General features: G+C 49.4%; 1 protein-coding gene and 1 pseudogene across 1 annotated transcript; one reads left to right on the top strand and one right to left on the bottom strand.

The window, feature by feature from the left end:
- Window positions 1-42,753: 42,753 nt before the first annotated feature.
- Window positions 42,754-43,325, top strand: LOC106700683 (serine/arginine-rich splicing factor 3 pseudogene; annotated as a pseudogene).
- A 486-nt stretch (window positions 43,326-43,811) lies between these two features.
- Window positions 43,812-50,273, bottom strand: LOC138991425 (liprin-alpha-1-like). Its single transcript, XM_070385582.1, has 5 exons — window positions 50,074-50,273; window positions 48,013-48,159; window positions 46,487-46,621; window positions 45,211-45,294; window positions 43,812-43,823 (listed from the first exon to the last, which is right to left on the bottom strand). The coding sequence occupies exons 1-5, from the start codon at window positions 50,197-50,199 to the stop codon at window positions 43,812-43,814; spliced, it is 504 nt and encodes a 167-aa protein (XP_070241683.1). The 5' UTR covers window positions 50,200-50,273.
- Between the last annotated feature and the right edge of the window lie 21,587 nt (window positions 50,274-71,860).

Genomic DNA, 71,860 nt, shown 5'->3' with positions numbered 1-71,860 from the left:
CCTGAGAGCCCCGTGGCGCCTCTAGAAATAGCTCCTAATCCCTACCGCAACTCGACAGGAGGCCTGACACCCCTTTTTCACATCGAGAGGGAAGCAGAGTTCCATGTCTCCACACGAGACGATGTCTGACTCCCCAGGGGAATCTCCATAGGGACCCAGAGATCCCTGTCATAGCTGGAGAGGAACCCTGAGTTTCCCGCCTCAACTCGAGATGAGGCCCTAGTCACTTGCATCAACTCGAGAGGAATCCCGAGAGGCCCCTCACCACTCGAAAGGATTCCTGACTTGCCAGAGACAACATGAGAGGCTCCCTCAGGTCCCCGTGGCAAATCGGGGGAACCTACACTTCCTGCCACAACTCGAGAAACACCTGGAGATTCACCTTCCATGTGAAATAAGGACTGATTTCACTGCCGTGACTCCAGAGCATTCCCGGGCTGGTCCTTGCAACTCGAATGCAGACTTGACTTCCCTGAGGCAACACGAGAGGCCTTCTGAGTACCTCATGTTACCTGGAGAGGAATCTCAAGCCTCCGGAAACAACTCGAGACACACCACGAGATGCCCCCGTCAATGAGAGATGAGGCTCATTTCTCCTGCAGCACCTCAAGAGCAATCCCAGGTTCCCTCTGTAAACTCTAGAGAAAGCTTGACTCCCATTAGGCAACTCAGAGGGGCCCAGAGATACCCATCACAACTTGAGACGAAAGCCCGGTTTCCCACTACAACTCGACTAGAACCCCGTATGTCCCAGCTCACCCGAAGATGAGGGCCCATTCCCTGCTTCAACTCAAGAGGAATCCCAACTTCCCCTCGCACCACAAGAGGAGGCCTGTGTCACCGATTGAATCTCGAGTGGAATCCCGCGGATCCTGCTGCAAGGAATAGGATGCTGAGTTCCCCCTCCGCTCCAGATAAGTTCTGATTCCTCTGCACCGGCTCCAATGGAACACCGAGTATCCCCTTACAACAGGATGGGAGGCCTGTCACCCCTGCCTATACTCTTGTAAAAGACCAAATTCCCCGCCTGAACTCAACCGGAGGCCTGACACCCCATTGACACCTCGAGAGGAACACAGAGTTCCATGCCTCAACACCAGGCGAGGCCTGACTCCCTTGTTGAACCTTAATAAGACGCCCGAGATCCCTGTCGCTGTCGGAGAGGAACACTGGGTTTCCTGCCTGAAATCTAAGCACAGCCCTATTCGCGGGCAGCGACTCGAGAGGAATCCCGATGGGCCCCTCGCAACTCAAAAAGAGACCTGACTTCTCTGAGGCAACATGAGTGGGTCCCTGAGATCCCCATTGCTACTCGAGAGGAACCCCACCTCAACCACCACCCCTCCCACGATCCTCCAACCCCCTCCCACCACCCTCCCACCACCCTCCCACCGTCCTCCCATCACCCTCCATTCCACCCTCCCATTATTCTCCCCATTACCCTCCCACCACCCTCCCAACCACTTTCCCATCCATCCTCCCATCCATCCACTCACATCCTCTCACATCCTCTCATTCATCCTCCCATCTGCCTTCCCACCATCCTTCCACCACCCTCCCACCATCCTCCCATCCACCCTCCCATCCACCCCCCATCCACCCTCCCATCATCCTCTCACCCATCCTCCCATCTCTCTTCCTATCCACCCACACTCTCATCATCCCTCTCATCTAATTTGCTTCCCTCCCTTCTTGTCTTTCCTTCCATATAGTATTGATTGAGGATCTACTGTGGGATGCAGTAGACCCTGGTGATACAATAATGTACATGGCACAGTGACCCTTTTTCCAGAGGGGTACAGATAGGGAAGCCATGTGGTGTTCCTCTATCTTCCTTTGGATGAAATCTCACCCAGAGTAACAACACAGAAAGCCAATAAATCCTAGATACACTAGAGCTGGAGCTAGATCCTTCCATTTTATGTATAAGAAAACAGATTCATCCTACTCCACCTGGATAGGAAGATGAATGGGAGGGTGGATTGGAGAGTGGTGGGAGGATGGTGGGAGGATGGCAGGAACACGAATGGGAGGGTGGTGGGCGGGTGGTGGTTGGGTGGTTGGGAGGGTGTTGGTAGGGTTGGTAAGAGGATGGTGGGCGGGTGGTGGACGGGTGGTGGGAGTGTGCTGGGATGATGATATGGGAGGGTTGGTGGGCAGGTTTTTGGAGGGTCCTGGACAGGTGATAGGAGGGTGGTGGGCAGGTGGTGGTCGGGTGGTGGGGGGCTGGTTGGGTGGGTGGTGGGAGGTGGTTGCAGGGTGGTGGGATGGTTCTGGGTGGGTGGTGGGCGGATGGTGGGCGGGTGCTGGGCGGGTTGTGGGAGGGTGGTTGGAGGATTGTGGGAGGGTGTTGAGAAGGTGGTGTGAGTGTAGTGGGAGGCTGGTTGGAGGGTGGTGGGCGGGTAGTGGGAAGGTGGTGGGTGGGTGGTGGGCGGGTATTTGGAGGGCCCTGGGCGGGTAGTGGGAGGGTGGTTGGCAGGTGCTGGGCGGGTGGTGGGAGGTTGGTGGGAGGGAGGTTCTGATTCCGCTCTACCGGCTCCAATGGAACACCGAGTATCCCCTCACAGTAGGATGGGAGGCCTGTCGCCCCTGCCTATGCTCTTGAAAAAGCCCAAATTCCCCGCCTGAACTGGACTGGAGGCCTGACACCCCTTTGACAACTCAAGAGGAACGCAGAATTCCATGCCTCAACACCAGGCGAGGCCTGACTCCCTTGTTGAACCTTGATAAGAAGCCCGAGATCCCTGTTGCCACGAGAGAGGAACCCTGAGTTTCCCGACTGAAGTCTAGACACAGCCCTATTCGGGGGCAGCGACTCGAGAGGAATCCCGACAGGCCCCTCACAACTCAAAAAAAGACCTAACTTCTCTGAGGCAACACGAGCGGGTCCCTGAGATCCCCATTGCTACTCGAGAGGAACCCCACCTCAACCACCACCCATCCCACGATCCTCCCACCACCCTCCCACCATCCTCCCATCACCCTCCATTCCATCCTCCCATTCATCTTCCCATTACCCTCCCACCACGCTCCCAATCACTTTCCCATCCATCCTCCCATCCATCCACTCACATCCTCTCACATCCTCTCATTCATCCTCCCATCTACCTTCCCACCATCCTTCTACCATCCTTCCACCACCCTCCCACCATCCTCCCATCCACCCTCCCATCCACCCCCCATCTACCCTCCCATCTCTCCTCCTATCCGCCCACACTCTCATCATCCCTCTCATCTACTTTGCTTCCCTCCCGTCTTGTCTTTCCTTCAATATAGTATTTATTGAGGGTCTACTGTTGGATGCAGTAGACCATGGTGATGCCATAATTAACATGGCCCAGTGACACTTTTTCCAGAACGATGCAGATAGGGAAGCCACATGGTGTCCCTTTATCTTTCTTTGGATGAAATCTCACCCAGAATCACAACACAGAAAGCCAATAAACCCTAGATACACTAGAGCTCAAGCTAGATCCTCCCACTTTATGTATAAGAAAAAAGATTTATCCTACTCCATCCTACTCCACCGGGGTAGGAAGATGAATGGGCGGGTGGATTGGAGACTGGTGGGAGGATGGTGGGAGTATGGTGGGAAGATGAATGGCAGGGTGATGGGAGGGTGCTGGGTGGGTGGTGGGAGGTTGGTGGGCGGGTGGTGGGAGCATGGTGGGCGGATCGTGGATGGGTGCTGAGAGGATGGTGGGCAGATGGTGGGCGGGTGGTGGCAGGATGGTGGGTGGATCATGGGGTGGGTGCTGAGAGAATGATGGGCGGATGGTGAGCGGGTGGTGGCAGGATTGTGGGCAGATGGTGGGCGGGTGGTGGGAGGGTGGTGGGAGGGTGGTGGGTGGGTGGTGTTAGTGTGGTGGGAGGGTGGTGGGAGGGTGGTGGATGGGTGGTGGGTGGGTGTTGGGAGTGTGGTGAGAGGGTGGTAGGAGGGTGGTGGGACGATGGTGGGTAGGTGGTGGGAGGGTGGTGGGAGTGTGTTGGGAGCCTGGTGCTGGGAGGGTGCTGGGCTGGTGGTGTGAGGGTGGTTGGAGGATGGTGCGTAGGTGTTGGGAGTGTGGTGGGAGCGTGGTTGGAGGGTGGAGGGAGCGTGGTGGGAAGGTGGTTGTCTGGTGGTGGGAGGGTGGTGGGAGGATGGTGGGAGATGGTGGATAGGTGGTGTGAGGGTGCTGGTAGGATGCTGGGAGGGTGGTGGGGTGGTGGTGGGAGGGTGGGGGGTGGGTGGTGGGAGGGTGGTGGGAGGGTGGTGGCAGCATGATGGCAGGGTGGTGGGAGCGTGGTGGGAGGGTGGTTTGCTGGTGGTGGGAGGTTGGTGGGAGGATGGTGGGAGGGTGGCGGGAGGGTGGTGGAATCGTGGTGTGAGGGTGGTGGGAGGGTGGTGTGCCGATGGTGGGCGAGTGGTGGGAGGGTGCTGGGAGGGTGGTGTTGGGGGTGGTGGTAAGGTGGTGGGAGCATGGTGGGATGATGGTGGGCGGGTGGTGGGAGGGTGGTGGGTGGGTGGGAATGTGGTGGGCTGCTGGTGGGAGGGTGGTGAGAGGATGGTGGGTGGGTGATGGGAGGGTGCTGGGAAGATGCTGGGAGGGTGGTGGGTGGGTGTTGGGAGTATGGTGGGAGGTTGGTGGGAGGGTGGTGGGGGAGTGGTGTACAGGTGGTGGGGGAGTGGTGGGAGGGTGGTGGGCGGGTGGTGGGAGGGTGGTGAGTGAGTGGTGGGTGAGTGGTGGAAGGGTGGTGGGAGGGTGGTGGGAGGATTGTGGGAGTGTGGTGGCAAGGTGGATGTGAGTGTGGATGGGAGGGTAGTGGGAGGATTGTGGGAGGAAGGTGGGAGCGTAGTGGGAAGATGAATGGGAAGGTGGAATGGAGGTGGTGGGAGGATTGTGGGAGGGTGGTGGGATGGTGTGTGAGGGTGGTGTGAGAGTAGTGGGAAGGTGGATGGAGGATGGATGCAGAGTGTATGCAGGTATATCTTCAGTGAGCTCCTGGTCTGGAACAAGGAGGACCCCAGAACTGCACAGTACACAATTAATTGGCCCAGGCAGCACAGCTCTGTAGTATTAGCATGTGGCTGACCACCACTGGGATTCCCGCCTGGCTGGGTGGAGGTGGGGTTTTTGGAAGAGGGAGGAGGGATTTGAACCTGGGGGCTCATAAACACATCCCTTCGTGGCCTGTGTCTGTTTCCCCATACCTAGCAGCCCCTTCTCTGGAGCCGAGTTCATGGCTTGAGGGCTGAGGACGGTGGACCCACCAAGAGGCGTGTCTCCTCCTGCTTCCGCCGATTCTCCTCCCTCAGCCTTGATCACCTCCTTCCTCTTCATCTCCTCTCCCTGCTCAAACCTGCTGGTCAGGTCCCTGGGCAGTTTGATGGCGTACTTCTTAGGGGGTGTCTTTTCCTCCTCCTTGACACTGTCACGAGACAAGAGGAAAAGGATTGGCTGCCACCCACACTCTTGCTCCTGGAGTCTGCAGGCTTTATGACTCCAAACACAGAAAGAGTCTCAGCTCCAGACCTGTGACTGTGGGCATGTCCTCCCATTTTCCAAACCGAAGCATCTTCTGCGAAATTAAGTGAGAATCTTTCCCCCAGGCTTGATCTGCCAAATGCAGACAGGCCAATGCCTGTATGAGTTGCCCATCCAGGCCGGAGCTCAGGAGGTGTGACTTCGGTTCTTCATCCCCCACAGCCTAGACTAGCTACGATCTGGATCTGATTTAGAAAAAGGGGCAAATTGTTGGGAATCAGATTTTCCAGGTTTTACCACTGCAGGGCTTCACATGTTGACTTGAAGTTGAGAGTTTCCTGGGCTCGGAAAAAGAACAAAGCGTGTGTGTGTGTGTGTGTGTGTGTGTGTGTGTGTCTGCATGTGTAGATGTGTGTGTGTACACAAATGTGTGCTAGCTGGCCAGAAAAATGTTCAGGAAAAGACACCACAGAAGCTACAGAACGGGGAGAATCTCCTGGGTTTGCTTCTCCTGGGTTTGAATCTTCTGGGTTGCTTCCCGCCATGACCCGTGAACAACCACGAGATTCTCCACTCAATGTGAGATGAGGCCCTTTTCCAGAGCAGTGTTTCGAGAGAAATCCCACGTTCCCTCTTGAAATGTGAAAGAGTACTTGACACCCTTGATGCAACTCAGGAAGGTCCCCAAGATACACGTCCCCACAAGAGAGGAACATCGAGTTTCACACCACAACTAAAGAAGAGACCCATTTTCCCCCTCCTCTAATGGAGATGAGAGTCGATTCCCCTGCTTCTTTGGGAAAGGAATCCCGACATTGCCGTTGCCCCTCAAGAGGAGGCCGGTCTCACCTTGAAACTCGAGCGCATCCCTGGGAGTCATGCCTCAATTCAAAAAGACCCTGATTTCCCCAGCCACTGCAGATAAGCCTGATTCCCCTGCACTGACTCGAATGGAACCCGGAGGATCGACTCAAAACATGAAGGGAGGTGTGACAGCTCAGTGGCGCTTCAAGAAAAAGCCCCAGACCCCTATATCCACTTGACAGGAAGCCTGACACCTCTTTGAACCCTCAAGTGGGAAACAGAGTTCCATGTCTCCACATGAGATGAGGCTTGAGTGCCCTGTTGAAACTCCATAGGAACCTGGAGATCCATGTCAGAACTGGAGAGGAACCCTGAGGTTCCGGCCTCAACTTGAGATGAGGCCCTATGCCCCTGTACCGACTGCAGAGAAATCCCGAGAGGCCCTTCGTAATTCGAATGGAGATTTGACTTTCCTGAGGCAACATGAGCAGATTTGAGGTCCCCGTCGCAACTCGAGAGGAATCCCAAGTTTCCAGCTGTGATTTGATAAACCCCAGGAGAGTCTCCCCTCAACGCGAGATGAGGCCCCTTTCCAATGCAGCATCTCAAGAGAAATCCCACCTCCCCTCTTGTGCCTCAAAAGGGTACTTGACACCCTTTCGGTAACTCAAGAAGTTCCCCAACATACCTGTCTCCACTTGAGAGGAACACCGAGTTTCACACCACAACTCAAGAAGAGACCCAGTTTCCCCTCCTCATCTCGAGATGAGGTTCCATTGTCATGCTTCGTCTGGAAAGGAATCCCGACGTTCCCGTCGCACCTCAGAGGAGGCCCGTATCACCCTGAAACTTGAGACAAATTCCAGGGGTCATGCCACCGTTCGAAAAGACAACGATGTCCTGGTCCACTCGAGATAAGGCCTCATTCCCCTGCAATGACTCAAATGTCACCCCAAGTATCAATTCATGACACGAAGGGAGGACTGAGAGCCCCCTGGCACCTCTGAAAATAGGCCCTGAACCCTACCTCAACTCTACAGGAGGCCTGACATCCCTTTTCCACCTCGAGAGGGAAGCGGAGTTCCATGTCTCCACACGAGAAGACATCTGACTCCCCAGGGGAATATCCATAGGGACCCTGAGATCCCTGTCAGAGCTGGAGAGGAACCCTGAGTTTCCACCTAAACTCGAGATGAGGCCCTAGTCGCCTGCACCAACCTGAGAGGAATACTGAGAGGCCCCTCACAACTCGAAAGGATTCCTGACTTCCCAGAGACACCATGAGAGGCTCCCTCATGTCCCCGTGGCAACTTGAGGGAACTCACACTTCCTGCCACAACTCGAGAAACACCTTGAGATTCCCCCTTCCACACGAATTGAGGCCTGATTCCCCTGCCGTGACTCCAGAGCACTCCTGTGCTGGCCCTCGCAACTCTAATGGAGACTTGACTTCCCTGAGGCAACACGAGAGGCTCCCTGAGCTCCTGGTGGTACGTTCAGAGGAACCCCAAACCTCCCACTGCAACTCGAGACAAACCACGAGATTCCCCCATCAACGCGAGATGAGGCCCTTTTCTCCTGCAGCAACTCAAGAGCAATCCCACGTTCCCTCTCAAAACTCAAGAGGAGGCTTGACTCCCTTCGTGCAACTCAAGGGGGGCTCAGAGATCCCTTCACAACTCAAGATGAAAGCCGAGTTTCCCACCACAACTTGAGAAGAGCCCCGTGTGTCCCACCTCATCTGGAGATGAGGGCCCATTCCCTGCTTCAACTCAAGAGGAATCCCAACTTCCCCTCGCACCACAACAGGAGGCCTGTGTCACCAATTGAACATCGAGTGGAACCCCGTGGATCCTGCTGCAAGGAAAAAGGACGCCAAGTTCACCTTCCACTTCAGATAAGTCCTGATTTCCCTGCACCGGTTTCAATGGAACACCAAGTATCCCCTCACAACAGAACGGGAGGCCTGTCGGCCCTGCCTATCCTCTTGAAAAAGTTCAAATTCCCCACCCGAACTCGACTGGAGGCCTGACACCCCTTTGACAAATCGAGAGGAACACAGAATTCCCTGCCTCAACACCAGACGAGGCCTAACTCCCTTGATGAACCTTGATAGGAAGCCCAAGATCCCTGTCGCCGCCGGAGAGGAACACTGAGTTTCCCAACTGAACTCTAGACACGGCCCTATGGCGAGCTGCAACTCAAGAGGAATCCTATGAGCCCCTCGCAACTCGAAAATAGACCTGACTTCTCTGAGGCAACACAAGGCGGTCCCTCAGATCCCCGTTGCAACTCGAGAGGAACACCAAGCTTCCCCCCGAAACTCCAGAAAAACCACGAAATTTTCCCAATGCAAGATGAGGCCCTTTTCCAGAGCAGGGTCTCGAGAGAAACCCCACGTTCCCTCTTGAAATTCGAAAGGGTAATTGACACCTTTGATGCAACTCAGAAGGTCCCCGAGATACACGTCCCAACTCGAGAGGAACACCGAGCTTCACGCCACAACTCAAGAAGAGCCCCGTTTTCCCCCTCTTCAACTCAAGATGAGTGTTGATTCCCCTGCTTCATCGGGAAATCCCGTCGGGAATCCCGACGTTGCAGTTGCCCCTCAAGAGAAAGTCGGTCTCACCTTGAAATTCGAACGCATCCCCGGGAGTCGTGCCTCAATTTGAAAAGACCCTAATTTCCCCAACCACACTAGATAAGCCTGATTCCCCTGCACTGACTCGAATGGAACCCCGAGCATCGACTAAAAACATGAAGGGAGGTGTGACAGCCCCGTGGCACCTCAAGAAAAAGCCCCAGACCCCTATGTCCCATCGACAGGTGTCAAGCTTGAAGCCTCAAGAGGGAAGCGGAGCTCCATGTCTCTACACAAGACGAGGCCTGAGTCCCCTGTTGAAACTCCATAGGAAACCCGAGATCCATGTCAGAACTGGAGAGGAACCCTGAGGTTCCAGTCTCAACTCAAGATGAGGCCGTAGACCCCTGCACTGACTGGAGAGGAATCCCGAGAGGCCCCTCACAACTCGAACAGAGACTTGACTTTCCTGAGGCAACAGGAGAGGGTTTGAGGTCCCCGTCGCAACTTGGAAACCCCAAGTTTCCAGCGGTGACTCGAGAAACCCCAGGAGATTCTCCCCTCAAGGCGAGATGAGGCCCCTTACCGCTGCAGTGTCTGGAGAGAAATCCTACCTTCCCTCTTATGTCTCAAAAGGGTACTTGATACCCTTAAGGTAACTTAAGAAGTTCCCTGACATACCCGTCTCCACACGAGAGGAACACCAAGTTTCCAGCCACAACTCAAGAACAGCCCTGGTTTCCCTTCCTCATCTCGAGATGAGGTTCCATTGTCCTCCTTCGTCTGCAAAAAAATCCCGATGTTCCCGTCGCATCTCAGGAGGACGCCCGTTTCACCTTGAAACTTGAGACGAACTACAGGGGACGTGCCACCATTCAAAAAGACACAGATATCCCCGTCCACTCGAGATAAGGCCTCATTCCCCTGCAACGACTCAAATATCACCCCAAGGACCAACTCACGACATGAAGGGAGGACTGAGAGCCCAGTGGCACCTCTAGAAATATGTCCTGATCCCTACCTCAACTCGACAGAAGGCCTGACATCCCTTTTCCACCTCGAGAGGGAAGCGGAGTTCCATGCCCCAACACGAGATGATGTCTGACTCCCCAGGGGCATCTCCATAGAGACCCCAAGATCCTGTCAGAGCTGGAGAGGAACCCTGAGTTTCCTGTCTCAACTCGAGATGAGGCCCTAGTCATCTGCACCGACTCAAGAGGAATGCCGAGAGGCCCCTCACAACTCTAAAGGATTCCTGACTTCCCAGATACAACATGAGAGGCTCCCTCAGGTCCCAATAGCAACTCGAGGGAACCCACATTTCCTGCTGCAACTCGAGAAACACCTTGATATTCCCCCTTCCATGCAATTTGAGGCTTGATTCCCCAGCGGTGACTCCAGATCACTCCCGCGCTTGCCCTCGCAACTTGAATGGAGACTTGACTTCCCTGAGACAACACGAGAGGCTCCATGAGCTCTCGGTGGTACCTGCAGAGGAACCCCAAGCCTCCCGCCGCAACTCAAGACAAACTACGAGATTCCCCCGTCTCGCGAGTTGAGGTGCTTTTCTCCTGCAAAGCCTCGAGTGCAATCCCGAGTTCCCTCTCAAAACTCGAGAGGAGGCCTGACTCTCTGCATGCAACTCAAGGGGGCCCAAAGATCCCTGTCACAACTCGAGATAAAAGCCAAGTTTCCCGCCACAACTCGAGAAGAGCCCCATGTGCCCACTTCATCTGGAGATGAGGGCCCATTCCCTGCTTCAACTCAAGAGAAATCCCATCTTCCCCTCGCACCACAAGAGGAGGCCTGTGTCACCAGTTGAATCTCGAGTGGAACCCCGCAGATCCTGCTGCAAGGAAAAAGGACACTGAGTTCCCCCTCAGCTCCAGATAAGTCCTGATTCCCCTGCGCTGGCTCCAATGGAACACCGAGTATCCCCTCACAACAGGACAGGAGGCCTGTCGGCCCTGCCTATGCTCTTGAAAAAGCCCAAATTCCCCGCCTGCACTCGACTGGAGGCCTGACACCCCTTTGACAAATCGAGAGGAACGCAGAGTTCCATGCCTCAACACCAGACGAGGCCTGACTCCCTAGTTGAACCTTGATAGGAAGCCCGAGATCCTGGTCGCTGCCAGAGAGGAACACTGAGGTTCCCAATTGAACTCTAGACACGGCCCTATTTACCAGCAGTCACTCGAGCGGAATCTCGACAGGCCCCTCGCAACACGAAAAGAGACCTGACTTCTCTGAGGCAATAGGAACCAGTCCCTGAGATCCCTGTTGCAACTCGACAGGAACCCCACGGCAACCACCATCCCTCCCACGATCCTACGATCACCCTCCCACCACCCTCCCACCATCCTCGCACCACCCTCCATTCCACCCTCCCATTCATCTTCCCACTACCCTCCCACCTTCCTCCCACCACCCTCCCAACCACTTTCCCATCCATCCTCCCATCCATCCACCCACATCCTCTCATTCATCCTCCCATCTACCTTCCCACCATCCTTCCACCATCCTTCCACCACCCTCCCACCATCCTCCCATCCAACCCCCATCCACCCTCCCACCATCCTCTCACCCATCCTCACATCTCTCCTCCTATCCATCCACACTCTCATCATCCCTCTCAACTACTTTGTTTCCCTCTTTTCTTGTCTTTCCTTCCATATAGTATTTATTGAGGGTCTACTGTAGGATGAGGTAGATGCTGGTGATGCAATAATGAACATGGCCCAGTGACACTTTTTCCAGAGGGGTGCAGATAGGGAAGCCATATGGTGTCCCTCTATCTTTCTTTGGATGAAATCTCACCCAGAATCACAACACAGAAAGCCAATAAATCCTAGATACACTAGAGCTCCAAAAGGTCAAGTTTATAAACCTCAGGTCGAGCTAGATCCTCCCATTTTATGTATAAGAAAACAGGTTCATCATACTCCATCCTACTCCACAGAGGTGAGAAGATGAATGGGAGGGTGGATTGGAGAGTGGTGGTAGGATGGTGGGTGAGTGGTGGGAGGGTGGTGGGAGGACTGTGGGAGGGTGGTTGAAGGGTTGTGGGAGGGTGGTGTGAGGATTGTGGGTGGATGGTGTGAAGGTGGTGGGAGTGTGATGGGAGGGTGGTGGGGGGGTGGGAGGATGGTGGAGGGGTGGTGGGAGGGTGGTGGGAGGATGGGAGGAGGGTAGTTGGAGGGTACACGGGAAATGGGGGGAGGGTTGTGGGAGGGTGCAGGGAGCGTGGTAGGAGGGTGGTAGGTGGGTGGTGGAAGGGTGGTGGGAGGGTGGTCAAAAGGTGTTGGGAGCGTGGTGGTAGGGTGGTGGGAGGGTGGTGGGAGGATGAGGGGAGGGTGGTGGGAGGGTGCAGGGGATATGGTGGGAGGGTGGTGGGCAGGTGATGGGAGGATGGTGGGAGGGTGGTCAAAGGGTGGTGGGAGGGTGCTGGGAGAGTGGTGGGAGGGCTGTGGGAGGATGGGGGTAGGGTGGTGGGAGGGTGCAGGGGGGATTGTGGGAGGGTGGTGTGGGAGGGTGCTGGGAGGATGGGGGTAGGGTGGTGGGAGGGTGCAGGGGGGATGGTGGGAGGATGGTGGGAAGGTAGTGGACCTGACCTCTCTGAGGCAACACGAGCTGGTCCCTGAGATCCCCGTCGCAACTCGAGAGGAAAATCAAGCTTCCCACCACAACTCGAGAAAAACAAGAGATTCTCCCCTCAACGCGAGATGAGGCCCTTTTCCAGAGCAGTGTCTTGAGAGAAACCCCACGTTCTCTTTTAAAACACAAAAGAGTACTTGACACCCTTGATGCAACTCAGGAAGGTCCCCAAGATACCCGTCCCCACTCAAGAGGAACACCGAGATTCATGCCATAACTCAAGAAGAGCCCCGTTATCCCCCTCCTCAACTCGAGATGAAGGTCGATTCCCCTGCTTCTTCGGGATTCCATTGCCCCTCAAGAGGAGGCTGGTCTCACATTGAAACTCGAACGCATCCCTGGGCGTCGTGCCTCAATTTGAAAAGACCCCAATTTCCTTAGCCACTCCAGAAAAACTTGATTCCCCTGCACTGACTCGACTGGAACCCCGAGCATCGACTCTAAACACGCAGGGAGATGTGACAGCCCAGTGGGACCTCGAGAAAAATCCCCAGACCCCTATGTCCACTCGACAGGAAGCCTGACACCTCTTTGAAACCTCGAGAGGGAAACGGAGTTCCATGTCTCCACACGAGACGAGGCCTGAGTCCCCTGTTGAAACTCCATAGGAACCCCGAGATCCATGTCAGAACTGGAGAGGAACCTGGAGGTTCCAGCCTCAACTCGAGATGAGGCCGTACGCCCCTGCACCAACTGCAGAGAAATCCCGAGAGGCCCCTCGCAACTCGAATGGAGACTTGACTTTCCTGTGGCAACAGGAGCAGGTTTGAGGTCCCCGTTGCAACTCAAGAGGAACCCCAAGTATCCTGCCGTGATTTGAGAAACCCCAGGAGATTCTCCCCTCAACACGAGATGAGGCCCCTTTCCAATGCAGCATCTCAAGAGAAATCCCACCTTCCCTCTGGTGCCTCAGAAGGGTACTTGACACCCTTTCGGTAACTCAAGAAGTTCCCCGACATACCCGTCTCCACTCGAGAGGATCACCGAGTTTCCCACCACAACACAAGAAGAGACTTGGTTTCCCTTCCTCATCTCGAGATGAGATTCCATTGCCCTGCTTCGTCTGCCAAGGAATCCCGACGTTCCTGTCGCACCTCAGAGGAGGCCCGTATCACCTTGAAACTCAGGACGAAATCCAGGGATTGTGCCACCATTCGAAAAAAGCTGATGCCCCCGTCCACTCGAGATAAGGCCTCATTCCCCTGCAACGACTTGAATGTCAACCCAAGGATCAATTCACGACACGAAGGGAGGACTGAGAGCCACATGGCACCTCTAGAAATAAGCCCTGATCCCTACCTCAATTCGACAGGAGGCCTGACACCCCTTTTCCATCTAGAGAGGGAAGCAGAGTTCCATGCCCCAACATGTGATGATGTCTGACTCCCTAGGGGAATCTCCATAGGGACCCCAAGATCCCTGTCAGAGCTGGAGAGGAACCCTGAGTTTCCCGCCTCAACTCAAGATGAGGCCCTAATCGCCGGCACCAACTCGAGAGGAATGCCGAGAGGCCCCTGACTTCCTGACTTCCCAGAGACAACATGAGAGGCTCCCTCAGGTCCCCGTGGCAACTCGAGGGAACCCACATTTCCTGCCGCAATTCGAGAAACACCTTGAGATTCCCCCTTCCATGCGAATTGAGGCTTGATTCCCCTGCCATGACTCCAAAGTACTCCCGCGCTCGCCCTCGCAACTGGAATCAAGACTTGACCTCCTGAGGCAACACGAGAGGCTCCCTGAGTTCCCCATGGTACCTGCAGAGGAACCCCAAGCCTTCCACCGCAACTCGAGACAAACCACGAGATTTCCCCGTCAACGTGCGATGAGGCCCTTTCTTCCTGCAAAGCCTCGAGTGCAATCCCGAGTTCCTTCTCAAAACTCGAGAGGAGGCTTGACTCTCTTCATGCAACTCAAGGGGGCCCAAAGATCCCCGTCACAACTCGAGATGAAAGCCGAAGTTCCCACCACAACTCGAGAAGAGCCCTGTGTGTCCCACCTCATCTAGAGATGAGGGCCCATTCCCTGCTTCAACTAAAATGGAATCCCAACTTCCACTCGCACCAGAAGTGGAGGCCTGTGTCACCAACTGAATCTCGAGTGGAACCCCACGGATCCTGCTGCAGGGAAAAAGGATGTCAAGTTCACACTCAGCTCCAGATAAGTCCTGATCCCCCTGCACTGGCTCCAATGGAACAGTGAATATCCCCTCACAACAGGATGGCAGGGCCTGGCAGCCCTGACTATCCGTTTGAAAAAGCCCAAATTCCCCGCCTGAACTCGACCAGAGGCCTGAAACACCTTTGACACCTCGAGAGGAATTCAGAGTTCTGTGCCTCAACACCAGACGAGTCCTGTCTCCCTAGTTGAACCTTGATAGGAAGTCTGAGATCCCTGATGCCGTGGGAGAAGAACACTGATTTTCCTGACTGAATTCTAGACACGGCCCTATTCGCCGGCAGCGACAGGAGAGGAATCCCAACATGCCACTCGCAACTAGAAAAGAGACCTGACTTCTCTGAGGCAACACAAGCGGGTCCCTGAGGTCCCCGTCACAATTCGAGAGGAACCCCAAGCATCCCGCTGCAACTCGAGAAAAACCACGAGATTCTCCCCTCAATGCGAGATGAGGCCCTTTTCCAGAGCAGTGTCACGAGAGAAACCCCTGTTCCCTCTTTGAATGTGAAAGGGTACCTGACACCCTTGGTGCAACTCTGGAAGGTCCCAGAGATACCCAACCTCACTCGAGAGCAACACCAAGTTTCACGCCACAGCTCAAGAAAAGCCCCGTTATCCCTCTCCTCAACTCAAGATGAGGATCGATTCCCCAGCTTCGTCGGGAAAGGAATCTCGACGTTGCCGTTGCCCCTAAAGAGGAGGCCGGTCTCACCTTGAAACTCGAGCACATCCCCGGGAGTCATGCCTCAATTTGAAAAGACCCCGATTTCCCCAGCCACTGCAGATAAGCCTGATTCCCTGCACTCACTCGACTGGAACCCCAAGCATCGACTCTAAACATGAAGGGAGGTGTGACAGCCCCATGACACTGAGAGAAAAAGCCCCAGACCCCTATGTCCACTCAACAGGAAGCCTGACACCTCTTTGAAACCTCCACAGGGAAGCAGAATTCCAGGTCTCCACACGAGACGAGGCCTGAGTCCCCTGTTGAAACTCCGTAGGAATCCTGAAATCCATGTCAGAACTAGAGAGGAACCCTGAGGTTCCGACCTCAACTCGAGATGAGGCCATATGCCCCTGCACCGACTGGAGAGCAATTCTGAGAGGCCCCTCGCTACTCAAATGGAGACTTGACTTTCCTGAGGCAACACGCATGGCTTGAGGTCCCCGTCGCAACTCGAGAGGAACCCCAAGCTTCCGGCCGCGACTCGAGTAACCCCAGGAGATTCTCCCCTCAACGTGAGATGAGGCCCCTTTCCACTGCAGCGTCTCGAAAGAAATCCCACCTTCCCTCTTGAGCCTCGAAAGGGTACTTGACACCCTTTATGCAACTCAAGAAGTTCCCTGACATACCCATCTCCACTCGAGAGGAACACCAAGTTTCCGGCCACAATTCAAGACGAGGCCCAGTTCCCCTCCTCATCTCGAGATGAGGGTCCATTGCCCTGCTTCGTCTGCAAAGGAATACCGACATTTTCATCGCACCTCAGGAGGAGGGCCATTTCACCGTGAAATTCGAGACTAACTTCATGGGTGGTGCCACCGTTCGAAAAGACACCGATGTCCCCATCCACTCGAGATAAGGCCTCATTCCCCTGCAACGACTCGAACGTCACCCCAAGGATCAACTCACAACATGAAGGGAGGACTGAGAGCCCCGTGGTGCTTGTAGAAATAATCCCTGATAGCTACCTCAACTCGACAGGAGGCCTGACACCGCTTTTCCACCTAGAGAGGGAAGCGGAGTTCCATGCCCCAACACGAGATGATGTCTGACTCCCCAGGGAAATCTCCATAGGGACCCCGAGATACCTTTCAGAGCTGGAGAGGAACCCTGAGTTTCCCGCCTCACCTCGAGATGAGGCCCTAGTCGCCTCCACTGACTCAAGAAGAATCCCGAGACACCCCTCATAACTCAAAAGGATTCCTGACTTCCCAGAGACAACATGAGAGGCTCCCTCTGGTCCCTGTGGCAACTCGAGGGAACCCACACTTCCTGCTGCAACTTGAGAAACACCTTGAGATTCCCCCTTCCATGCTAATTGAGGCCTGATTCCCCTGCCGTGACTCCAGAGCACTCCCGCGCTCGCCCTCACAACTCGAAAGGAGACTTGACTTCCCTCAGGCAACACGAGAGGCCCACGGAGCTCTCGGTGGCACCTGCAGAGGAACCCCAAGCCTCCCGCTGAAACTCGAGACAAACCACGAGATTCCTCCATTAACGCGAGATGAAGCCCTTTTCTCCTGCAGCAACTCGAGAGCAATCCCAAGTTCCCTCTCAAAACTCGAGAGGAAGATTGACTCCCTTCATGCAACTCAAGGGGGCCCAGAGGTCCCTGTCACAACTCGAGGTGAAAGCTGAGTTTCCCACCACAAATCAAGAAGATCCCCATGTGCCCACCTAATCTGGAGAGAGGGCCCATTCCCTGCTTCAACTCAAGAGGAATCCCAACTTCCCCTCGCACCACAACAGGAGGCCTGTGTCACCGGTTGAATCTCGAGTGGAACCCCGTGGATCCTGCTTCAAGGAAACAGGATGCCGAGTTCCCCCTCCACTTCAGATAATAACTGATTCCCCTGCACTGGCTTCAATGGAACACCGAGTATCCCCTCACAACAGAATGGGAGGCCTGTCGGCCCTGCCTATGCTCTTGAAAAAGCCCTAACTCCCCGCCTGAACTCGACCGGAGGCCTGACACCCCTTTGACACCTCAAGAGGAATGCAGAGTTCCATGCCTCAACACCAGAAGAGGCCTGACTCCCTTGTTGAACCTTGATAGGAAGCCTGAGATCCCTGTTTCCCCCGGAGAGGAACACTGAGTTTCCCGACTGAATTCTAGACACAGCCCTATTCACGGGCAGCGACTAGAGTGGAATCCCAACGTGCCCCTCGTACATCAAAAAGAGACCTGTCTTCTCTAAGGCAACATGAGCAGGTTCCCGAGGTCCCTGTTGCAAATCGAGAGGAACCCAAGCATCCCGCTGCAGCTCGAGAAAAACCACGAGGTTCTCCCCTCAACGTGAGATTAAGCCCTTTTCCAAAGCAGTGTCACGAGATAAATCCCTGTTCCCTCTTGAAATGTGAAAGGGTACCCGACACCCTTGATGCAACTCAGGACGGTCCCCGAGATACCCGGCCCCACTTGAGAGGAACACCGAGTTTCACGCCACAGCTCTAGAAGAGTCCCGTTATCCCCCTCCTCAACTCGAGATGAAGGTAGATTCCCCTGCTTCGTTGGGAAAGGAATCCCAGCGTTGCTATTGCCCCTCAAAAGGAGGCCGGTCTCACCTTGAAATTCGAGTGCATCCCCGGGAGTCGTGCCTCAATTCAAAAAGACCCTGATTTCCCCAGCCACTCAGATAAGCCTGATTCCCCTGCACTGACTCGTCTGGAACCCTGAGCATCGACTCAAAACACGAAGGGAGGTGTGACAGCCCCGTGGCACCTCAAGAAAAAGCCCCAGACTGCTATGTCCACTCAACAGGAATCCTGACACCTCTTTGAAACCTCGAGAGGGAAGCGGAGTTCCAGGTCTCCACACGAGACGAGGCCTGAGTCCCCTGTTGAAACTTCATAGGAACCCTGAGATCCATGTCAGAACTGGAGAGGAACCCTGAGGTTCTGGCCTCAACTTGAGATGAGGCCATATGCCCTGCCCCGACTGGAGAGGAATCCCGAGAGGCCCCTCGCAACTCGAATGGAGACTTGACTTTTCTGAGGCAACAGGAGCGGGATTGAGGTCCCCATTGCAACTCAAAAGGAACCCCAAGTTTACTACCGCGACTCGAGAAACCTCAGGAGATTCTCCCCTCAACGCGAGATGAGGACCCTTTCCACTGCAGCGTCTTGAGAGAAATCCCACGTTTCCTCTTGAGCCTCAAAATGGTACTTGACACCCTTTAGGCAACTCAAGAAGTTCCCCGACATACCCGTATCTACTCAAGAGGAACACCGAGTTTCTCACCACAACTCAAGACGAGCCCGGTTTCCCCTCCTTATCTCGAGATGAGGGTCGATTCTCCTGCTTCTTCTGGAAAGGAATGCCGTAGTCCCTGTCGCACCTCAATTGGAGGCCGGTCTCAGCTTGAAACTGGACAGGACCCTGGGGGTCTTGCCACATTTTGAAAGACACAGATTTTCCCATCCACTCGAGATAAGGCCTGATTCCCTTGCACTTATTCGAATGGAACCTTGAGAATCAACTCACAACACGAAGGGAAAACTGATACCCTGGTTGCAAATTCGAGAAAATCCCCAGGTCCCCAATTCATCTTGACTGGAGGCCTGAAACCTCTTTTACAGCTCGAGAGGAAAGCACAGTTCCATGCCTCAACACAAATCGAGACCTGACTCCCTGTTTGAAACTGCAGACACACCCCGAGATTCAGGTTAGAATAGGAGAGGAACCCTGAGCTTACTGCCTCAACTGGAGATGAGGCCATTTTCAATTGCACCACCACAGAGGAATCCCGAGAGGCCCCTCACAACTCGAAAAGGATTCCTGACTTCCCACAGGCACCATGAGAAGCTCCCTGAGGTCACCGTCACAACTCGAGGGAACCCAAAGTTTTCTGCTGCAACTCGAGAAAGGCCTCGAGATTCCCCCTGCAATGTGAATTGAGGCCCGATTCCCCTGCCGTGACTCGAGAGCAATCCCACGCTCACCCTCGCAACTCGAAAGGGGACTGGACTTCCCTGGGGCAACACGAGAGGCTCCTTGAATTCCGTGTCTTAACTCGAGAGAAACACCAAACTTCCCGCAGCAACTTGAGAAAAACCAGGAGATTCCCCCGTCATCACCAGATGAGGCCCTTCTTTTACTGCAGGGCCTAGAGAGCAATCCCGAGTTCCCTCTCAAAACTCGATAGGAGGCTTGACTCCCTTTAGGCCACTCAAAGGGCTCCAGGAGTTACCCATTGCAACTCAAGAGGGGAGCAGAGTTCTTTGCTTCAAATCGAGACAAGGCCTGACTCCCCAGGTGAACCTTGAATGCAACCCCAAGATCCCTGTCACCACTGGAGAGGAACACAGAGTTTCTGGACACAAGTTGAGATGAGGCCTATTTCCCCTCAAGTGACTTGTGAGGAATCCCGAGGTGCCCGTCACAACTCGAAATGAGACCTGACTTCCCTGAGGCAATATGAGTGGAACCCTGAGGTCCACGTCGCAACTCGAGAGGAACACCAAATTTCCCGCCAAACCTCGAGGAAAACCATGGGATTCTCCCCACAACGTGAGATGAGGCCCTTTCCCACTGCTGCATCTCGAGAGAAATCCCACGTTCCCTTTTGAAAGTCAATAAGGTACTCCACATCCTTTATGCAACTCAAGAAGTTCCGCGACATAACTGACCACACTTGAAAAGAACACCGAGTTTCCTGGCACACCTCAATCTGAGCCCCTTTGCCCCTCCTCATCTCGAGATGAGGGTCGATTCCCCTGCTTTGTCTGAAAAGGAATCCCGACATTCCCATCGCACCTCAAGAGGAGGCCGGTCTCACACTGAAACTCGACAGGAACCCTCATGGGTTGTGCTACAGTGCCAAAGACAATGACTTCCCCATCCACTCGGGATAAGGCCTGATGCCCCTGCACCAATTTGAATGGAACCACGAATATCGAGTCACAACACGAAGGGGCACTGACACCCCAGTTGCATACTCCAGAAAAAGCTGCAAGTTCCAAATCCAACTCGACATGAGGCCTGACACCCCATTCACAACTCGAGAGGCAAGCCGAGTTCCATGCCTCAACACAAAATGAGGCCTGCCTCCCCTGTTCAAACTAAACAGAAACCCCGAGATCAATGTCAGAAATGGAGAGGAACCCTGAGGTTCCCACCTCAACTTGAGATGAGGCCCTACAAATCCCTGCAGTGACATGAGAGGAATCCCAAGGTGCCCCTTGCAACTTGAAATCAGATCTGACTTCCCAGAGGAAACACAAGCGGGTCCCCCAGGTCCCCACGCAACTCGAGAGGAACCCTAAGCTTCCTGCCACAACTCCACGACAACCACAAAATTCTCCCCTCCATGACAGATGAGGCCCTTTTACGCTGCAGTGCTTCCCAAGAAATCCCACGTTCCCTCTTGGAACTCGAAAGAGAACTTGACATCCTTTATGAAACCCTAGAAGCTTCCTGAGATACCTGTCCCCACTCGAGAGGAATGCTGAGTTGTCCGCCACAACTCAAGAAGAGCCCCATTTTCCCCTCCTCAACTCGAGATGAGGGTCGATTGCCCTGCTTCGTCTGGAAAGGAATGCCGAAGTCCCTGTCGCACCTCAAGTGGAAGCCAGTCTCAACTTGAAACTGGAAAGGGACACAGTGGTCTTGCCACAATTAGAAAGACACGGATTTCCCCATCCACTCGAGATAAGGCCTGATTCCCCTGCACCGATTCGAATGGAACCCCGAGAATCAACTCACAACATGAAGGGAGGACTGATAACCCAGTTGCAAATTTGAGAAAAGCCCCAGGTCCCCCATTCATCTCGAATGGAGGCCTGAAACGTCTTTTACAGCTCAGGAGGAAAGCAGAGTTCCATGCCTAAACACAAGTCGAGACCCAGCTCCCTGTTTGAAACTGCAGACACACCCTGAGATCCACGTCAGAACAGGAGAGGAACCCTGAGGTTCCCGCTTCAACTGGAGATGAGACCCTCTTCCATTGCACCACCCCAGAGGAATCCCGAGAGACCCCTCATAACTCAAAAGGATTCCTGACTTCCCACAGGCACCATGAGAAGCTCCCTGAGGTCACCGTCACAACTCGAGGGAATCCAAACTTTCCTACCACAACTCCAGAAAGACCTTGAGATTCCCCCTCCAGTGCTAATTGAGGCCCAATTCCCCTGCCGTGATTGCAGAGCACTCCCACACTCCCCCTCACAACTCAAATGGAGACTGGACTTCCCTGGGGCAACACGAGAGGCTCTCTGAGTTCCCCGTCGTAACTCGAGAGAAACCCCAAACTTCCCACCACAACTAGAGGAAAACCACGAGATTCCCCCGTCACTGCCAGATGAGGCTCTTCTTTTCCTCCAGGGCCTAGACAGCAATCCCAAGTTCCCTCTCAAAACTCGATAGGAGGCTTGACTCCCTTTAGGCCATTCAAAGGGCTACAGGAGATACCCCTCGCAACAAGAGAGAAGAGCAGAGTGCTTTGCATCAACTCGAGATGAGGTCTGACTCCACAGGTGAAACTTGAACGCAATCCCAAGATCCCTGTCGCCACTGGAGAAGAACACGGAGTTTCTGGACACAAGTCTAGATGAGGCCTATTTCCCCTGCAGTGACTTGTGATGAATCCCAAGGTGCCCGTCACAACTCGAAATGAGACCTGACTTCCCTGAGGCAATATGAGCAGAACCCTGAGGTCCACATCACAACTCGAGAGGAACCCCAAACTTCCCACCAAGCCTCTAGGAAAACCATGGGGATTCTCCCCTCAATGCGAGATGAAGCCCTTTCCCACTGCATCATCTCGAGAGAAATCCCATGTTCCCTCCTGAAACTCGAAACAGTACTGGACACCCTTATGCAACTCCAGAAGTTCCCGGACATACCCGTTCTCACTCGAGAGGAACACCCAGTTTCCCGGAACACCTCAATCTGAGCCCCTTTGCCCCTCCTCGTCTCGAGATGAGGGTCGATTCCCCTGCTTTGTCCCAAAAGGATTCCCGACCTTCCCGTCACACCTCAAGAGGAGGCCAGTCTCACATTGAAACTCGACAGGAACCCTCGTGGGTTGTGCCACAATGCCAAAGACACTGATTTCCCCATCCACTCAGGATAAGGCCTGATGCCCCTGTACCAATTCGAATGGAACCAAGTGTATCGAGTCACAACATGAAAGGGCACTGACACCCCGATTGCATCCTCCAGAAAAAGCCACAGTTTCCAAATCCAACTCGACAAGAGGCCTGACACCCCATTCACAACTCGAGAGGCAAGCCGAGTTCCATGCCTCAACACAAGACGAGGCCTGCCTCTCCTGTTCAAACTCTGCAGAAACCCCGAGATCGATGTCAGAAATGGAGAGGAACACTGAGGTTTCCGCCTCAACTCGAGATGAAGCCCTACTCATCCCTGCAGCGACTTGAGAGGAATTCCGAGGTCCCCCTAGCAACTCAAAAGCAGATCTGATTTCCCTGAGGAAACACGAGCAGGTTCCCCAGGTCCCCATGCAACTCGAGAGGAACCCTTAGCTTCCCACCACACCTCCACAAAAACCATGAAATTTTCCCCTCCACGCCAGATGAGGCCCTTTTACGCTGCAGCATTTCCCAAGAAATCCCACTTTCCCTCTTGGAACTCTAAAGGGAACTTGACACCCTTTATAAAACCCCAGAAGCCTCCTGAGATACCCGTCCCCACTCCAGAGGAATGCTGAGTTTCCCACCACAACTCAAGAAGAGCCCCGTTTTCCCCTCCTCAACTCGAGATGAGGGTCGATTCCCCTGCTTCATCTGGAAAGGAATGCCAACCTCCCCGTCGCCCCTCAAGAGGAAGCCGGTCTCAACTTGAAACTGGACAGAAACCCAGGGGTCTTGCCACAATTCAAGAGACATGGATTTCCCCATCCACTCGAGATAAGGTCTGATTCCATTGCATCGATTTGAATGGAACCCCGAAAATCAACTCACAACATGAAGGGAGGACTGATACCCTAGTTGCAAATTCGAGAAAAGCCGCAGGTCCTTAATTCAATTTGACTGGAGGCCTGAAAAATCTTTTACAGCTCGAGAGGAAAGCAGAGTTTCATGCCTCAACACAAGCCTAGACCTGACTCCCTGTTTGAAACTGCAGACACACCCCAAGATCCATGTCAAAACAGGAGAGGAACCCTGAGGTTCCCGCCTCAACTGGAGATGAGGCCCTCTTCCATTGCACCAACCCCAGAGGAATCCCGAGAGGCCCCTCACAACTCTAAAGGACTCCTGACTTCCCATAGGCACCATGAGAAGCTCCCTGAGGTCACCATCACAACTCGAGGGAACCCAAAGTTTTCTGCTGCAAATTGGGAAAGACCTTGAGATTCCCCCTTCAACATGAATTGAGGCCTGATTCCCCTGCCATGACTGGAGAGCAATCCCACGCTCCCCCGCAACTGGAATGGGGACTGGGATTCCCTGGGGCAACACGAGAGGCTCCCTGATTTCCCCGTCATAACTCGAGAGAAACCCCAAACTTCCCACTGCAACTCAAGAAAAACCACGAGATTCCCCCGTCACTGCCAGATGAGGCCCTTCTTTTCCTCCAGGGCCTAAAGAGCAATCCCGAGTTCCCTCTCAAAACTCCATAGGAGGCTTGACTCCCTTTAAGCCACTCAAAGGGCTCCAGGTGATACCTGTCACAACTGGAGAGAAGAGCAGAGTGCTTTGCTTCAACTCAAGACAAGGCTGACTCCCCAGGTGAACCTTGAACACAACCCCAAGATCCCTCTCGCCACTGGAGAAGAACATGGAGTTTCTGGACACAAGTCTAGATGAGGCCTATTTCCCCTGCAGTGACTTGTGAGGAATCCCAAGGTGCCCGTCACAACTCGAAATGAGACCTGACTTCCCTAAGGTAATACGAGCAGGACCCTGAGGTCCATGTCACAACTTGATAGGAACCCAAACTTCCCGCCAAGCCTCGAGGAAAACCATGGGATTTTCCCCTCAACACGATATGAGGCCCTTTCCCACTACATCATCTTGAGAGAAATCCCACGTTCCCTCTTGAAACTCAAAACGGTACTCGACACCCTTTATGCAACTCCATAAGTTCCCCGACATACCCATTCTCACTCGAGAGGAACACCCACTTTCCCAGCACACCTCATTCTGAGTTCCTTTGCCCCTCCTCGTCTTGAGATGAGGGTCAATTCCCCTGCTTTGTCTGGAAAGGAATCCCGACGTTCCTGTTGCACCTCAAGAGGAGGCCGGTCTCACATTGAAACTCGACAGGAACCCTCATGGGTCATTCCACAATGCCAAAGACACCGGTTTTCCCATCCACTCGAGATAAGGCCTGATGTCAATACCATAAAAAGAAAATCAGATTAGACAGGCATGAAACTTTCCTATAGAGGTTAAGACTTATCCAGGTGACGGTCAAGGGAAGCTGTGATGCTCACTGCCCTTGAAGGAGTCCACATGGAATGAAGAAGTACTGTGGGAAGTCTGTTAGTAACCACCATGCCTTGGGTCCTCTGGATGACCTATTGTAGGAGAAACAGATTTTACAAATAAAATTTTCCCCATAACTTCACAAAAAGTTGTTAAGACTACATTCAGTAAAGTTGAATAATTTCCAATCAAATTACAATCATATAAAATACTACAACTTACAATCCAAATCAATATACAAAAATCACTTGCGTTTCTATACACTAATAACAATCAGAAACAAAATTAAGAAAATCCCACTTATAATTGCATCCAAAAGAATAAAACATCTAGCAACAAACTTAATCAAGGACATAAAAGACCAGTAGTCAGAAAGCTAGAAAGCACTGATAAAGAAACCAAAGAAAAGTCAAATAAACAGAAAACTATTCCACACTCACACACTGAAACAACGAGGAATTAAAATGTCCATTCCAACCAAAGTCATCAACAAATACACTAACTGCAATCACAAAATAATATTCAACGGCCTTTTTCACAGAAATAGAAATATTCCTAATATCAGACTGCTAATATTGAACAGGACCTTAGACGGCCAAGAAGACTCTGAGAAAGAAGAACACAGCTGGAGACATCTTCCTCTCCAACTTCAACTACATCAGGGACCTGTAGTAACCACCACAGTGAGGAACTGGCAGGAACACAGACACATGGACTCCAGGAAAGAATAGAGAGCCCAGGAATGAACCCACATGGACGTGGTCAGTTCATGAAAATCAAACCAGGAACAAGCAAAGAGGAAAGGAGAGTCTTCTTAAGAAACAGTGACAGGAAAACTGGCCACCTACTCGGAAGAACATCAGTGAAGGTCATCCTCTAGATCATCTAACAGAAATCGAACTGAAAATCCGCCATTTTGCACATGGAGCTCTTTCCCTCCCTGAGTCCTGAGACGGACCTCGTGTCAGCTCTCAGCTGGACACAGGAAACGTCTACTTCGGCCTCATATTTCCCTCTTGTAGTGCCTCCCTGCTGGCGGGCACTGAGGCAACCCCACTCCTCTCAGCTGGGAGGCAGACCCATTACCCAGGAGCCCGAGCCCTGAGGGCCCTGGAGAGACAAAGCTCCCGCCAGCTGGTCACCGAGCCCAGTCTGAAGGCAAAGCGTCCTGCGCCCACGGGTCAGAGGGGGTTTTGGTGCCCTCTGAGGGCCTCCAGAGAGGAGCGGGCAGCCCTGCACTCACAGACCTCAGAGGGCTCACCCAGAAGCAACTCTGCTGTGAGCACTCAGACTGGAAGCCCAATCTGAAATGGAGCAGAATAGCTCCATGACCCTCCTCAAAACATGGCTAAGGAACAATCAGAGCCTGTATGGAATGCAGGCATAAAAAGGAACACATATGAGTCAGTTCTAATGAAGGGGATGAACCTACAGCATTAAACAGGGAAGTCAGTCAGAAAGAGAAAAACATGGAATCAAGAAGGATGGGTCTGATGAATCTGTTCACATAGCAGCAACGGAGATGCAGACATAGAGAACAGACTTACGGACAACGGTGGGGAACAAGAGGGAGAGGGTGAGATGAATAGAGAGAGCAGCATGGATGCATGTACACCAACATTTGTAAATAGACAACCAGTGGGGATTTACTGTATGATTCAGGAAACTCAAACTGGGGCTCTGTAATAACCTAGAGAAGTGGGGATGGATGGGATGTGGGAGGGAGATTGAAGAGTGAGGAGACACACGTACACCTATGGATAATTCATGTGGATGTATGACAAATCAAACCAATATTGTAAAGCAATGGTCAATCAACAAAAAATAAATAATTGTTTAAAAAAAGGTGAAATAAACAGAAACACAAACTTTGCAACTAACACCATAATTCAATTTAAAAAACTATACAATTTGAGAAAACAACAAAAGATCTACATGACCTTTGGTCTGGTGATGAGTTCTAACACACAACAAAAAAAGCCAACTTACCAAATTAGGAATATAAATTATTTAAAATATTGACTTTTACAATTTTATACATTTACTCTGTGAAGGACCTTATTCGAGAGAGCCAAAAGACAAACTGTTAAATGAACCACTGACCACACACCCTTGCCAGGCAACAGAGAAGAGAAAACACTTGCAGGAGTCATCTTACAACAGGAGGTCCTGGTAAGGAACAAGGAACTAACAAGCTACCACCAACCATGATTCTGGAGAGGTCAAAAAGAGATGGGAGACTGCAGTCCAGAGGTCCTACCAACTTCCCAGGATCCCTCTTGGAATCCATCTTGGCTGAGTGATGTATGTGCCCCCAGGAAGGATCCCAGTTCAGAATGACTGGCAAGAGACAAACCAGAAACTAACACAATGACCATAAACCCTGAGATGGTGAGCCACGTGGCAGAGCAGTTCTCTCCATTTCCCTCACATTTTTGCCCTCTGCCCTGACAGCCCTTCCCAATGAAGTCTCTCACTTGGATGGTACTCCTCTCTTCAGACAATTCATTTCAAAGTGTCAGATAAGAATCCACTCTCAAGCCCTGGAGGGGATCTCCCTTCCTTCATCAAAACCACAGTCCAGGAGAAAATATCTTCCAAATGCTACCTTGTAGAGAAGGCAATGGCACCCCCTCCAGTATTCTGGCCTCAGAAATCCCAGAGACAGAGGAGCTTGGTGGGCTGCAGTCCAACAGCAGGGCATTTCTGAGGGGAAGAAACAGTCCCACGGAAGCTGAGGCGCTCACCAAAGGCCCCAGAGCTTTGGATAGCACAGCCAGAACTGTGGCTGAGGACTCCCAGCAGCCAGGCCTCTTGATCCTGGCCTCTCTCACCAGGTACATGTGTGGAAAACTAGAATCAAAAATATGCCTGAGGGCTTCGCTGGTGGCTCCGTGGTAAAGAATCCGCTTGCCAGTGCTGGAGATGCATGTGTGATCCCTGCTATGGGAAGATCCCACATGCTATGGAGCCCGTGTGCCATAACTGCCGAGCCTGTGCTCTAGATACTGGAAGACACAATGCCGAGCTCACGTACTGCAACCACTGAAGCCCGTGAGCCTGTGCCCCACAACAAGAGGAGCCACTGCAGTGAGAAGCCCTCACACCACTAGTTATGGCCCACACTCACCCGAACTAGGGAAAAGCCCACACACAAAGACCCAACACAGCCAAAAATAAATACAATTGTTTTCCTTAAAAATGCATATCTGACAAAGAATCTGTACTCAAATGGTCCAAGAACACTAGAGCAAACAAGCCCATTCATAATTGGTAAAGAATGAAATAGACACCTGGCCACAGAGGGTATACTGATAGTAAACTATCCTACAGAAACATACTCAAGATACTGGTGGGATGAATGCACAGCCCCCTTTGGAAGACAGTCTGACAGCTTTTACAGTAACCACATGGGACAAGCACTGAATTCTATACATGACAAGTGGTGGAAGTGAACACATGACTGAGATTAGGGGTGAGGCAGAACATGGATGTGCCAGGATACTCTTAAAGTACGAGAAAGCAAAGAAAGGAAAGACAACTCTCAAGCTGTCCAAAGTGATCAAAAGGAATGAGTACACAGTTTTACCTGTATACACTAGCAGATAATAATCTGAAAAGGAATTTTTAAAAAAATTCCCTTTCAATACTGTCAACATGAATCAAATGCTTTGCCACGGATGTCACGAGGATGCAAGACTGGCACACTGGAAATTCTACACCGTGGCTGAAAAAGATCCTGAATACATGGACAGATATTCAAGATGGCAATACCATGGAATGCATCTTCAATCTGAAATGAAGATTCGATATGACTTGATCGCTCAGAGCTTTTGTGTCATCAAGTGTTACGGAAGGATAAAAGATCGAGAAAGCTGCTGACATAGACTTGGGCTGTTACCCTCTCCGGGCCTTTAGGAAGCAATACACAAGCTGACCCTAACATACACGTGGAATGACAAGGGACTCCAAAGAGCCAGAACAATCACGTGAGTCTGCAGTTCTAAGGTCCTCTGGTATGCTGTGCTAAGTCGCTTCAGTCACGTCTGACTGTCAGCCCACCAGGCTCCTCTGTCCATGGGAATTTTTCAGTCAAGAATACTGGAGTGGGTTGCCATGCCCTCCTCCAGGGGATCTTTCCAACCCAGGGATCGGATTCCTGCATTGGCAGGGAGATTCTTTACCACTAGCACTACCCGGGGCAAAAGTGCCTAAATGGAGATGGAAACCCAGTTAGTAGAAGAGACTCAGAGGAAAGGAAGTGAGGGAAGGAGACTCTTAGTCACACTCAGAGAAGCCTGGCAGGTAATTCTGCAGGTGGAAGAGGAGGAGTAAGCAGGCTGGAGCTGTGTAGAAGATGAAAGAGGGAACTAAATCGGGGGCCCCCAACCTCTAGGATCTAACGCCTGATGATCTGAGGTGGAGCTGATGAAATCATACTAGAAATAAGTGTTCGGTCACTCAGCCATGTCCAGCCCTTTGTAGCCCACCAGGCTCCTCAGACCATTGAATTCTTCAGGCAAGAATACTGGAGTGGGCTGTCATTTCCTTCTCCAGGAGATCTTCCTGACCCAGGGATTGAACCCGAGTCTTCCACACTGCAGGCAGACTATCAACGGAGCCACCAGGGAACAGAAATAGAAATAGAGTGCAAAACAAATGGACTGCACTTGAAACATCCCAAAACCTTCCCCCACCTGTCTGTCAAAAGATTGTCTTCCAAAAACACACCCAAGGCAAAGGAAGGAATTTCAAGTGTACTCGTCTGTCCCAGGTTTCTGGCTTAGGGCGATGCTGAAGCAGGGGTGTTCCAAGAGGTAGAACCTCCCTTGTGTGGGGTCCTCAACAGACCTCCGATAGCCTTGGTGATGAAGGGAGAGATTTGTTTCTTTTTTACAAGCCTGCACAGCTCTGTGCACATCTGCCCCCTCCCCCCCTCACAGCCAGCAGCATTTCCAAGTGACCTCCTAAGGCCTTCGCCAAACTACAGGGGCACCTCTGGGTTTCCTGTTTCCCTCATTTTTCGGAATCTTTTCTAAAAAAAAAAAAAAAAAAAAAAAATTAAAAAAAAAAAAAAAAAAAAAAAAAACCCGCACATTTCTTCGTAGAATGCCACAGTGGAAGGAAAACAGGCCTTCAATATTAAGACCTAAATTTGCAAAAAACTTGGAGCTTGGTGTTTTGTTTTGTTTTGTTTTTTTGTTTGAATCAAACCACCACATCATTTAAAATTTTTTTTTACGTAATTATTCGGTTCCAAAACACCAAACTTGTACTGCACACGGTCCCCATGGAAAGGCCCCCTCAGCAGGACAGCCACAGATGCTGCCATGAAAGAGCAGCAGGGTGCCCTCCTCCCTTGTTTTCTGCCTGGGCGGCCACCGGGTTTTGAAACCCATGCACCCTACTAAGTTTCTAGGGTGCAATTCGTGGACCCTTCCCTTTCCCATCCCAGCAGGTGGTCAAGGGCCCGCTGGCCTCCAAAGTGCCAGAAGCAGGGCTGGGCCAGCCGGCCAGAGTTCAGGGTTCTGGCCCTTGGACTTGCAGCGGACACTAGGCTGCTTGGGAAAACCGCGCGGCTCTGACCTTTCAGCAAAGGGGTGGAGCGGTAAAGGCCTTGAGCCCAAAGGCGAGGCCTTTCTGCGACCGCCAGGTTGTGCCAACAGAGGGCGGACTACGTGGTTCCCTGCTCCACGCAGTCCCAGTTCCCTGACCTGTGGTCCGCACCCCTCCGCCGCGCCCACTGGATGCCGACCCTTGGGGACCCAGGAGCGCACGCAATGGGCGTTCCCAGCCGCCATGGCGACCCCCGAGAGGACAACGGGAACCCCCCCCCCCCGCCAGGAGCCCCCCCGCCCCCCCCCGCCAGGAGCCGACCCCCGCCCCGCGCCGCCCCGCCCCTGCCCTGCTCCCGGTGCCTTCCCAGCCGCAGTGGGGATCCCCGGAGCACAACTGGGACCGACCCCCACCCACAGCGATCGGAGTCTCCACCCGCGCCGCCCGGGTTGACCCCGCCCCGGGTGCGCTCCCGGCGCGGGTCCAGCCCCAGTGGCGGCCTCCGAGAGCACAACTGGGATGCCCGCCCCCGCTCCGCCATGACCGGACCCCCGACCCCCGACCCCCGCCCCCCGCCGCCCGGGTTCACCCCGCCCCTGGTGCGATCCCAGCGCGTTTCCAGCAGCAGTGGCCACCCCCGGGAGCACAACTGGGACCGCCCCCCATCCCCGCCACGACCCGGTTCCCGACCCGCGCCGCCCGGCTTCGCCCCGCCCCGGGCGCGCTCCCGGTGCGCTGCCCACCTTCACCACGGGCTCCCGGTGAGCCCCGCCCCCACGCCCGGTTCCAGGAGAGCCTCTGGGACCTCGCTCCCGCCGCCCGGTGAAACGGGAGGACAATCCATCCAGCCCACAGAGGCAATCCAAGCTGTCTAGAATTCAGGGATCCAACGAGGACTACGGAAAGGAAAGATGACCTGACCTAGGAGGGCCATGATATTCTATAGAACCGGACAAAGTTGGTTTCCAAGGAAACTTGATTCCTTGGAACCCGGAAAGCTGGTTCTTTTCATATGCAATTCAAACACTTAGCTCCTTCCCAAAGCCTGCCTGGCCGCCAGCCCCCCCCCCCCCCCCAGAAAAAAACGGCTCAAAGAAATCTTTTCCATCTCAGGCGGAAAACTGGAAGATGTCTTGTCTTGTCTGTCTGCATTGATGTCTGTGTCAGTGTGAGCCTTGTGATTTTTGATAATAGTGCTCAAGTTCTGAGTTCTTATTTCAATGGTCTCAAGACAAGGCAGCCCTTGCCAACCAAACTGCTTCCAATACAAGAAAACATTGACCTCAGTGAATGTCAGAGTCCCGTGAACTGGGAACTAGTCAATTATAAAAGTCAGTTCTTGGTTGCTGAAGGGAAATGTATGACTTGGTATTAAAAGAAGGTATGTGGAATGAAATCGCATTTTCTGAAGGCAAACGACGTCGTTCTTTCTTCCAGGTGGCAGTTTCAGGATGGGAGAAGCAAAGGAATGGGTACAGAATGGGATAAGGAGGTTGTAGGGAAAGTGGACCCCAGAAAAGAGTGTTGTGCCTAGCAATGGATTTTAGGTTTCTTGAGAGGTTGAACTGCCTTTGCTAATGGCTGGCCTGGAGCCTCAGGGTGGGACTTAAAGTTCGGTTTTGTTTTCTCCAAAGTTAGATGATTCAGTTCTGTCTTACAGGTGGCCCTCTCAAAAGCAAGGGCCTTTAAGACTGTTGTTTTCTTTTCTAGGCCCAAAGACTCCTTCAGTTACTAATATGAGTATTCTAGAAACTATGTGACATCCATGAAAATCTGATACATCCTGGTAAAATGCTGTCAGTTATAATTCTAGTTATCATATTCAAGTGTTTCAAGTCACAGCAGTGACCAGGCTACTTTGTCAATTTCTATCTAATCAGGTTTTAAACATGGCTTCTATGGTTTCACACTGATGCCTTTGCAAAAATACTGCTACTTCAAATTATATGTGGAAAAGACTTTTCTAAGCTTACCCATAAACAATATTGTTTGTTTGTTTGTTACCTGGTAAGCTGGTATCAGACAGGAATTTAGTCTTCTCTCTAGGTTAAGAGAAAGAAGTTTCCTTAGAATGCAGCTTTCAATCACAGATTCTGAATTTCTTTACCTTTCAGTGATTTATATTTGTTTCTATCAGCTGTTTTTTTTTTTTTTTTTAACTTTGGTAAAGAAAATAAGCATTATTTAAGATTATGGTACACATAGGATGGACCAAGCTTTCCCCACTCCTGAAAATTCCTTTAAGCCTTCAGATTCTTCTCATGGGACCAAGGTCTCACTTCCCTCCAGAGAGACAATCCAAGCTTTTTATCAGCTGATCTGCCCCTGATATCAGAGTTAATTTGAGCACGAGTTGGTCTATAATTTAGGCATGAAACTATGACTACATAAAGGAAAGATGACTTTTTGATGCAGGATGGCTGTGATATTCCTTGGACTTCAGAGAAAATTGGTTAAAATGAACCTTTTTTCCCTTGGAAACTGCAAAGCCAGTTCTTTTAGGATATGCAATTGAAAACACCTAGGTTGTTATGTCAGGTTTCATTCCAGCCCCAAAGAAAGGCAATTATAAAGCATGTTCAAACTGCCGCACAATTGGACTCATCTCACACGCTAGTAAAGTAATGCTCAAAATTCTCCAAGCCAGGCTTCAGCAATACGTCAACCATGAACTTCCAAATGTTCAAGATGGATTTAGAAGAGGCAGAGGATCCAGAAATCGAATTGCCAACATCTGCTGGGTCATTGAAAAAGCAAGAGGGTTTCAGAAAAACATCTATTTCTGCTTTATTGACTATGCCAAAGCCTTTGACTGTGTGGATCACAAGAAACTGTGGAAAATTCTGAGAGAGATGGGAATATCAGACCACCTGACTTGCCTCTTGAGAACCTATATGCAGGTCAGGAAGCAATAGTTAGAACTGGACATGGAATAACACACTGGTTCCAAATAGGAAAAGGAGTACGTCAAGGCTGTATATTGTCACCCTGCTTATTTAACTTCTATGCAGAGTACATCATGAGAAACCCTGGACTGGAAGAAGCACAAGCTGGAATCAAGATTGCCAGGAGAAATATCAATAACCTCAGATATGCAGATGACACCACCCTTATGGCAGAAAGTGAAGAGGAACTCAAAAGCCTCTTGATGAAAGTGAAAGAGGACAGTGAAAATGTTGGCTTAAAGCTCAACATTCAGAAAACGAAGATCATGGCATCTGGTCCCATCACCTCATGGGAAATAGATGGGGAAACAGTGGAAACGGTGCAAGACTTTTTTTTTTTTTTTGGTCTCCAAAATCCCTGCAGATGGTGATTACAGCCATGAAATTAAAAGACGCTTACTCTTTGGAAAGAAAGTTATGACCAACCTAGATAGAATATTCAAAAGCAGAGACATTACTTTGCCAACAAAGGTCCATCTAGTCAAGGCTATGGTTTTTCCAGTAGTCATGTATGGATGTGAGAGTTGGACTGTGAAGAAAGCTGAGCACCAAATAATTGATGCTTTTGAACTGTGGTGTTGGAGAAGACTCTTGAGAGTCCCTTGGACTGCAAGGAGATCCAACCAGTCCATACTACAGGAGATCAGTCCTGGGTGTTCATTGGAAGGACTGATGCTAAAGCTGAAACTCCAATACTTTGGCCACCTCATGCAAAGAGTTGACTCATTGGAAAAGACCCTGATGCTGGGAGGGATTGGGGGCAGGAGGAGAAGGGGACGACAGAGGCTGAAATGGCTGATCAGATGGCTGATGGATGGCATCACCAACTCGATGGACATGAGTTTGGGTAAATTCAGGAAGTTGCTGATGGACAGGGAGGCCTGGCGTGCTGCGATTCATGGGGTCGCAGAAAGTCAGACATGACTGAGCTACTGAACTGAACTGAATAAATTCAATAAAGTAAATTCAATCAATTTAGCTTTACTAAAAACTCAGTATCTTGCCTTTGCTTATTTCATTTAAGTGTGGTCTGATGAAATCTCCATTCTATCTACAAACTGTTATTCAGGAACCACTGAGACAGACATAGAATTTCTTTAGAGATGACTATGAGAATCATGTAGAAACATATAGTCCGTTCAAAGTAAGTGAAAAAGGAAGAAATAGAAATGATTAATACACAGAGATGGCAGTTTTATAAAATTGTGCTTATGAGCTGGAAGGAAGCCACAGAATTGGGAAATATTTGATTTATCAGTTTTTGTGAGGTTTTTTTTTTTTTTTTTTTTTTTTGCTTATTTGTGTTCCTACTGATGTTTCAGTCAGTCAGTTCAGTCGCTTAGTCGTATCTGCCTTGACTGTGAGCCCCCTGCACTGCAGGACCGCCCAGGCTCTTCTCAGTCTTGTCTCTGGGAAGAGGGTGGCACCTTCATATGCAGGAGTCCCAAAACCTGGGAGACAGAGCCCTCCTCCGAGGACAGGACACCCCATACGTCTGCAGAGTGGCCAGAGCCAACCACCAGCTCAGCCTGCTCGGGGTCACATGCTGCTCTGCTCAATGGTTTTGCGAGGAAAACTGTGCTGCACAGGAGATGGAAGTCTGGAATCTCCCCGACCCATGCCTGTCTTCCCTCCCGTCTCCCCTCCCTCCTGATGGAACCGCTCCTTTCTCTGCTCCACTTCTACCCAAGGGCCTGGGGCCAGAGCACACTTGGGATCTTGGTGGGAGGTATGACAGAGTCCCACCGTGGACTGCAGACCCTCGTGGGTCCTCTGAGGGCCACAGAGACTTCCAGGTTGGGGCGCGCCCCAACCATCACCTCCTAGTCCCCTCACAGAGTGCACCCTCCATCTCTCTCCCCCTCCTCACCGGAAGCTCTTTCTTCTGGGAGAAGGCCTCAGAGACAAGGTGACCAGTTCCTCTGGGAGGTCCTACCAAATATGCCGTGCCTGCCCTGCCTGTGAGGCAGGTTTTCAGTCCCCACTCCCTCCCTCCTGAGCCAACATAGTGCTGCCCACCCAGCCCACACTGCCCGCAAACCCCACTCCAAGGCCCCACCTGTGCTGCTAAGTCACTGCTGTGACCCCTCGAGAGCTGCCTCCTGGAGACACCCTTCCCTCGCACCAGCCGCTGCGGCCCACTGTCTTCAGAGCACAGCGGCCCCTCCCAACCCGCGGCTGCTTCCTCTTCTCGTCTCTCATTCTCACTGACACACAGGGGACTGGTGACCAGGCCCCAGGCTTCTCCATCTGAACCCCTCAACCGTGCCAGGCCTCGGGTCCATGCACCAGCGCATCCCTCCTTATCCAAACCCCCCAAGAGCAGGAGGCTGTGTCCACCTTCTATTCCTCCACTATCTACACAGTCCTCCTCACACTCACCTCATCCACCCCGGGAGCAGGGGTTATCCACCTCTGACAGCACCAGCCCCTCACCCTGGAGGAGCTCTGCCAGCAAATCCGGCCATGTCCCCTATCCGTTCTGCAGGGCATGTGTTCTCCTTGAACTCCACCTGACGTGGTTTTGGACATAGGACCAGTTTCTGGCTCGGCCTTTGTCTCAAATGATATTCCCTTACTCTAGAAGAAGGCTGGGTGAGGGCCCTGGACTGTGAGGATCCTCTAAGCACACAAACACAGAAATATGCGTAAGGGTTCCAAACTGTCTCCTAACTCAGGATTCAAGCAGTAGTCCATTTCCTACAGGTGAATGAGTGTCATCAGTTAAGCACTTAATAACCTTTGCTAAAGTTTATCTCTCACTAGTGATCATTTTCTGTGAAGAAGCCAAAGAAACATTTAAATACAAATACTTAATAAGAATTACTGCCCCTATAACAACAAGTAAGAAAAAATTCAGAATGCTCAGTAATCTGCTCGCCTCATTCACAAGCCAGGTGATTCCTCCCACTGCAGCCAAAGGCAAGTCATGTCTCAGTCTCCAATCATGTAAAAATGACTACCAGTCATTAACCTTCTGTGACTCTTCAGAAACATCAGTTCCACAGTCTGTCAGGCCCCTCAAATGAATACACCCAAATATCAACTGGTTGGCCCCCTACTTCCAAACCTCTGCCTGTGGTTTTGAGTATTCTCAATACTGTGACCACCACTCTCAGATCAGATCAATCGCTCAGTCATGTCCGACTCTTTGCGACCCCATAAATCGCAGCACGCCAGGCCTCCTTGTCCATCACCAACTCCCGGAGTTCACTGAGACTCACGCCCATTGAGTCAGTGATGCCATCCAGACATCTCATCCTCTGTCGTCCCCTTCTCCTCTTGCCCCCAATCCCTTCCAGCATCAGAATCTTTTCCAATGAGTCAACTCTTCGCATGAGGTGGCCAAAGTACTGGACTTTCAGCTTTAGCATCATTCCTTCCAAAGAAATCCCAAGGCTGATCTCCTTCACAATGGACTGGTTGGATCTCCTTGAAGTCCAAGGGAATCTCAAGAGTCTTCTCCAACACCACAGTTCAAAAGCATCAATTCTTCGGCACTCAGCCTTCTTCATAGTCCAACTCTCACATCCATATATGACCACAGGAAAGACCATAGCCTTGACTAGACAAACCTTTGTTGGCAAAGTAATGTCTCTGCTTTTGAATATGCTATCTAGGTTGGTCATAACTTTCCTTTCAAGGAGTAAGCGTCTTTTAATTTCATGGCTGCAGCCACCATCTGTAGTGATTTTGGAGCCCAGAAAAATAAAGTATGACACTGTTCCCACTGTTTCCCCAACTATTTCCCATGAAGCGATGGGACCGGATGCCATGATCTTCGTTTTCTGAATGTTGAGCTTTAAGCCAACTTTTTCACTCTCCACTTTCACTTTCATCAAGAGGCTTTTGAGTTCCTCTTCACTTTCTGCCATAAGGGTGGTGTCATCTGCATATCTGAGGTTATTGATATTTCTCCTGGCAATCTTGATTCCAGCTTGTGTTTCTTCCAGTCCAGGGTTTCTCATGATGTACTCTGCATAGAAGTTAAATAAGCAGGGTGACAATATACAGCCTTGACGTACTCCTTTTCCTATTTGGAACCAGTCTGTTGTTCCATGTCCAGTTCTAACTATTGCTTCCTGACCTGCATACAGGTTTCTCAAGAGGCAGATCAGGTGTTCTGGTATTCCCATCTCTCTCAGAATTTTCCACAGTTTCTTGTGATCCACACAGTCAAAGGCTTTGGCATAGTCAATAAAGCAGAAATAGATGCTTTTCTGGAACTCTCTTGCTTTATCCATGATCCAGTGGATGTTGGCAATTTGATCTCTGGTTCTTCTGCTTTTTCTAAAACCAGCTTGAACATCAGGAAGTTCGCAGTTCACATATTGCTGAAGCCTGGCTTGGAGAATTTTGAGCATTACTTTACTAGTGTGTAAGATGAGTGCAATTGTGCAGTAGTTTGAGCATTCTTTGGCATTGCCTTTCTTTGGGATTGGAATAAAAACTGATCTTTTCCAGTCCTGTGGCCACTGCTGAGTTTTCCAAATGTACTGGCATATTGAATGCAGCACTTTCACAGCATCATCTTTCAGGATTTGAAATAGCTCAACTGGAATTCCATCACCTCCACTAGCTTTGTTCATAGTGATGGTTTCTAAGGCCCACTTGACTTCACATTCCAGGATGTCTGGCTCTAGGTCAGTGATCACACCATCATGATTATCTGGGTCGTGAAGATCTTTTTTGTACAGTTCTTCTGTGTATTCTTGCCACCTCTTCTTAATATCTTCTGCCTCTGTTAGGTCCATACCATTTCTGTCCTGTATCGAGCCCATCTTTGCATGAAATGTTCCTTTGGTATCTCTGATTTTCTTGAAGAGATCCCTAGTCTTTCCCCATTATGTTGTTTTCCTCTATTTCTTTGCATTGATCGCTGAAGAAGGCTTTCTTATCTCTTCTTGTTATTCTTTGGAACTCTGCATTCAGATGCTTATATCTTTCCTTTTCTCCTTTGCTTTTTGCTTCTCTTCTTTTCACAGTTATTTGTAAGGCCTCCCCAGACAGCCATTTTGCTTTTTTGCATTTCTTTTCCATGGGGATGGTCTTGATCCCTGTCTCCTGTACAATGTCATGAACCTCTGTCCATAGTTCATCAGGCACTCTATCTATCAGATCTAGGCCCTTAAATCTATTTCTCACTTCCACTGTATAATCATAAGGGATTTGATTTAGGTCATACCTAAATGGTCTAGTGGTTTTCCCTACTTTCTTCAATTTAATTCTAAATTTGGCAATAAGGAGTTCAGGGTCTGTGCCACAGTCAGCTCCTGGTCTTGTTTTTGCTGACTGTATAGAGCTTCTCCATCTTTGGCTGCAAAGAATATAATCAATCTGATTTCGATGTTGACCATCTGGTGATGTCCATGTGTAGAGTCTTCTCTTGTGTTGTTGAAAGAGGGTGTTTGTTATGACCAGTGCATTTTCTTGGCCAAACTCTATTAGCCTTTGCCCTGCTTCATTCCATATCCCAAGGCCAAATTTGCCTGTTACTCCAGGTGTTTCTTGACTTCCTACTTTTGCATTCCAGTCCCCTATAATGAAAAGGACATCTTTTTTGGGGTGTAGGAACGATGCTTGTCTCTTCCCTCTTGCTGGGCACAAAGCTACAGGCTCCTTGAGGTGTGACCATGAGTGACACCCATTCATACTGTCCACACACCAGACAGGCCCTTGTCACAGTCAACAGCACTGAGGGGAGCTGCCCGAGGGAGTGGCCTACCCGTGGTGGAGGGGAGCTCCTCGCAGTCTCATCTGATCCAGTTCAGCTCTCAGGGTTTCCAGGTTTATAATCACCTGGTTCTAGGAATTGGAAATTACACAGCCTACACTGCTTGCTTTCTGGATATAAAATGACTTGCACCAAAATGTGCATAACAGGTGCTTTCTGGATGTAAAATAACTTGCACCAAAATGTGCATAACAGGTTACGTTAGTAGGTATCAACTCCCAACATTTTAATTCTGAGAAAATGTTCTCTAAGAGTCCCATAGCAAATATAAACACTCAGAACAATATTAACCCTTATAAACCATAATGAATAGGAAGTTCCGTCTCAGGTGCAGAAAAGGTTTCTCTGGAAGAAACATGGAAAGCCATTAACAACAATGAAGTCTGTAGACAGAAGCTGGACTTGCGGCGGGGGTTTGTTTTAGGGGGACAGGACTCACTCTATTGCCCTCACTCCTCTCATTGCTTTAAACTGTCTCCATGGAGCTCACCTGCATTCCTGAGCATTCCTCACATTCATTCCTCTACAGCCCACTTCACTTCCTCACAGGGTAAAACAAGTCAAACGGGCCAAATTTCCAAGTCACTGGACTCAACCTGGCAGCTCTGTGCTGTCAGCCACAGCAGTCACTCACCTCATGCAGCCCCTGAGCACGTGAAACAGGCTGGTGCAAAGCTTGATGGGGAAATCACACAGAAGACTTCAAGACTCACAGTGAAAGAAGGATGTCAAGTAGTCCGTTGGTTTTAAGAAAATTTTAGATTGTGCATGTGGCTCGTATTATCTTTCTGACACACAGCACAGTCCATGTGAAAGGCTCATGATCTGTCTCAGCTTTGGGGTGAACCCAGAAAGGACTACTCAGAATTCTGAATCACACACAATGGCCACACACTCTAAATGCATCTATAATGTAAACACATTCAGTATTCAAAACCAGAAATGCTATACGTGTTACAGCAGTGGATTAGCCATAAGGAAAATGTAACTCGACTTCTGCTAAGCACCTGTAGTGACTGTAACAATGACCCAGCTCAATTCAGCTCTTAAAAAATTTCTAAATGATTTACAGATTTAAGTACCTTGTCGTTTTGCATTTCTTCTAATTGCCTTTTCGCTTTTTCAACTTCCCATATGAGAGAATTCTGAAAAAGATACACACAGTGCTTTAGAGTCAATTCTTACAGATGCTGTGTGGACTGAGGGATGGCTACTCTTCTGTCTGAAAGCATAAAGCACATCCAGAGGAGGGGCGGACCTCATGCCCAGAGTGAAGTGCCAGCACGAGGCCACATGACAATGTTTAACACTAACTTGTACACAGACAACCTCCTCCTTGCCCAACTGATATTCTAGATACAAGGAGGCCAGGTCCCTGGGTTAAGTGAAACTGCTTTATACTTGCTTTCAGCTTTTGCAGTTCAGTGGTCACTAAGAAAACTGTCACAGGTTTCATATGCCAAATTCAAGCCTGAGACAAAAGTATCCCCATATCAGAGTCAGCCCACAGATCAGGGTGAAGTGAGGGGGCCGCCCTGTGTGGTCTCTAGTGAGGTGTGTGTTTCATCTTGGGTTTTGTGGGGGGAAAACGTGTCACAGAACTTGTAGTAACCACTAGTCTCTCTCAGACAAGCATTGCCCAAGTGCCAACTTTGGGGAAAGTTCTGGGCCTCGTTCTGGGCCTTGTCTTTAGGGCACTGGTGCAGCTGGGACAGGTTTTCACCAGACCTGAACCAGAGTGTTGCCCACTGACCTGCTCTGATGGAGGTTCTCAGACATTTTCCAAAGCAAATGAAAAGAGAGAAGGCTAGAGTTGGAATATGAGAATGCTTGCTTTTACTTGCTTCTATCTTTTCTATCACATTATATGAAAGATCCTTAGTGATTTGGCTGTGTCGGGCCTCAGTTACATCACACGGGATTCCTTTGACATAACTGCTGTGTGGCATGTGGGATCTTAGCTCCCCAACCAGGGATCGAACCTGAGTCCCTGACCTTGCAAGGCAGACTCTCAGCCACTGGACTGCCAGCAAGCCCCAGAAATAAACTTCTAAGAAAGAAATGAAGGGGTGACGGTGGACCTAGAAGAAAGTTCTAGCATGGCGGCTGGTAACACCAGGGCCATCAGTGGATCTGGCTCTCTGATGCTTTCTGTAAGGGTTGTGGGCACACATCTATGTCTGTTCCTTTACACACTGCCTGTGGATGCTGTCATGCTTATTGACTAGCATGAAACGCTGCTACTCAATTATTCGTAACCAGTAAAGACATTCACTCTGGGGCCCTCTATGGGAAGCTGAAGCCTCTTATCTGATTCGACAGAAGCTTATCCATGGTATCTGATAAGCGTTTATTGTGTTCTTCATTCATTTTTTCTCTCTGCCTTGCTTAAAACAGGAAAAACAAAAACTCATAAACTTTAAGAGCAAAGTACAGTCCTTTTAAAAGCACCAGGGAGCCGCGACATGAGCGGCCTGTGCCCTGGTTCCCGAGGTGGTCCCCTCCCACAGAAACCTCTGGTGGGCTCTTGAGCATCACCAGAGCAGACGGGCAGGTGCAGAGGGAGGCAGGGACTTCATTTCTCAAAGGTCACTTCCAACACTTCTGTTTGGCAGAGCACCTGGGGAACCTTACTGTCACCAGCCATTATCTGTCAGAGGGGCGCGGGGAGCAAGCAGATTTACACTCAGAAACAAGCAGACTTTAAAGAGGATCAGCATACACAGACGTTGGTAGAGGAATTTCCCAGTATATAAACTGAAGCTTGATTCTGGATTAAGGGGGTAAAATGAATTCAATTTATAAAGCAAAAGGTGAGAAAATTCATTTTGGGAAAAAAGTCAGTGGAGATAGACTTTCACATACTTTTCTTTACATGCAACATCACTTGAATTCTTTGTAATGATTGCTGTTGTTGAGTCGCTCTGTCATGTCTGACTCTTTGTGACCCCATTGACTGCAGCACACCAGGCTTCCCTGTCCTTCACTATCTACCAGAAGTTGCTCAAACTCATGTCCATTGAGTCAAGTGATGCCATCCAACCATCTCGTCCTCTGTTGCACCTTCTCCTCCTGCCTTCGATCTTTCCCAGCATCAGGGTCTTTTCCAATGTGTCAGTTCTTCGCATCAGGTGGCCAAAGTATTAACCCTTCAGCCTCGGTATCAGTCCTTCCAATGAATACTCAGGACCGATTTCCTTTAGGATTGATTGGTTTGATCTCCATGCAGTCCAGGGGACTCTCAAGAGTCTTCTCCAACACCTCAGTTCAAAAGCATCGATTCTTTGGTGCGCAGCCTTCTTTAGGGTCGAACTCTCACATCTATACATGACTACTGGAAAAACCACAGCTTTAACTAGGTGTTCCTTTGATGGCAAAGTAATGTCTCTGCTTTTTAATATGCTGTCTAGGTTGGTCATGGCTTTTCTTCCTATGATAATTCATATTCAGTTCAGTTCACTTGCTCAGACGTGTCTTACTGTGTGACCCCATGGACTGCAGCATGCCAGGCTTCCCTGTCCATCACCAACTCCCAGAACTTGCTCAAACTCATCTCCATTGAGTTAGTGATGCTGTCCAACCATCTCATCCTCTGTCATCCACTCTCTTCCTGCCTTCAATCTTTCCCAGCATCAAGGTCTTTTCCAATATGAAAATGCATATTAAAAAACTGGAAATAGGCCATTTCGTGGATGCCGGTTGTGCGAGAGCATCCAGGAACGCCAGGTGGGAGGTGGACCGGGAAGACCTAACCTAGGTTCTGTGAATTTGAACCTCCGCATTTCTAACCAAAGATCTCGAAATGCATCGTGATTCCTGTCCATTGGACTGTAAAGTTTATGTAGGTAATCTTGGAAACAATGGTAACAAGACTGAATTGGAACGAGCTTTTGGCTATTATGGACCACTCCGAAGTGTGTGGGTTGCTAGAAAACCTCTCGGCTTTGCTTTTGTTGAATTTGAAGATCCCCGAGACGCAGCTTATACTGTCCGAGAGCTAGATGGGAGAACACTCTGTGGATGCCGAGTAAGAGTGGAACTATTGAATGGTGAAAAGAGAAGTCATAATCGTGGCCCACCTCCTTCTTGGGGTCGTCACCCTTGAGGTGATTATCGGAGGAGGAGTCCTCCACCTCGACGCAGATCTCCAAGACGGAGAAGCTTCTCCCGCAGCCGGACCAGGTCCCTTTCTAGAGATAGGAGAAGAGAGAGATTACTGTCCCGGGAGAGAAATCACAAGCCGTCCTGATCTTTCTCTAGGTCTCGTAGCCGATCTAGGTCAAATGAAAGGAAATAGACCAGTTTGCAAGAGGAGTGGTGTACAGGAAATAACTTCATTTGACAGGAGTATGTACAGAAAATTCAAGTTTTGTTTGAGACTTCATAAGCTTGGTGCATTTTTAAAATGTTTTAGCTGTTCACATTTGTTTGTTGGAACAGTGACACAAAGGTGTAATTCTCTATGGTTTGAAATGGATCATATGAGGCATGTAATATCAAGAATTGTTACTTTACAATGTTCCCTTAAGCAAAATTTAATTTGCTTTGGATTTTAGTACTGCATAGGCTGATAATTAACCTCTTAACTCCTGCCCAGCTAAAGTCGATGCTTAACATTATGGAAATAAAAACTGACAAAAATTGGAAGATTTTTTTTTCAACATACCTGGGATATGGTATGCAGCTGTAGTTAAGCAGTTTTTAAAAGCTGCTGTGAATTCAAAAGCCAGCTGGAAAAATTAAAGCTGTACCCTTAAACTAGACTAGAGGTTTAAAAATCCCACTAGTCTTCACACTGGACAAAAGGTTGTCCAGTTGGTGTAGAATCTAAGAAGTTTCAAGGAAGTTAGTTTACCTTTGCTTTAGGTTGTAAGTTCCTTCTGTGATTGCTGTATATGAATACACAGCTCTTTGTAACGTTCTTTATTTGGAAATATGAGACTACTCAAGATAACAAATGTCCTGCCACTTTAAGGGTACATTGTAGAGCTGAACTGAGTTACTGTGCAAGATTCTTTTTCCATGCTGTCATTTGTAATATGTTTTGTGAGAATCCTTGGGATTAAAGTTTTGGTTACAAATTGTTGTTTAACCTGAAACCCTATTTTTCCTTGCAAAACTAAAATCTGAGCTTGGTACCAAGTCCAGGTGTAACATTCCTATTGGAAGCCATACTTATATTTTCTTGTAAAGTGCTTTTGAAAATAAACTATAAGCATAACTGTAAAAAAAAAAAAAAAACTGGAAATAATTACCTCAAGCAATTTTTAAATGTAATAACAAAGTTGGCAAGTCTGTGTTTTATAAAATGAGCATCAATTTCAAGGTTTAAAAAGCTGTTTTAGGACCTACTGTATAAAAGAAAATGGAGAGAAGACAAAAGAATGATCTATTTGAGATTGGCTCTGTGTGTATCCCAATCTCAACAGCCTCTGAGTAGCAGTTCTGAAAGTAAGGAAGTGCATCCCTGATTGGGAGAACTTGACCTCTCTGCCTCAGCAGGGAGGGAGCCTCACTGCAGGTCTCATGATGGGAGTCAGAACCACAGCCCCCTGGGAGCCCGCGTGTGAGGCTCTGCAGTCAGCCCCAAGAACACAGGTATGGTGGGGACAGTACTGACACTTGAGGCTGGACCTGGGATCCCCACTCCATTTCCTGAATGGTCTGTATCACCGTGTGGCCAACCCTTCTGGGAAACCTCTCTCAGGACTCTCTGATGCGAGCCCCCACCATCGCCCATTCCTGACGGGCCTTCTGTCACAACGGAACTACGGTTCTCCTCCTGCCTAGGAGCAGCCATCCCACACACACACACCATGTCTGGACCAGCAGTCGGGCATGTGGGACTCCAGCGACACGTCCGAGGCAAACACCTCCACACCTGGGCACCAATGAGCCTCGGGCTGGCATCCTCGGGTTTGTCTGAGGGGCACTGGTAAGGTCCAACTGTATCCTGAGCAGCTCCCCAGCCTGGCTGTTCAGAGCAACAAGCAGCCTCTTTGAACGTGGGGACCCCCTGCCCACCACCTACGGGCGACCACATCTGGCCCTGCTCCCGAGGTTGGGTGCCTGGATCAGCAGACAGGGCTACACACACACACTCGATGGCAAAGACGGGAGCAGCGGCCCCTGCCCAAGCCGCATCTCTGGCCCAGACGCGGCCTCCCCATCAGCACACGCACCCACAGCAGCTCCTTGTTCTTCTCCTCCAGTTGGGCCTGCATCTGGCGCAGCCTCTCTCTGATGTTAAGGTGTCTCTCTTCCACCTGTCGGCCAAGAACAGCGTCAGCTCCTCTCGCAACGACCCTGTCCTGACGCAAGCGGGCTATGCTCTGCGCAGACCACTGGCTCCGGGTTCGTGGGGGGCACGCCCGCACGCCTGCTCAAGCAGCCAGCGCGGCTTCGCGTGTGACACGTGGGTGACGGAGGGTGCTGGTGACCGGCTCGTGAGAGGAGACGTGCTCGTCCCCGCCCCGGGCCCCACACCCGCGGCCGCTGCACCCCCTCCTCAGACTGTCTGTGCTGAGCCAGCGCGGGCAGGGCAGTGGCAAGCACGGGACTCACAAGAACACACGTTCTACCTTCCTAAGCTGGGAGATAAGTTCCAACAGTTTAGCCTCCTTAGTGACAGAGCTTCCGGAAGACCAAAGTTCAGACTACAAGGACGACCCAGGACAGACAGCAGAGATGTCAGGGGAGAGAAGAAACCAACCCTTGAGAGGAAGATCACAGGCAGAAGGGTGCCCCCTGGCGGCTGTTAGTGACCCTGCTCTGGTTGGGTTTGCGAGCACCCGACACCACCGGCCTCCCGCGACTGGCCGGCCCCTCAGCCGCTCACTGAGCTCCGGGCAACGCTCCGGACAGCCGCGCCCGCACGGGCCCACCTCTCCATGCCCAGCCAGTACCCACCTACAGTGCGGGGCCACACCTTTCCCATCAGAGGGACGAGGTGGCTGGCTGGCTATGGGGACCATGCCCCCAGCAGCGCCACGTCTCCGGGACGCCTCTCAGCCGCGGGCTCCCGGGGACTGCAAGCTGGGAGTGGGGCCCCGGGTCTGCACCGTGCCCCGCTGTGACTTACTCAACAATGTATGAATAAAGACTTAAAACTCTGTTCATTACAGAGCTATTTTGGCCATCTCTTAAACGAGAATGGGATTTTTCTAGCTCTCTATCCTGCTAGGCTTTGAGTTGCTGACTGAACTCTGAGCAGCAGTGACTCGGAGCTGAAGTATCCTGGGGACACACAGAACACGGGACAAAACTGGAGGGAAATTAACGGAACGATGACACGGGAGCGGGGACTGTCTGACACTCAGGGCGCGCTCCCATCGCAGCCGGGCAGCACGCCCCCCGCGTCTGCGCTCCTTTGTGGACTGAGCAGCACGGGGAGGGGCACGGCGGGACAGCATGGAACAGACCCTCCCCCGCCCGCCCCCCAGGGACCCAGAGCAGCACCTTGGAGAGCGCGGCCACCAGCTGAGCCAGCTCAGCCTCCACTTCAGGCAGCGTCTCCGCCCTCAGCAGCGTCTGCTGCAGCTTCTGCTCCTCCAGCTCCAGGTGCTCCTGCAATGGTCGGTTTTCATCCTCCTCCTACAAAGGGACAGCAGAGCATCCAAACAGGCCAAGTGGTGTAGCCTCTGCTGTTTTTAGTAAGCTGAGACAAAACCTAAATGCACGTCTCTACTGGATTAGTTCTGTTTCGCGAGCTGCGTCACGGTAATTTTTCTCTCAGTGTTCCTGGGCTTGGTCTCAGTGGGCAGAACACCTCCTGCCAGAGTATTTGCTTTTCCTAAATGTCCCCAAAGAAGTCTTAAAAAAAAAAAGTTCTTATATATTAAAGAAGATCAGTTATCTGTAGAAGTGTATTCATTCTTATTGACAAGTTAAGGGAATAAGGGTTCAGTACTGACCCTTCTTAAAACATCACCAGAATCATCATTTGAAGGGAACCCTACCGACCGCAGATGGCCACGGGCTTGTAAGCCAAAACATGGCTTTCATCTCCTCTGAAACAAAGATCTGATCAGAGTGTGCCTGGTGAAATGCCAGTCAACTAATATTTGTAAATGCACGATTATTCTTTTAACAGATCTTCTTACTCTGAAAAACTTTCAATGTAGAACATTTAGACAGATTCTTTTTTGAAAAGGAAAAAAAATTAAATTATCTATACGCTCGGGTTCCTGAGAGGTTAGCATTTGTTTCTAAGCAGCTTTCTTATGTTTTCTCTGTATGTATTACTCTATGTACATACATAAACAATATGATATGCTTTAAAACCCTCAGAAAACAAAAGCATATGGTACGTGGTATTTTCTGATCTGCCTTTTACAGCCATTATTTTGTATATTGTAATGTTCTTAATTAGCATTCCACATCATAAATTTCAATGGCTTTCTAGTATTCTATTTTTGTGGTGGGGCCAATGATACACTTTGTCACACACCAGATTGACTCACTTTGTTTTGGAGAAGCCAGATTTGGTTTTCCTGGGTAAGTCCTGATTATCTGAGATGACATGGGAACAGGAGCGAGTAAAGCTCACCCAACCATAGGAAGTACCAACCCTAATCAGACTGGAGCTCTAACCCTGCCTTTTGACCCCAGTTCCCAACAGGCAGCCAGCTGCCATGAAGTTCCCTGCTGCTCTCTGCTCTTTCAGGAAAAATGCTAACAAGCCAACAGATTCAAGTAAAACAAAAGCGTCAGGAGTGGAATTCCACAACATGGTTAAACCAAATCCCAAATCATTCAAACCTGTAAGTTGCAGTCACCCTCAATTTTTAAACATTGGATTTCCTTTCAGTACAGTTGATTTATCATGATGTACATCCACACTTTTGAACACAGTATTTTCGGGTCATAAGAACTTTACACTGGGACTTGATTTCCAACATGGGAGTCACATGAAAAGGTCTTTACCTTCCTTCTTCAGTATTCACTACTATAAAAGTCAGACACAGGTCAGTAAAGGCCATTACCTGTCGATGCAGAGAATCCTTATTTGCGATTTCCTTTTCAGGTTTATCATCAAGGTCATGCACAGAGGAGGCTTCGCGCTGTGCGGCGAGGTAGCGTTTCTCAAGTGTCGTGATTCTCTTCTCCACATCCTCCTTCTGGGCCATGGCCTACACCGGGCATTACAGAGGAGAAAAGTAAGTCATTATCGTGGAATACTCCAGCACACTTAAGAGTAAAAATGCTGGACTAAATCCTAACTTTCAAATCAAACATAAAATTAGCATCCTCAAAATTAAACTCCTAGACATGGCAGTTTTCTTAGACGTGAGCAAAAACGCGCCTACCTCAAATGTCACATTTGCCACGATGGCACCCATCTGTCTTAATGTCTGTCTGGCCACTCGATTTACCAGGCTTCTTTTCTACATAATAAACCCAAACAGCAAACAAAAAGTACACTAAACTACCCTGTCATTGCAAGAATTCCAGGAGGGAAGGGATCTGGCATGAAATGAGGACCTCTGTCTCCTACACCATACAGGTGGGCTTGACCCAGAACACGGAGGGACCTTCAACAGATCCAATAGGGAGCTCTGAGGCTCATTTCCTCGGGTAAAAGTTGGAAAAAATCTCATGCAATTTCCTCAAAATTAAAGTAAGAATATCAGTGAGTGGAAACAGAAGTCAAAGTGTAACACAACTGGAAGCAGCCTGCTCAAGCCTAGTTCTTCTAAAGCAGAGTTACACCACATGTCTGAAATGCTCACACCAGGACCAGAACTTGCTGCTGGTGCAACTCCCGTCTGCCAGCTCAAAATCCATTTCAGGTCCCTCCGTAGTCACTAAGTAACCAGTGTTGTCCTAACATTAAAAGTGAAAGGTCTTAAAAACGCTTTTTCCAGAATTCTCTACATATTAAACTCTGCCACCTAATCTCCTCCTATTGCCAGAGTAATGTGAACAGGTTATACAAATATGTGCAAATACTTCTGTTTTGAGTTCTCACACAGAATTACTCACACCAAGCTACTAAACAAGTACACCTGCTGGAACACATGTTGGAGGGGTTCTCTCTGAGACAGTCTCACGGTAGAGGGGTGGGGCAGGGTGGGCACTGTCTGCCTGTGTACAAAGGAAAGCTGAGGCTCACAGGAGGAGGCCTGAGCTCCCAGCACTCTTCTGTTTTCACAATGACTGTTAGGTAGTTTCTCATAAATCATGACACCCGCAGACATGACCACCAGAAACATCATGATTCTACATGGTTACACAGCACGGGCCTGAGGATCTGAGGGTGAGCAAAGGCCACTCGTCTTGTCTGACCGCCGGTGTCACTGTCACACATCCCTTCAAGGAGCAGAACCTCAGAAAACTAGAGAAGATGGCCAGGCAAGCTGCCTCAGCAGAGCCCACACAGCATGCTCCCATCTCTCCGAGAGAACGGGCTCCACAGACGTCACCAGACTCGCCTGAGTGAATCAGAAGGAAATTTCAGCATCATCGGGAATACATTCAACAGGCAGGTAGGGGGATGAACTGGGAGACTGGGGTTGACACATACACTACTGATACTGTGCATAAAGTCAACAGTGAGTAAGGGCCTACTGTACAGCACAGGGAGCTCTACTCAGTGCTCTGTGGTGAAGTTAATGGGTAGGAAATCTAAAAAAGAAGGAGATATGTGTGTGTACATATATATATATATATGATTGATTCACTTTGCTGTACAGCAGAAATTGACACAGCAGTGTAAAGCAACTATACTCAAATCAATGAATGAACGGATGAATGAATTTTTAAAAAGGAACACACTAGGCCCCCTAGAACTTGTAGAAATGAGCAGTCCACACCCAGGGTGCAGCACAGCGCTAGGGCTGCCCTTATGTTGGTCCACTGCAATGGACCGTCTGGACCAGGCCTCTTCTACCCCGAGACCTTGACGCAGAGGCAGGGAGGCCACCAGTCGTGGTCTCGCCAGAGCTCTGCTCTTGCTCACGCAGCCATCCCAAGGCTGAGACCACCGGGAGAACAAGGGACCCACATTCCACCTCAGGACGACAGACACGTCCACCGTCACTCACTTCTCGGACGTCCCGCTGTAGTTTCACGTTTACTTCCTCGGACCTGAGGAGATCCTTCCTGGCCATGTCCAAGTCCTCCTCCAGCTCTGTCACCTGCGCAGAGAGGGCTGCCAGGAGCTCCTTCATCTGGCTCTGATCTCGCAACTGGTTGTTTATGATTTCCTGGAGCTGGATCACCCGAGCCAGAGAGCCGTCGCGGGTTCTCTAAGGGGGAAAGGAAGCCTTAGACAGCCTTGTTTTGGGAGGGAGGGAACACAGCACTTCCGGGCAATCGGTGAGGTCAAAACTGCCTTCTGTGCTCTGGAGCTCACACGACCCTCACAGTCACACAGAACTACATGGTGCTTTGGTGACAGGTCCCAACAGCCCCGCACAGACTGGATGGTAAGACGAGAACCAGACAGAGAGTGAGACCGAGGACTTGCCTTTCCATTGGCACTTGGCATGTTTTCTTGCTTGGGATTTACATCAAGCACCCCATCCATCAGTATCTTTTCCGGTTTTTCTTCTCTTTAAGAATCATCAGCTAAAACCAAAAGTTTGAATCAGAATAAAGAAATTAGTAAAGACAGCAAAACTCCATTTGGAAAAACTCAACTCAAAACTGAAAATACAGCATAAAAAGAAAATACATGGTGATGCTATCCATCCCAAAGAGAACCAGGTGATCAGAGTCAGAATTTGTCTTCTACTGGACAAAGGGGTACTTAAGAGATCCTGCAGCTCTGAGCCACAAGTCTAGTTTACTAGTCATTAAAATAACCCAAGTGGGAGGGTCCTCAATCAGAAAGATAAATAACATCTGACGTCCACTACAGCCTTCATACTTTTTTTAAATGAAAGGATACAAATGACAAACCCTTCACTGAAATTACACGATGACTGATCAAACTCCTCTCTTTGTGTGTGGCACCTAATTCTTCTTCTGACAAACTACACCTTTCAAGTGCTCCTCGTAATCACTCTCAACTGAAATAAAAGGGGCCGAGTCACTGTGTGTTGAAGTGTGTATATACTTTAGTGCACTTCTTAGTGTACACTCACCCCAATACACGGCTGCTGTAACAGAAGACATTTAATGCATCTCATTGACCTTAATGTCAAGAAGATCTGCTTATTAACAGCTTTAAATTCTAAGTTAGAGAGGAAAAAAAATGTTCCTAAACTAATTCTATTACCTAGTTTTTAGTTGCAAATTGATATACAGAATATAATAAATCTTGAGACATTTATGCCAACTAATACTTTTTACCTGGGGCTTCCCAGGTGGATCAGTGGTAAAGAATCCGCCTGCCAATGCAAGAGGGCAGGTTCGATCCTTGGGTCGGGAAGATCCCCTGGAGTAGAAGATGGCCACCCACTCCAGTATTCTTGCCTGGGAAGTCCCAGGGAGAGAGGAGCGTGGTGGGCTATAGTCCACAGGGTCGCAAAGACTTGGACATGACTGAGCATGTACACAGGCAACACTTTTTAACCATATAAAATTCTGACTTCTTACAGAAAAAATGTATTTACAAGAATTCAAGAAGCTCAAAAGTCAACTAGTTACATAAATACATGCATCATCCACCTAACAAGGCAGCAAGTGTACAAATCCAGGACGGCCGGGTGGCTGGTACCTTCTCGTCCAGGGCCTTGTGGTGCTCAAACAGTGATTTCAGTGCCTTGAGCACCTCCACCTCGCTCTTCATGCCAGCTGGGGACCGCGCCTGCTGCTTGCCCATCGTCATCCGGAGCGATGGCACATATTGGGAAATCAGGCATTCCAGGTGTTCCAGCAGCAGCTGCAGGGCAGGGCCAAAGGAGCACCTTCAACCTCATACTTGAATTCAGGGCCGATAACTCCTCTCAGCCTCACGCTAACACCAAAACCATGCTAAGGCAAGTTGGAATCCCGCCAGTTCAGTCTAAAGTTAGAGTGGACTTCCCCAGTGGCCTAGTAGTTAAGACTCCACACTTCTGCAGGGGTCCTGAGTTTTAATCCCTGTTCGGGGAACTAAGACCTCACACACACTGTAGCATGGACAAAAATGTAAGTTAAGAGAACTCCCCCCTCAAATGTACTAAAATTATATTAGCTCTCATCATAAATTTGAAGCAAAGTATGAGAACCCCGATCGGATCCACCCCGGTCTGCTCAGTGGGAAGATGTGAAAAATGACTTGAAAACCAGACAGAGTTTAAAGACAGCAACACGGAACCCAGTGGTGACCCCCGCGGGGCAACTGTCAACACGTGAGAATCCCCCTACTGACCCTGGTGTTGTTCCTTTCGGCTCTCATTTCGGCTATCTCTTTTTCTCTTGCTAGAAGCTGCTCTCGGCATGCACTGAGTTCTTCCGTAGGGGATGCCAACTCCTAGAAAACAGTTAAATGAGTAAGTAACTAAATGCAAACACAAATTAAAAAGAGAGCGAGACTGAAGACTGACCCTGTCAAGTCTCTCCAGGCTCCACACAGAGGGTCTCCCTGCCCCTCCGGAGAAGAGGGGTCCGCTGACCCCAAGACCACACAGACCACCACAACTCAGACCGGCCTTTAGCCTCCACCTTGACCTGGCAGGCATGCGGCAGGGGAGAACCCGGAATCCAAGCCTGCCTTCTCAAGACCCAGGGAAGTCTGAGAAACTTTCCTAAACATAAACCTAACAACAAAGTGGACAAAGAGGTTCTTAAACGACACACAGACCAGTGACCTAGAACCACTGGGGAGAGGGCAGAAGAAAGGGAAGATCTACAAGGCCACCAGGCTTTGGAGTGTTCCTCTGGGAAAAAGGCTGATGGCACCCCACAGCCATCTGTTAGCCTGACTCCACTGAAGTCACCCAGTCATTCAACAAACTGGTTAAAAGGTTAAATTCATGTTTTATGTATTTTATCACAATTTTCGTGCACGCGGTGCCATCCACGTGGTGAACTTGCTCAAACTGAACCACACGGCATCTTTCATTCTTCTATTTTTTTCCTCACATAAAAAAAAAAAGTCCTGGGCTGCATATCCCCTACTACACACTGAGTATTAAGCACCTAGAACACTGCCCAACACTTGTAAGAGGCATGTAGTAGACATGTGAAGCTATGAGGGTGTATGTTATACATGTAAGCAGTAGGTAGCCATCATTAAAATACTGGACACACTGTTCTGTGCTTTGTAAGATGGGAGATGATAAGGGGCTTAGCCTTTCTGCTTCAAGGACTGACTCTATAGCTCAATCCACATGCCCCAGAGACTCCTCCAGCCAGTGTATCCCTTCTTTGGAAGAAGGGAGACGTTAAGGGGCTTAGCCTTTCTGCTTCAAGGACTGACTCTATAGCTCAATCCACGTGCCCCAGTGACTCCTCCAGCCAGCGTTTCCCTTCTGGTGGGGCCCCCGGCCATCCTCCACGCAGCACCTGCACAACCACCTACAAGGTCAACCTGCTGGGGTCGATCCTGCCCAGAAGGGCAAAACGCCCTGGCTGGCAGGGACCCCCGGCAGGGCCCACAACCATGCTAACAAAATGAAACACAGCCCCAGTGCTTCACCGGGTAAGGGCCAATCCGACGGGCCCAGCCCCTGGCTGCTCTCACGTCAGTCCACTCCGCTTCCAGAACTTGGGCCGAGGCCGAGGTCTTCCTTGTCTTGGCCTTTGCCTTGGGGTTGCAGCACTGGAAAAGTGCCCATAGGCGGGCCCTTCTGCGACCCATCCTCGCGGATGGGGGCAGTCCCCCACTCGGGGGCAACTGCTGTTTCACGGTTAGATAGCTCAGCACCGGAGCTATCACCACCGATCTCACACTACGACCACCACTATTCACACTACGACCACTGCTCTCACACACACCGCTCTCAGACACCACTCTCACACACCACTCTCGCACACAACGCTCTCACACACCACTCTCACACACACCGCTTTCACACTATGACCATCAGCACTGCTGTCTCTAGAAGAAATGGCACGAAGGCTCTGCCTCCAGCATGTCTCCCAGGAGCCCGGAACCTGGAACCCACTCAGTCACAAGGGCTCCATGGTAACAGGGGGGCTGGGCTCAAGCCCACCATCAGGGGTGCAGAGAGGGGGGAGGGGCTGCCAAAAAGATGTCAGGTGAGTGTGGTGTGTGGGAGAAGGAAAGCCGTGCCCACAGCTCAGGCCCACCGTCAAACATAACCCTGCAAGGATACTGGTTCACAGTCGAACCAAATAGTATAAACTGCTTCAGAAAGCACCACCACTAGGAATGAGCACGTCTTCTAAGTGGGCTTCTGCCTCCTTCACCCCCCAAACAAGCCTCCAGTGAGGCTACTGAAAGGGCACCCCTGAACTCAAGGGTGTCCCCAGAACCCACTCAGGTGAGGAGGACTCAGCGCGCTAGCTGCCCCTCACTCTCACCCTGAGCTCGGTCCTCCCTGACTGACTCCCTCACTCGAGCTCAGCAAGGGCTTGACCAACCTCGCTCCAGGCACTTAAAATGAACCCACAGTGGGTACAGGAGTTTCGTCAATCTGCTGCGAACTCGCCCTTTTAACTTCGACCCTGGGATGCCAGACAACTCTGCCTCTGGGGGAGCTGCACGGTGGAGGTTCAGGGGTGTCCCTGCCTCGAGCCGCGACAGCCAGCGCCTCCCAGACCCCGCCAGGTGCTGCCCCTCCCTCCGCGCCCGAGTCTCCCACCTCCTCTCCTGGCCCCACTCCCAGCCTCGCAGCTCTCCACTCACCAGGGCACAGGCCACACTGCTCCTGGCTCAGCCGGGACCTCAGCTGTCACTTGAGGACCTCGGTCCCCAGGGTGCTTGGGGCCCTATATCCACCCCTCTCAGCAATTACGGACTCTGGGAGGGACAGAGTACAGTTTTGGGTCCCGCCCGCAGTTCACCCTGAACACATTCTCTTTTTGTTTCGCTTTATCTGCTGGAGTTCTCTGAGATGTCTTTTTAAAACCTCAACTGTTGCTTTCAAAAAGACTGTAAAATCACTGTGCTCAACTTTAAGAATAAAATCTTCATTTTCAACCTTAAAGTCAAACTGGAGGGAAGACTAAAAGCAGTCATTTTTTCAAACTGAAAAAGAAAACACACACGTGACCACGTCACAGAATACAGTTCACACAACCCCTGGCTCTTCAGCCTTCTCCTCGACTACCAGCAGCCCGTCATCGCAAGGCCTGCCCTGGGCCGTCAGGGGCAGGAGAGGAGGGCAGACCGGCTCCTCTGTCCCCAGGCCGCATGGGCCACTTGCTTCACCTTCTTCCCAAGTTCAAGTGGTGCTGACACAGCCCGGGGAAGCTGGGGATTCTGATCAGAAACACAACCGTGGGTACTAAGCGAGGACCTCTGGTTCTTGTTTTCCCCGGTATCAAAGATGATCAATATAATTACTGTGAATTTTACATGTGGCTTCAGATGAGAGAAGACACCGAGGGCTTCCCCACTTGCAGTTATAGACGCAGGCAGCTTGTGGGTCAGCCTACCAAGAGCTACAGAAGCTAAATACATTTTAAAAAGAGGTCCTTAGGCAGCCACAATCCAAGATTTCAAAAAAGCCCAGTGAGGGAGCTGGACACTGAGAGGGCCACTCCTTCCCTCGGGGCATCTGAACAAAGCTGACTCTGGGAAGAAAAGGCAGGGAAAAAGTCAAGTAGAGGGTACTGGCTAACACAGCTCTGGATGGTTCCTTGGGCTGGGAAGACAAAAATTCGAGCTCAGGCCTGACAAGTCAGTCCGGATGTTAGAGACTAAGCTCCCCAAGAAAAGGGAGGCACAGAAAACATACCCAACACTCTGCCCAAACCGGCTGAGCGCTGAGTATCAATCACCTCATGGTGCTCGGGAGACAGATGGTGGGCTTCAGGACTGGGCGAGAAGGGGGCGGGGGAGGCCACGGGAGGCACCCCAGGCTTCCAGATGGACACGCTGGAGGGCTCCTCCCCGCGGTCAGGGGGAAGGTGGGTGAAGGCTGCTGAGACTCAGCTTACAAGGACAACCCAGCCTCAAGTCACTCAGGCCCTGAGTGAACAGACAGCTCTGTCCCCACTAGAGGTCTGCCTCAGAGGAACCTCTGGAGAAGACAGCATCACCAGAAACTCTAGGGTTTTCCATAGATAATGTCCAACATGCAACCAAAAAAAGCAAAAAGGGTGTAACAACAAACAGGAAAGAGAAAAAGAACTGAAACAGATCCAGAGGTATCAGATGTATATCAGCACATCAGAGGTATGCTAGAGGTATCAGATGCAAACTTCACCAGTTCAAAAATATACTTGACAAAAGGAAAAACGTCTGAGAATCAAAACCGATTCTAGAACTTTCAAATAACAGTGACTGAATTTAAGAACTCAGTCTCTGGGCTTAACATCAAATTGGACGTAGCTGCAGAGAGGATCAGTGAACTGAAGGATAGATAGGTTAAAAAATATATATATAAGAAGGAAAAAAGTATAGAATATATCGAAGGAGCCTGTTGTTAAACTACATTGTTAAAAACTATAAATGGGGCCCCCACTCTTCGAAAGTGAAAGCAAAATAAAGACTTTTAGGGCAAATGGAAATGAGACAACTCATCACCCACAGACATGAACTAAAAAAAATATCAAGGCAGTGCTTTGGGAAAAAGAAAAGTAGTCTCTGACCGAAATATAAAAAACAAGTAAAGACCAACAATGAGGTAACTGTGAGGGTAAATATTAACTCTACAAAACAATAATGTTAACCCCAAAAATATATCTAACAATTTAAAGGTAACAGTAACAAGGAGGAAACAGTCGTGTCAGGGAGGCAGTAAAAGTACTAAGTTAGACTTGAATGTAAAACACATGCTGTATCTGTGAATGTGCACCCAATAACCTGACAGAGGAGCACAGAACTAGAAAAATACTTCATAATTCTAAAAGAAGGCAAGAGAAAAGAACACAGAATAGGTGGGACAAACAAAACACACAGCAACATGGTGTCTACACACTGAAATATCAACATTACAAACAGAGGAAATACTCTTATTAAAAGATAAAGTGTCCAACTGATTCCAATGAAAATTATACACAATTCACAGAGGTACGTGGTAAGATGGAAGGTCTTTTAGACAAGTTAAAGTAAAAGATACCCTAGCAAACAAGGACAGAAAACTGATGTGGCAATATCACTGTCAAATAGTGTCTAAAGAAAGAAGCATTCAGTTCAGTTCAGTTCAGTCGCTCAGTCGTGTCCGACTCTTTGCGACCCCATGAATTGCAGCACGTCAGGCCTCCCTGTCCATCACCAACTCCCGGAGTTCACTGAGACTCACGCCCATTGAGTCAGTGATGCCATCCAGATATCTCATCCTCTGTCGTCCCCTTCTCCTCTTGCCCACAATACCTCCCAGCATCAGAGTCTTTTCCAATGAGTCAACTCGTCGCATGAGGTGGCCAAAGTACTGGAGTTTCAGCTTCAGCATCATTCCTTCCAAAGAAATCCCAGGGCTGATCTCCTTCACAATGGACTGGTTGGATCTCCTTGCAGTCCAAGGGACTCTCAAGAGTCTTCTCCAACACCACAGTTCAAAAGTATCAATTCTTCGGCACTCAGCCTCCTTCACAGTCCAACTCTCACATCCATATATGACCACTGGAAAAACCATAGCCTTGACTAGATGGACCTTTGTTGGCAAATTAATGTCTCTGCTTTTGAATATGTTATCTCAGTTGGACAAAACTTTCCTTCCAAGGAGTAAGTGTCTTTTAATTTCATGGCTACAGTCATCATCTGCAGTGATTTTGGAGCCCAAAAAAATAAAGTCTGACACTGTTTCCAGTGTTTCCCCATCTATTTCCCATGAAGTGATGGGACCAGATGCCATGATCTTTGTTTTCTGAATGTTGAGCTTTAAGCCAACTTTTTCACTCTCCTCTTTCTCTTTCATCAAGAGGCTTTTGAGTTCCTCTTCACTTTCTGCCATAAGGGTGGTGTCATCTGCATATCTGAGGTTATTGATATTTCTCCTGGCAATCTTGATTCCAGCTTGTGTTTCTTCCAGTCCAGGGTTTCTCATGATGTACTCTGCATAGAAGTTAAATAAGCAGGGTGACAATATACAGCCTTGACGTACTCCTTTTCCTATGTGGAACCAGTGTGTTATTCCATGTCCAGTTCTAACTATTGCTTCCTGACCTGCATACAGATTTCTCAAGAATCAGGTCAGGTGGTCTGGTATTCCCATCTCTTTCAGAATTTTCCACAGTTTATTGTGATCCACACAGTCAAAGGCTTTGGCATAGTCAGTAAAGCAGAAATAGACGTTTTTCTGGAACTCTCTTGCTTTTTCCATGATCCAGTGGATGTTGGCAATTTGATCTCTGGTTCCTGTGTCTTTTCGAAAACCAGCTTGAACATCAGGAAGCTCACGGTTCACATATTGCTGAAGCCTGGCTTGGAGAATTTTGAGCATTACTTTACTAGTGTGTAAGATGAGTGCAATTGTGCGGTAGTTTGAGCATTCTTTGGCATTGCCTTTCTTTGGGATTGGAATGAAAACTGACCTTTTCCAATCCTGTGGCCACTGCTGAGTTTCCCAAATTTGCTGTCATATTGAGTGCAGCACTTTCACAGCATCATTTTTCAGGATTTGAAATAGCTCAACTGGAATTCCATCACCTCCACTAGCTTTGTTTATAGTGATGCTTTCTAAGGCCCACTTGACTTCACATTCCAGGATGTCTGGCTCTAGGTCAGTGATCACACCATCGTGATTATCTGGGTCGTGAAGACCTTTTTTTTACAGTTCTTCTGTGTATTCTTGCCACCTCTTCTTAATATCTTCTGCTTTTGTTAGGTCTATACCATTTCTGTCCTTTATCGAGCCCATCTTTGCATGAAATATTCCCTTGGTAGGTCTAATTTTCTTGAAGAGATCTCTAGTCTTTCCCATTCTGTTGTTTCCCTCTATTTCTTTGCATTGATCGCTGAGGAAGGCTTTCTTATCTCTTCTTGCTATTCTTTGGAACTCTGCATTCAGATGCTTATATCTTTCCTTTTCTCCCTTGCTTTTCGCTTCTCTTCTTTTCACAGCTATTTGTAAGGCCTCCCCAGACAGCCATTTTGTTTTTTTCATTTCTTTTCCATGGGGATGGTCTTGATCTCTATCTCCTGTACAATGTCACGAACCTCTGTCCATAGTTCATCAGGCACTCTATCTAACAGATCTAGGCCCTTAAATCTATTTCTCACTTCCACTGTATAATCATAAGGGGGTTGATTTAGGTCATACCTGAATGTTCTAGTGGTTTTCCCTACTTTCTTCAATTTAAGTCTGAATTTGGCAATAAGGAGTTCATGATCAGAGCCACAGTCAGCTCTTGGTCTTGTTTTTGTTGACTGTATAGAGCTTCTCCATCTTTGACTGCAAAGAATATAATCAATCTGGTTTCGGTGTTGACCATCTGGTGATGTTCATGTATAGAGTCTTCTCTTGTGTTGTTGGAAGAGAGTGTTTGCTATGACCAGTGCATTTTCTTGACAAAACTCTATGAGTCTTTGCCCTGCTTCATTCTGTATTCCAAGGCCAAATCTGCCTGTTACTCCAGGTGTTTCTTGACTTCCTACTTTTGCATTCCAGTCCCCTATAATGAAAAGGACATCTTTTTGGGGTGTTAGATCTAAAAGGTCTAGTAGGTCTTCATAGAACCATTCAACTTCAGCTTCTTCAGCATTACTGGTTGGGGCATAGACTTGGATTCCTGTGATACTGAATGGTTTGCCTTGGAAACAAACGGAGATCATTCTGTCGTTTTTTGAGATTGCATCCAAGTACTGCATTTCAGACTCTTTTGTTGATCATGATGGCTACTCCATTTCTTCTGAGGGATTCCTGCCAGCAGTAGTAGATATAATGGTCATCGGAGTTAAATTCACCCATTCCAGTCCATTTGAGTTCGCTGATTCCTAGAATGTCGACATTCAGTCTTGCCATCTCTTGTTTGACCACTTCCAATTTGACTTGATTCATGGACCTGACATTACAGGTTCCTATGCAATATTGCTCTTTACAGCATTGGACTTTGCTTCTGTCACCAGTCACAACCACAGCTGGGTATTATTTTTGCTTTGGCTCCATCCCTTCATTTTTTGTGGAGTTATTTCTCCACTGATCTCCAGTAGCATATTGGGCACCTACTGACCTGGGGAGTTCCTCTTTCAGTATCCTATCATTTTGCCTTTTCATACTGTTCATGGGGTTCTCAAGGCAAGAATACTGAAGTGGTTTTCCATTGCCTTCTCCAGTGGACCACATTCTGTCAGATCTCTCCACCATGACCCGCCCATCTTGGGTTGTCCCACGGGCATGGCTTAGTTTCATTGAGTTAGACAAGGCTGTGGTCCTAGTGTGATTAGATTGACTAGTTTTCTGTATGGTGTCAGTGTGTCTGCCCTCTGATGCCCTCTTTCAACACCTACCATCTTACTTGGGTTTCTTTTACCTTGGGCGTGGGGTATCTTTTCATGGCTGTTCCAGCAAAGCGCAGCTGTTGCTCCTTACCTTGGACGAGGGGTATCTCCTCACCTCTGCCCTTCCTGACCTTCAACATGGGATAGCTCCTCTAGGCCCGCCTGCACCCGCACAGCCACTACTCTTTGGACGTGGTGTTGGTCCTCCCGGCTGCCACCCCTGGCCTCGGGTGTGGGGTACCTCCTCCCGGCCACCGCCCCAACCTCGGACTTGGGGTAGCTCCTTCCAGCCGCCGCCCCTGACCTCAGACTTGGGTAGCTCCTCTCGGCCATTCCTGCGCCGTCACAGCCTGGCACTCTCGGCCACTGCCCCGACCTCGGACGTGGGATAACTCCTCTTGGCCACCGCCCTTCAGGCATGAGGTCCTCCCGGCTTCTGCCCCTGACCTCCGAAGTGGGGTAGCTCCTCTTGGCTGTGCTTTAGTGCACTGGTCAGCTATAAAATGGAGCATTTCATACTGATACAAGTTCAGTCTAGTAAGAAGATGAGGATTCTAAATTTGAATGTACCTAATAACATAACCTCAAAATATCAATACATAAAAACTGACAGAAATAGAAAAGGAGTAACAGCCAAGTTCATAATCCCAATGGGAGACATTAAAGACACATCTCTTGTGGAACTGGGCTCCCTGGTACACAGTCACCTGCAGCCATGAATTACCTGAAATGCGGCTAGCTCTACAATGAGATGTGCTGCAAGCATGAAACACACACTGGATTTTAAAGACTTAACATGAAAAAAAGAACGTGAACTATTTCATTAGGTTTTATCATGCTGGTTACACACTGAAATGATAATATTTTGGGTGTGCTAAAATAAAATATATTACAGGTAATTTCACCTACTTCTGCTTTACTCAATGTGGCTACCGGAATCTGAATTACATGAGTGACAAACCTGATCTAACTGATACACACGGAACACTGCATTCCCACTGACACATATTATTTTCAAGAGCCCAAGGAACATATAACAAAAAGAATATATATTGAGCCATTAGGAAAGTTCTAATTATTTCAAAGGACTGAAATAGTGCAGGGTATACTTAGGGACTGCAGCGGGCTGACGGTTTATGTGCCCTCAAATTTCACTCCACACGTAGTGATGATCCTAGGAGGCAGACACTCTGGGAGGGGACAAGTCAGGAGGAAATGGGCTCCCGAGCTGCAAGGACAGGGAGGAGCAGCAGGCAGTCTAGGAACCAGGAAACAGGCCTCAGCAGACGTGGCACCTGCAGGTGATCTTGGGACTCCCCAGCCTCCAGGCCTACAAGAATCAACTTTCTGTTGTTTATCAGCTAGTCTATGGTATTTATAACAGTAGCCCACAAAGACTAAGATGGGCTTTCCATGAAATTAAGGTAGAATTCAAAAAAGGGTCACTAGAAAAACCTCCCTACACACTGGGAAGTTAAATGACATACTGCTTGAAGAATTTCATGAATAATAATTTTAAAAAACACAGTGAAAATTAGAAAATACTTTTCCATAAAAAATAATGAATATCTGGCTTTTTCAAACTTGTGGGACACAGCGAACTGTGTTTAGAGGGTAACTTAAAGCCCTAAACACATATACTGGAAAAGAAGGAAGGCTAAAAATCAATTAAGCCTCTATCCTGAGAAACCAGGAAAAAGGCAAAGCAAATGAAACACAAGGCAGATCGGGAAAAAAGGAGCAGAAAATAAGGAAACAGAAAGCAAATGTGAAATTTTTAAAAACAAAGCCAAAAGTTGGCTCTTTGAAAGGACCGATAAACCTGATAAACCCCTAGAGAGACTGATTAAGAAAAAGACACAAAGCACAAATCACCAGTATCAAGGGTTTTTAAAAGAGGAGACGACACATCTTGCAGATAAGAAAGATATTATGAACCACAGTTCACTTACTAATTGGAGAGTCTGCTGGCCTCAATAAATTCCTAGCAGGGGGAAATGCTTTACTTAAATAGACCCAAGAAGACATACAAAATCAGAAAATTTTATTTGCATGGAAAAAAATTAAATCTGAAATTAAAAGCCTCCCCACAATGAAACCAACTGGTTTTGCCAATCAGTTCTTCCAAAAATCTAGGGAAGAAAACAATAATCTCACAGGAACTCTCAGGGTAAAGAAGGAACCCTCTCCAACCTTGTTTTATAAGTCTAGCATAACCTTGATACTAAAACCAACAAGGAAGAAGTACAAAAAAGTAAAATTACAGACTCTGAGTATAGATGAAATAATACTAAATAAAACACTAACAAATAAAGTCCAACAGAAGGAGAATACATCCAGATCAGTTTGGGGTTGTTTTAGAATCACAAAATTATTTTAAAAAAGTTAAATCACCACATAAAAGAAAAATCACCTGTTTCAAAATCTGCAGAAAATAAACTTAAGAAAATTTAATGTAATAATTTTAGTTCATAACTTAGAAAAAACTTAGTAAACAGAGAAGAATTTACATATTTTGATAAAAATATCTTTAAAAAGCTAATATCATATCTGATGGTGAAATACTGAAAGCTTTTCCTCTGATAATGGGAAAGAAACTAGGATACTTATTCTCACTACTTCTGTTCACCACTGTACTCTGTACTGGAGATCTTAGTCCATACAATAAGGCGAGAAAAAGAAAAGGGTTATCCCAGTTGCAAAGGGGAAAAAAAGGATTTATTTGCAAACATAATTGTGTATACATAAAAAAATACAATTAGAATGATTTGAAATAAATGGATTTAGCAAGTGAATATAAAAAAGTCAATTCTATCTCTATTAGAAATTTATAATGGCACTGAAAATATCAAGATATCTAATTAAACATGCATAGGAGTTACAGCAAACTATAGACTTCTAAATAAATTAAAGAAGATCTAAAAAAATGGAGAGCTATCTATATTGTGTTCATGGATTATAAGAACAACATAAAAACACACACACACACACACACACAGAGTTAACTGTGTGAGGCAATGCGTATGTTGGGCAATCATTCCATGATGTCTATGGGCATCAAGTCATCACAATGTAGACTTGAAATACACACAAACTGCATCTGTCAACGACTTCTTAGTGAAGCTGGGGGTCTAAAATCAGGGTCTGGCACCTGGTAGCTGGCAGGTGTGGGAACCCAGGTTCACGTGCAGGCTGTACACACTCTTAATCACAGGTGAGACCTGAAGCAACCCAGCAATTCTCCATTTTTCTTTTTCTGTTTTTCTCTGTTCCCCTTGCCATTTGTGTTTAACAGATTCCCAGTATCGAGTGAGCAGTGTCAATGCAGCAATAATGTTTCCCCATCTAAGGTGGGAGCATGTAACAACAGCAGACTTCCCAATCGCCCTGAGATAACTGAGGTGTCCCATCACAACAGAAAGCAAAGAAACACGACATTCCCTGAGGCAGAGCTGCCCAATAGCAGTGGGGACTATGGTCCACCAGACTTCCCAAGGGGACCCCCGGGGGCTTGGAGCCCACGCTGGGTCCCTCAGCTTGAGGCCACACTTGCCTTTCCACCATTCTGGGGGTCCTGGCAGAAGAAAGCCAGGCCACAGAAGGGGGATGATGTGCCTGGCCTGTGGGACTCAGGGCAGGACTGACTTGGGTCTGTGCTGGGCTCCACGTCCAGTCACCACCCTTGAAGTGTACAAAGTTCTTGGGATCGTTGTAGGTTTTTCATAAAAAGTAATGGAGCCGAAGTCACTTAGGATGGTATTTAAGGAAAAATCCTCACTGAGGATTCACTCAGTGCCAGCCTTGGCCCCTAGTGAAATGCAGACTCCTGGTCATCCATGGCTGTGCCCGCAGCCCGCCAGGGCAAGGGGAGGCTCCTGGACACCGGGTGCCACATGGGGTTCTTCCCCCACCTTGAGTGAATAGCTGCACCACCCTGGATGAACCTGGCTTACCCCTCCACCTCTGATGCTGAGGCCACCGTGCCTCCCACGACCGGAGGATCCAGCCTCTCCTGGGGCCTCCATGTCACTGCACGGGCCGTGTCCATGTGGCCGAAGCAGGCAGGGCGAGTCCTGTGTGGAGCCTCCCAGCTTGCCGGCCTCGCTGCCCACATCAGGGCTGTGCAGGAGCACCGTGTGTCCACCGAACGAGTGGATGAGGGTCCCTAACAATGACGGTGATGATGACAAGGAGGAGGAAGTGAAGGGGGCTGAGATCCAAGTGTCAGTCCCTGATTCAGGCATCTGTGTGTATTAACTCATTTAAACTCATGACAAGATTGTGTGTTGGGGTGGGGGTGAGGGGGTGTGGGGCAGGTCCAGCCACTATTCTCACCTTGGAGCTGGCAAGTTCAGTCTCAGTGTCCAAGGGCAGCTGCAGCCACTGGCCACAGACTGGACAGCTTTAACACAAATTCATTCTCCCCCAGTTCTGGAGTCAGAAACCTGTGATCAAGGTGTGGGCAGGGCTGAGCTCCTCCAGAGGCTCCAGTGGAGGGTCCCTCTGGCCTGGTCCAGCCCTTGGGGGACCCCAGGCCTCCGTGGGCTTGTGGCCACATCACCCTGACCTCTGTGTCCATCTGCACAAACCTTCTCCCCTGGGTGGCTCTGTGCCTCTGATCACCCCCTCTTCTCTTCCAAGGACACCCATCATTGGATTTAGGGTCCACATGCGTTCCGGGTGATCTGGTGCAGAAGTCAGGAACTTACTTTAATCTGCCGAGGCCTTTCATTGGAATAAGGCCAGCTTTGCAGGCTGCAGAAGGATGGATGGCTTTTGGGGCCACCACTCAGCCCACCACACTTGTCATGAGGCCACAGGGCAGAGCCTCACTGGGCTTGGTGCAGGGAGCTTCGAAGAAGCAGGGCTCCAGGACCTCAGTTCTGGGACGGCCTCAAGAACACACTTAAGATCAGGATATTCGGGCACAGGGACCAGATGGGCAGGGCTCAGAGGTGTGCTAGTGGGCGTGGGGCTCACCTGCAGGGAGCCTGGAGCCGGACATGACAGCCCAGGGCTGGGGGCCACAACACATAGTTTGGGAATGGACACAGCCCAGCATGGATGAGGGGAGGCAGACCCCGGAGCTCAGGCCAGGGGAGCCCAGATCTTTCTGTTGCCCTCAAGGGACAGGTCAGATGGGCACAGGAGGGAGCCGTGTTTTCAGTGACCTGGGTCGGAGTCTCAGTCTGCTGCTGTATTGTCTCTGGTGAGTGACTCAGCCTCTCTGAGCCCAACTGAGAAGTGCTGGGTCATGCCGGGGAAACAACGCATGCATGCTGGAACTGGGAGAAGGATCCTCATCACTTATTGGTGCAACTCGATCTTTTCTGGTGGCCATAATCAATGTCATTATGTTTGATGTTCATTTCAAAGTCAGGAAGTTTTAAAAAGATATGTGTGGCAAAGGATTTAATTGGACTTGGAAAGGCTCTTCTTTCTCCTTTGTGAGCATGGCCATTCCATTATCACATGAGCAATAATGATAGATGGCTGAATAGTCACATCACCAGCGAGAATTTCCCAAGTGCCAGACTCTAAGTCAAGGCCTTTAGGATAACCCAGTGATGTAATGAATTGTTTCCCAGGTGGCTCAGCAGAAAAGAACCCACCAGCCAATGTAGGAGATGCAGAAGACCTGGGTTCAATCCCTGGGTCTGGAAGATCCCCTGGAGGAGGAAATGGCAACCCACTCCAGTATTCTTGCCTGAAAAATTCCATGGATAGAGGGTCTTGGGGGCTACAGTCCACAGGGCTGCAAAGAGTTGGACACAAATGAGCCACTGAACATGCACACCATCGAGTAAATACTGTTGTTATCTCTGTTTGACAAATGATGAAGCTTCGTTGTTGTTGTTCAGTCATCAGATTTTGTCTGATTCTTTGCAACCCCGTGGACTATACACTTCATGGAATTCTCTAGGCCAGAATACTGGAGTGGGTAGTGTTTCCCTTCTCCAGGGGATTTTTCTGACTCCCCACATATTGTAAGACTAAACTTGAGAATTCTTGTTTCTTATTTCATTTCAAATAGCCGTTAGGTATCTGAAAGGACAGTATAGGTACTTTCAAGATGTCTTCTGCAAAACAAAGCCCTTTCAGCAAATGTGGTCATAATATCCAGGTAGGCGTTGCTGTTTTAAGTGTCACATCTCAGCCAGAAGGCAAATTCTGAGCTCTTCTTCTGGCAGAAACAAATTCACAAAGTAAGCCAAGAAAGAGAGCTGGGAAAACAAACCACACCAACAAGCAGAAAAGCGTTCCTCATGAGACAAAGCTAGAGAAAAACCCAACATCCTTGTGGCCCAAAAACCCTCTTGGAAATGAATGTTCAGTAAGGAAGAGATGAAACATGTCAAGTTCCAAAGAGAAGCAATGTCCATGGCCAGTGTAGTTTAGAGACGGCCTGACCACTCAGATGAAGACATACACAAATGTAAACCCTTTGCTGACAGCAGTGATGGTCATCACCATAGCAAGTGTTTAGTCTGGTGACAACCTGCCCTGGGCTCCAATAAGGGAGCAGACCTGGTTCTCATCTTCTGCCCCCACACCATTCACTCATGACAGCAGCTCAGGTGCTATCGTGCCCTGCCGGCCTGTCTGGCTCATCCATGAGCTGTGACCACCTCCAGGGAAGGACTCTGCCTTCTCTTCTCTGTGGGCCATGAACCTGCACACAGTGGGCCTTCAGAACCTCAAGAGACTCACCCCACCCCCACTATAGCCAGGACCCTCACCAGGCATTAAAACAGCTGTGTAGTCACTTTGGCCCAAGCCCTAGTTACGGATCCCTGGAGCCCACTACAGCCTCTACAGCGTGATTAATCAGGTCCTTTATACACAGATTCCCACCTGTCCAATCTGAGCTTTGGATTCATTGTCAGCTCTGTCCCTCCCGTGGCAGCCAGGTGGGCTGTGATGCAGACAAAGGAGCTCAGGAGCTGAGGTTCAAAGGAGGCATTGAAAGGAAAGTGATGGATGCAACCTATTGCAAACTGAAGGAGGGTCCCTGCATGTCTCAGAAAAGGCCTCTGGTGTGCAGGTGTGGGGGAGGGCCCCCACGGTGCAAAGGAGAGAGGTACTCAGGGGCAAAGGCTCTTGGCCTCTCCTGTAGCAGCTCCAGTTGGTAGCTCGTGAACAGTGGACAGCCAATGTGGTCACATGAGCATGATGTTTACTCCCTCACAAAGCAAGAGAAAGGGGGCAGGGTGTGGGAGTACCTGGAGGGCATGGTGGGATGGATGGAGGGACATGTCCCTCCTCTCTTCAGTGCAAATTGCTTTTGTGAGTCTCAGAGCTGCCAGAAAGCAGTTACCAAGTCAGGTCCCCACAGTATCCAGCGTGGGCTGGGTGCCTTAGCCCCTGTCACATGGACAAGCCACACCATATGGCTTCCCTGAGTTCTAACAGCAGGATCTGGGGGTTTTGTCTAGGTACACACTTCCTTGCTGTAGCTGTGTTACCCTCTTTTCTGAGCCCCAGTTTTGTCCTCTAGAAAAAGGACATCGATTGCTAACTTAGCAGGTTGCTGTCTTAATCCCATGAAGACTAATTAAGGTAATCCTACAATTAATAGCTGGCCTTAAGAGATACTGGGCTTCCCTAATATCTCAGCTGGTAAAGAATCCTCCTGCCATGCAGGAGACCCCGGTTTGATTCCTGGGTTGGGAATCCCAGTCCACTGCAGAAGGGACAGCCTACCCACTCAAGTATTCTTGGGCTTCTCTTGTGGCTCAGCTGTTAAAGAATCTGCATGCAATGCAGGAAACCTGGGTTCAATCCCTGGACTGGGAAGATCCCCTGGAGAAGGGAAAGGCTGTCCACTCCAGTATTCTGGCCTGGAGAATTCCATGGACTCTGTATAGCCCATGCGGTCGCCAAGAGTTGGACATGACTGAGGGACTTTCACTTCACTTTCAAGAGATATGACCTGAATCCAGATTAAACTGGAGTCTCCCAGTGTCATCTGGCATTTCTTTCCTGAAGCCAGTCAAAACCCACACAGGTGCATTTCCAGGGTCTCCACTTAGCCAGCTGGACAGAAAACCCAGTGTAATTCAAACAAGCTGACAGACAAGCAGGAGAGAACTCACGGGAAGACGGCTTCCCTCTGGTCTCAGGTGGAGCTCCGGGACCACAGCAGGAACCGGCTGTCAACCCCTGGGCTCAGCAGTGCCCTCCTCAGGCCGGTGGCTCTGCCCTGACGGGCGTGGGAAGGCCACCAACTGCCCCAGGCTGACCTCACGCCCCTCCCAGTGCTGTAGCCTGACATCGCCCGGCCTCACCCCTTCCAGCAGAACCACAGCTCCTCTTCCCTTGATTCCAGCGTAAAGCCCGGCCCTGGGCCCCAATTGGTCACCACCCCAGTCCTGAGCCAATCACGGTGGCCAGAGAGGATGGAACACACCTACTGGCCAGGTCCAGGTCATGTGACCATACTCTCCAGGACACGTGTGAGCTGCTCACCCTGTGTCAGGGATGGAGACAGTGTGATGCCCCCAGAGCAGGGCTGAGAGTCCAGTCACTGTGTCCATGTGCTCAGTGTCCTGGGACATGCCTGTGCATCCTCTCTACACACTGCTTTGTCCTCTGCAGACAAAATATTCATGACACACCTCTTCCCTTCCCAAGCGCTGTTTCACGCACCCACATTCAAGGGAGCAAGACCTCCTCTTTGAAGGTAGGTTTGGAGATCCTCTCTTAACCTCTGGGCTTGTTTCTTGTATCATGTTAGAGTAATTTATTCAGTCTAAACACCGCCCGCCTCCACCCCAGGAGCACCACCACATACTGCTTTGCCTATTCAGGATTCTTAGCTGTTCTGAGTAGAGGGCATGGCCCAGGGGCCTCCCAAAGGGAATGAATTTTGTCCAAGGAAGCACCTGAGAGGCTGAATAACTGAATCACTTTGCTGTACACTTTAAACAAACAAATTATTGTAAATCAACAATACCTCAATTTAAAGAAAAGATATTCCCTCATCAAAAATTGTTGGAAATTTTGTGAAGTTTTTCCTTCGATTGTTGGTTCTTAGTATGTGTCTAATTGGTTTGGTGGTGTTTTGTGAGGTAGGGATCCAACTTACCTTCCCACATGGATACCAAGTTGTTCCCATGGGATGATTCCTTTGTCCTTTCTCCTGGAAATGTCCTTTCTGCATTTACACATTAAGGAGCTTTTTTAAAAATGCCAAGTATAAAGAACTTCAGATCTTTGGAAATTTGTATAGCACCCCAGAGGCATGTTTCCATTTCTGTGTCTTCTCTTCGCATTTCACCATTGCCAGTTTCTAGTATACACAAATACCCTTAGAGGGTTCTCTGTAGTGAACTGTGTATGTTTCTGTGAGGACAGAGGATGTGAGCACGGAGGAGGGGCTGAGTCGATAGTGAGCATGTGACCATGCTCAGCAACCCCAATATTAAGTCTAGCTGAGACTTCCTCAGGCAAGCTCTGTGTTTCTTCCTCTTGATGTCTGGATACACAAAACGATGTTGGTGGATTGGGACTTGGGTCCCTGGGTCCAGCAGTGTAGAGATATACTGATAGCCTGCTTTTCCATTATATTTTCCTCCTGTGGGCTCTGCTGAGCTGGTATGGAGATATTTCTGCTAAAGGCTTAAGAGGTAGTCAATCCTTCTGCTTCTCATCCCCTACCTCGTCTGTATTTCTGTCATATATTTTTTTTAATATAGCTAATTTTCAATGTTGTTAGTCCTTGTGTCATTCTGACTCTCAGGCACCTGTGGTTTAATAGACCTCCAAGTCCTGAGAGCTCTTTGCTTGGTGGAGACATGGAGAACTCCATATCAGACTGGAGCCTGGGTCAGAGAGAAGGTTCTTGCAAGAAAGGCTCCATCCCTGCTGTGGGGGGTTTGGGGTTCACATCTGATTGTGCATCCCGCAGGCCCTCAGTGAAGGCCGCACTCTGAGATCTGGAAAGGAGGTGACTTCCCTCCCTGACACAGAACTAGTATTTTTTTTGTCCTCATCCTTGTCCAGTCCCATTTGGCCCCCAGGCTCTACACTTGACCCTCACCCACAGGATCAGGAGAGCCCAGTTCTAGAGGAGTTTCATACAAGGAGAGGCTCCCAGAGACACTCCAACCCCCAGGCCTAAATAAGCATTTCCTTGGAGTTTCACAATCCTGGGAGGAGATACTGTGTTTGTGTCCATTTTATAGTTGAATATGTTGAGCCTCAGATCATTGTGTGATTTGCCCTGGGTCACTTTTCAGGTCAGTGGGTAAGGTGGGATTTGAACCCAGACTCTATGTCTTGGAGCCCGTGAATGTACAGGTGTTTCTGATCCTCGGTTAAATTTATTTCAGTTTTTTTTTTTTTTTTTTGCATTTGTATATGGGACTGTTCTGTTCTTTCTCTGATGGTTCATATCCTGGTATATTCCTGAGTTTATTAGTTTTAATACTTGCTACTTGGTGGAATTTTTAGGGTTTCATATAAATCCTGTCATAATCGAATAGTGGCACTGTAACTTCATCTGTCCCAATGGGATGCCTTTTATTTCCTTTTCTTACCTAGTTATTCTGGGTAGGACACTTCCACTACTATGTTGAACAAGATTGGGGAGAGTGGGCATCCTTGTACTATTCCTGATCTTTTAGGAAAATCTTTCACCTCTTTACCACCAAGTTGGATATTAGCTGTGGGCTTGTCTTATATACCCTTTAGGATGTTCCATGTTTAACCACTGTATTGAGAGATTGTACCAAAATTGATGTTACACTGTGTTGAAAGCTTTTTCTGAAATTATTGAGAAGATCACATGATTTCATTCTTAATTTTGCTCATATTGTGTATCACAGTGATTGATGTGCAGATAATAAATCATGCTTTCAAGCACAAAATAAATTCTATTTGATCATAGTCTATGGTTCTTTTTAATGTATCTTCAATTTGGTTTGCTAATATTCTTTTGAGGATTTTTACATCCGTGTACACCAGGGTCAGGGTTCTCTGGTGGTTCATATGGTAAAGAATCTGCCTGCAATGTGGGAGACCTGGGTTTGACCCCTGGGTCAGGAAGATCCCCTCAAGAAAGGAATGGCTACCCACTCCAATATTCTTGCCTGGAAAATTCTGTGGACAGAGGACCTGGTGGGCCACAGTCCATGGGTCACAAATAACTGGACATGACTGAGTGACTCACACTTACAAGAGTGCTTCTTGACATTCTTAATATCTAAATTTAAGATTTTATCTCAGTCAAAAATTACAGTCTAAGGCAAAAATGTCAAAAGTCCAAGAGTCCTTAGGAGTAAATGACAATAGGACATAACAGATGAAAGCAAGAAGGACTCCACATAATTTACTTTTCATAAGAATTTTAGATCTTCAGAGGAATTGTCATTAAAGTGAATTAAAAT

This window comes from Bos mutus, chromosome 17 (genome assembly GCF_027580195.1).
Source record: "Bos mutus isolate GX-2022 chromosome 17, NWIPB_WYAK_1.1, whole genome shotgun sequence".
In the NCBI taxonomy this organism is placed as follows: Eukaryota; Metazoa; Chordata; class Mammalia; order Artiodactyla; family Bovidae; genus Bos; species Bos mutus.
This window is presented reverse-complemented; position numbering and strand designations above follow the sequence as displayed.

Coding starts and splice junctions, on each gene's coding strand:
- LOC138991425 (XM_070385582.1), bottom strand. CDS start 50,199: ATGAAGGAGCTCCTGGCAGCCCTCTCTGCGCAGGTGACAGAGCTGGAG. Junction 48,160..50,073: donor TACAGCGGGACGTCCGAGAA/GTGAGTGACGGT, acceptor TGCCCGGTGTAG/GCCATGGCCCAGAAGGAGGA. Junction 46,622..48,012: donor AGGATTCTCTGCATCGACAG/GTAATGGCCTTT, acceptor GTCCCTTTGTAG/GAGGAGGATGAAAACCGACC.